This window comes from Oncorhynchus mykiss, chromosome 20 (genome assembly GCF_013265735.2).
Source record: "Oncorhynchus mykiss isolate Arlee chromosome 20, USDA_OmykA_1.1, whole genome shotgun sequence".
Classification (NCBI taxonomy): Eukaryota; Metazoa; Chordata; class Actinopteri; order Salmoniformes; family Salmonidae; genus Oncorhynchus; species Oncorhynchus mykiss.
Genome location: NC_048584.1, coordinates 14214555 through 14286643, shown reverse-complemented (window position 1 = coordinate 14286643; position 72089 = coordinate 14214555). Strand labels below are relative to the sequence as shown.

At 43.1% G+C, this 72089-nt stretch overlaps 2 protein-coding genes and 1 long non-coding RNA gene across 5 annotated transcripts in view; 1 reads left to right on the top strand and 2 right to left on the bottom strand.

The window, feature by feature from the left end:
* Positions 1-13538, bottom strand: part of LOC118942038 — a 21508-nt gene extending 7970 nt beyond the window's left edge. Inside the window, exons 1-2 of the long non-coding RNA XR_005037932.1 lie at positions 12741-13538; positions 11393-11475 (exon numbers count right to left, since the gene is read on the bottom strand). This is a non-coding gene — a long non-coding RNA (uncharacterized LOC118942038). The remainder of the gene's footprint in view (positions 1-11392; positions 11476-12740) is intronic.
* A 2226-nt stretch (positions 13539-15764) lies between these two features.
* On the top strand, positions 15765-63474 carry LOC110499016 (wings apart-like protein homolog). 3 transcript variants are annotated; one of them, XR_005037931.1, is made up of 21 exons: positions 15765-16326; positions 17090-17574; positions 34245-34962; positions 35059-35420; positions 37373-37506; positions 41722-41814; positions 44462-44629; positions 47224-47360; positions 47944-48055; positions 48285-48518; positions 49854-49965; positions 51984-52081; positions 54254-54330; positions 56784-56962; positions 57897-58012; positions 58516-58680; positions 58862-59081; positions 59249-59337; positions 60836-60931; positions 61164-61381; positions 61422-63474. XR_005037931.1 is itself a non-coding variant. In XM_021575817.2 (20 exons), the coding sequence occupies exons 2-20, from the start codon at positions 17112-17114 to the stop codon at positions 61227-61229; spliced, it is 3639 nt and encodes a 1212-aa protein (XP_021431492.2). In that variant the 5' UTR covers positions 15765-16326; positions 17090-17111; the 3' UTR covers positions 61230-63474. The 3 variants fall into 3 exon arrangements, 2 of the variants coding, with proteins under 2 accessions (XP_021431492.2, XP_021431493.2); XM_021575817.2 differs by having other exon boundaries at positions 61164-63474; XM_021575818.2 differs by having other exon boundaries at positions 15767-16326; positions 35059-35396; positions 61164-63474.
* Positions 62082-64495, bottom strand: LOC110499017. Its single transcript, XM_021575819.2, has one exon. The coding sequence runs from the start codon at positions 64390-64392 to the stop codon at positions 63730-63732; it is 663 nt and encodes a 220-aa protein (XP_021431494.1). The 5' UTR covers positions 64393-64495; the 3' UTR covers positions 62082-63729.
* Positions 64496-72089: the final 7594 nt, after the last annotated feature.

Sequence of the window (72089 nt, the reverse complement as noted above, 5' to 3'; positions counted from 1 at the left end):
GTTTTCACACACTGTTGCTGGTATTTTGGCCCATTCCTCCATGCAGATCTCCTCTAGAGCAGTGATTTTTTGGGGCTGTTGCTGGGCAACACGGACTTTCAACTCCTTCCAAAGATTTTCTATGGGGTTGAGATCTGGAGACTGGCTAGGTCACTCCAGGACCTTGAAATGCTTCTTACGAAGCCACTTGTTCATTGCCTGGGCGGTGTGTTTGGGATCATTGTCATGCTGAAAGACCCAGCTACGTTTCATCTTCAATGCCCTTGCCCAACTCGTCCTGGTCCCTTTGCAGAAAAACAGCCCCAAAGCATGATGTTTCCACCCCCATGCTTCACAGTAGGTATGGTGTTCTTTGGATGCAACTCAGCATTCTTTGTCCTCCAAACACGACGAGTTGAGTTTTTACCAAAAAGTTATATTTTGGTTTCATCTGACCATATGACATTCTCCCAATCTTCTTCTGGATCATTCAAATGCTCTCTAGCAAACAGGGGGACACTTCTGGCACTGCAGGATTTAAGTTCCTGGAGGCGTAGTGTGTTACTGATGGTCGGCTTTGTTACTTTGGTCCCAGCTCTCTGCAGGTCATTCACTAGGTCCCCCCGTGTGGTTCTGGGATTTTTGCTCACCATTCTTGTGATCATTTTGACCCCACAGGGTGAGATCTTGCGTGGAGCCCCAGATCGAGGGAGATTATCAGTGGTCTTTGTATGTCTTCCATTTCCTAATAATTGCTCCCACAGTTGATTTCTTCAAACCAAGCTGCTTACCTATTGCAGATTCAGTCTTCCCAGCCTGGTGCAGGTCTACAATTTTGTTTCTGGTTCCTTTGACAGCTCTTTGGTCTTGGCCATAGTGGAGTTTGGAGTGTGACTGTTTGAGGTTGTGGACAGGTGTCTTTTATACTGATAACAAGTTCAAACAGGTGCCATTAATACAGGTAACGAGTTGAGGACAAAGGAGCCTCTTAAAGAAGAAGTTACAGGTCTGTGAGAGCCAGAAATCTTGCTTCTTTGTAGGTGACCAAATACTTATTTTCCACCACAATTTGCAAATAAATTCATAAAAAAATCCTATAATTTGATTTTCTGGAGAAAAAAAAAAATCTCATTTTGTCTGTCATAGTTGAAGTGTACCTATGATGAAAATTTACAGGCCTCTCTCATCTTTTTAAGTAGGAGAACTTGCACAATTGGTGGCTGACTAAATACTTTTTTGCCCCTCTGTAGGTGTACAGAAGCCCATTATCAGCAACCATCACTCTTGTGTTCCAAAGGCACGTTGTGTTAGCTAATCCAAGTTGATCATTTTAAAAGGTTAATTGATCATTAGAAAACCCTTTTGTAATTATGTTAGCACAGCTGAAAACTGTTCTGATTAAAGAAGTAATAAAACTAGCCTTCTTTAGACTAGTTGAGTATCTGGAGCATCAGCATTTGTGGGTTCGATTAAAAGCGCAAACTGGCCAGAAACAAAGTACTTTCTTCTGATACTCGTCAATCTATTCTTGTTCTGAGAAATAAGGGCTATTCCATGCGTGAAATTGCCAAGAAACTGAAGATCTCGTACAACTCTGTGTACTACTCCCTTCACAGAACAGTGCAAACTGTTTAACCAGAATAGAAAGAGGAGTGGGTGGCCCCGGTGCACAACTGAGCAAGAGGACAAGTACTTTAGAGTGTCTAGTTTGAGAAACAGATGCCTTACAAGTCCTCAACATGCAGCTTCATTAAATAGTACCCGCAAAACACCAGTCTCAATGTCTACAGTGAAGAGGCGACCCCAGGATGCTGGCCTTCTAGGCAGAGTTCCTCTGTCCAGTGTCTGTGTTCTTTTTCCCATCTTAATCTTTTATTTTTATTGACCAGTCTGAGGTATGGCTTTTTCTCTGCAACTCTTCCTAGAAGGCCAGCATCCCGGAGTCGCCTCTTCACTATTGACGTTGAGACTGAGTACGCCTCCATATAGATATTCCATAAAAAATCTGCAGTTTCCAGCTACAATAGTCAATATTAACAATGTATACACTGTATTTCTGATCAGTTTGATGTTATTTCAATGGACCAAAAAATAGCTTTTTAAAAAAACTTAACAGAATGTGTATGTATATATTTTTTGAGTGTAGTTACCCTTTAATTCAAGCACATGCACAAAGCGCTGTTGTTTAGTTAGAGGTGTTTCTGTAGCATATGAGGTGGAGCAAAACAAAATGGTCACTGGATTGATGCAAATAATAATGATAGAATTCTGCCAATTTGTAACGGTATTCTTGATGAGAAGGAGAGTCGGACCAAAATGCGGCGTGTCTATTGCAATCCATGTTTAATGAAGTAACACACTAAACACAAACACTATCAAAACAATAAACTTAACGAAAACCGAAACAGCCTATACTTGTGTAACCTAACACAGAACAATGACATCAGGACACTAAGGACAATCACCCACGACAAACTCAAAGAATATGGCTGCCTAAATATGGTTCCCAATCAGAGACAACGATAAACACCTGCCTCTGATTGAGAACCACTTCAGACAGCCATAGACTTAGCTAGAACACCCCACTAGCTACAATCCCCATACATACACACCACATACAAAAACCCCATGCCACACCCTGGCCTGACCAAATAAATAAAGATAAACACAAAATACTTTGACCAGGGTGTGACAGAACCCCCCCCCTAAGGTGCGGACTCCCGAACGCACCTCAAAACAATAGGGAGGGTCCGGGTGGGCGTCTGTCCATGGTGGCGGCTCCGGCGCGGGACGTGGACCCCACTCAATCAATGTCTTAGTCCCTTCTCCTCGCGTCCCTGGATAGTCCACCCTCGCCGCCGACCATGGCCTAGTAGTCCTCACCCAGAACCCCACTGGACTGAGGAGCAGATCGGGACTGAGGGGCAGCTCGGGACTGAGGCAGCTCGGAACTGAGGGGAAGCTCAGGAGTGAGAGGAAGCTCAGGAGTGAGAGGAAGCTCAGGAGTGAGAGGAAGCTCAGGAGTGAGAGGAAGCTCAGGCAGGTTGATGAATCTACCAGATCCTGGCTGACTGGCAGATCCTGGCTGACTGGCAAATCTGGCAGATCCTGGCTGACTGGCAGATCTGGAAGAGTCTGGTCGACTGGCAGATCTGGAAGAGTCTGGTCGACTGGCAGATCTGGAAGAGTCTGGTCGACTGGCAGATCTGGAAGAGTCTGGTCGACTGGCAGATCTGGAAGAGTCTGGTCGACTGGCAGATCTGGAAGAGTCTGGTCGACTGGCAGATCTGGAAGAGTCTGGTCGACTGGCAGATCTGGAAGAGTCTGGTCGACTGGCAGATCTAGAAGAGTCTGGTCGACTGGCAGATCTAGAAGAGTCTGGTCGACTGGCAGATCTGGGAGAGTCTGGTCGACTGGCAGATCTGGCTGCTCCATGCTGACTGCTGCTCCATGATGACTGGCAGCTCTGGCTGCTCCATGCTGACTGGCTGCTCCATGCTGACTGGCAGCTCTGGCTGCTCCATGCTGACTGGCTGCTCCATGCTGACTGGCAGCTCTGGCTGCTCCATGCTGACTGGCTGCTCCATGCTGACTGGCAGCTCTGGCTGCTCCATGCTGACTGGCAGCTCCATGCTGACTGGCAGCTCTGGCTGCTCCATGCTGACTGGCTGCTCTGGCTGCTCCATGCTGACTGGCTGCTCCATGCTGACTGGCGGCCCTGGCTGCTCCATGCTGACTGGCGGCCCTGGCTGCTCCATGCTGACTGGCGGCCCTGGCTGCTCCATGCTGACTGGCGGCCCTGGCTGCTCCATGCTGACTGGCGGCCCTGGCTGCTCCATGCTGACTGGCGGCCCTGGCTGCTCCATGCTGACTGGCGGCCCTGGCTGCTCCATGCAGACTGGCGGCCCTGGCGGCTCCTTGCAGACTGGCGGCCCTGGCGGCTCCTTGCAGACTGGCAGCTCTGGCGGCTCCTTGCAGACTGGCAGCTCTGGCGGCTCCTTGCAGACTGGCAGCTCTGGCGGCTCCTTGCAGACTGGCAGCTCTGGCGGCTCCTTGCAGACTGGCAGCTCTGGCGGCTCCTTGCAGACTGGCGGCTCCTTGCAGACTGGCAGCTCCTTGCAGACTGGCAGCTCCTTGCAGACTGGCAGCTCCTTGCAGACTGGCAGCTCCTTGCAGACTGGCAGCTCCTTGCAGACTGGCAGCTCCTTGCAGACTGGCAGCTCCTTGCAGACTGGCAGCTCCTTGCAGACTGGCAGCTCCTTGCAGACTGGCAGCTCCTTGCAGACTGGCAGCTCCTTGCAGACTGGCAGCTCCTTGCAGACTGGCAGCTCCTTGCAGACTGGCAGCTCTGAACAGGCGGGAGACTCCGGCAGCGCTGTAGAGAAGGAAGGCTCTAACATCGCTAAACAGGCGGGAGACTCCGACAGCGCTGGAGAGGAGGAGGGCTCCGACAGCGCTGGACAGGCGAGGCGCACTGTAGGCCTGATGCGTGGTGCTGGCACTGGTGGTACTGGGCCGAGGACACGCACAGGAAGCCTGGTGCGGGGAGCTGCTACCGGAGGGCTGGGGTGTGGAGGTGGCACAGGATGGGTTAGACCGTGAAGGCGTACTGGAGATCTTGAGAGCGGTGCTGGCACAGAACGTGCAAGGCTAGGGAGGTGCACAGGAGGCCTGGTACGTGAGACTGGCACCATCTTCACCAGCCGACTAACACGCACCTCAGGACGAGTATGGAGCGCTGACCCAGGTGCCATCAAATCCCCGACACGCTCCGTCGGGCAAATTCCATGTTTAAAACACCAACACAGCAACTCCCTCATTTCTCTCTCCTCCAATTTCCCCATTAACTCCTTCACAGTCTCTGTTTCGCTCACCTCCAACACCGGCTCTGGTTCTGGTCTCCTCCTTGGCTCCTCACGATAAACAGGGAGAGTTGGCTCAGGTCTGGCTCCTGACTCTGCCACACTCTCCCTGAGCCCCCCCCCCCAAGAAATTTTTGGGGCTGACTATGGGGCCTCCGTCCGCGCCGCCTTGCTTGCTTCGCAAACTCCATTCTCCTATATCCTTCCGCGCACTGCTCCATCGAATCCCAGGCGGGCTCCGGCACTCTCCCTGGGTCGACCGCCCACCTGTCTATCTCCTCCCAAGAAGTATAGTCCATACTGTACTCCACTTTGGGCTGTTCCTGCCTGTTGACACACTGCTTGGTCCCTTTGTGGTGGGTGATTCTGTAAAGGTATTCTTGATGAGAAGGAGAGTCAGACCAAAATGCGGCATGTCTATTGCAATCCATGTTTAATGAAGTAACACTAAACACAAACACTATCAAAACAATAAACTTAACGAAAACCGAAACAGCCTATACTTGTGTAACCTAACACAGAACAATGACACTAAGGACAATCACCCACGACAAACTCAAAGAATATGGCTGCCTAAATATGGTTCCCAATCAGAGACAACGATAAACACCTGCCTCTGATTGAGAACCACTTCAGACAGCCATAGACTTAGCTAGAACACCCCACTAGCTACAATCCCCATACATACACACCACATACAAAAACCCCATGCCACACCCTGGCCTGACCAAATAAATAAAGATAAACACAAAATACTTTGACCAGGGTGTGACACAATTAGGCATAGGCTACTTTGTAGCTAGTTAAAATTTTATTGAGAAGGGTATCTACCAGAGTACGGTTAGGCCTATCATTAGCATCTCAATATTTTTCCTGTTCCTTAATCGTTTGAAACCTGGGCTTTTTACATAATATTACAGTGGCGACCTGTCGAACACAGCTATGATCTATTTTTTTGCTTTCCTGAGTAAGGCAGCTCCAAAATGCAGGTGTTTCAGCCTAGCTCAGTGCTTTCTGTGGTGGTGGGGCTGCCAGCGGAAAATACGAAGCGTAAGGGTTCGTCATGTTCTCTAGTTGCGCCGTGATTGGCTCAGTGTTCTGTCACTCATGGGTCAGTGTCTCACCGCAAAATCTCCAGGGAGAGCTTGAAAAATTCAAGCTCATTGGGTGCTGACATAGAGTTACATTAGAAGTGCCCATCCAAGAAGGCTCAAGGTCATTGACCACAGATAAAATGATGTCAAATCACTACCATAGCTTAGATTGGACTGTTCATGTCAAAATCAAACTTTCAAAATCTTAGCAAGCAGTCATCAAGAATCACGTCGACAATCTACTGGCAAATCCTTTTCAATCCTTGTCATATGAAGAGAAATTATAGATAAAGAGTATCGGTACTCATTGGCAATTGGACATGAACATAGCACAAGAAGTTGTAAATTGCAAATTCAACAATGAGTGGTTTGGAAGGAATGAATGGCTAACTGCAGGCGTTGCAAAGCAATCACTAGCCTGCTATACAGTGGAGTGGGTGTGTGGTCCAAGTCTGGGTTTAAGGGTCTCTTTTCCAAGCTTAAAAGGATAAACATTCTTGCTGTCAATCCAGCATGACTTCTGCTACGTTCAAAACAACTGGAAACTCTGAACTGGGAAATCTCATACTTCAGTGAGTTCAAGACAACTGGGGGGGAAAAACTCAGAAGCTCCGACTGGGAAAATACGTTTTAAACAGTCATTCAACTCGGAATTCCAAGTCGGAAACTCTGGCCTCTTTCTAGAGCTCCGACCTGAAGATCACTGACGTCATGATTCAACCTTGTTTTTTCAGAGTTCCCAGCTATCTTGAAAGCAGCATGAATCCAGAGAATGCCAGACTTTGATGACAAAGTTTGATTACAAAATTTGCCCACAAGGACCTCCGTGCCACCTTCCTGTTCAAATGAGCACAGCACAACAAGGTGATTGTCACGTTCTGACCTTGATTTCTGTTGTTTTGTATTTATTTAGTATGGTCAGGGCGTGAGTTGGGTGGGCAGTCTATGTTTGTTTTTCTATGTTTTGGGGCATTTCTATGTTTTCGGCCTAGTATGGTTCTCAATCAGAGGCAGGTGTCATTAGTTGTCTCTGATTGAGAATCATACTTAGGTAGCCTGGGTTTCACTGTGTGTTTGTGGGTGATTGTTCCTGTCACTGTGTTTGTTGTCACAGGATAGGCTGTATAGGTTTTTCACGGTCCGTTTGTTGTTTTGTAGAGTTAAGTTATTTCATGTATCGTTCATTTTCCATTAAAGAAACATGAGTAACCACCACGCTGCTTTTTGGTCCGCTTCTACAGACGAACGTCGTTACAGTGATTCCAAAAATGTATTGTATGCTGCTGCATAAATTATGTAATATGCTAGGGAGATACAGTATGTATACTGTAGCTAAGAAAGTAATAATAAGTGCATGTTCTGTAGTAAGATGTTAGTAGCCCATGTGCCTTACCCTAATAATTTATCCTACTGTTCTGACTTGGTGGTGCACATGTAGCCTATAACCTATTTTGGAGAAATGCAATCATTGACTATTGTAAGAGCTTTCATTGTCTGCTTATATGCCCCCTTTATGTATCCTAAAGTTCTGACTTGGTGTACAGGAAGAATACTGTAAGAACTCCCGTGTTCTGAATTATATGGCTGTACATTTCAAAATTGCTGAACAAATAGTTATATTGACTATGTCCATCTTAGCTGGCTCATTAATGTCTTAATCGTAATTGTGAATTTTCCGTTCGTCATCCCCTTATCCCATAGTTTGTGCATCTCAATTACCAGTAGAAGCCACATTTGTTTGCATTTTTAAACATTTGCGCATAGGCCTACCGCCGTGTGCATTGCTGAGCCTGAAACGTTAAGAAATAGTTCCTCACTATTTGAGGCTAAATATACTGATCTGTTCCATCAGCCTTATTAATAGAAACGGCATCTACTGTACCTCCACTACACTACTTTGGTTGTCACGTGTGCTCCCTCTCCGGCCTCTAGGTCACCAGTCTGCTCGTCATGGCGCACACTTGTCACCGTCGTAACGCGTACTTGCGCTTTATGACACTCACCTGGACTCCATCACCTCCTTGATTGCCTGCCCTATAATTGTCACTCTATTTGGAATTCTTCCCCCGTCGTCATTGTATCTGTATCAGGTCGGTGCGCTGTTTGTGTCATGAGTTTGGGTCATTTATGTATTAATTAACTAAGTAAATGTATTCGCTCCCTGAACTTGCTTCCCGACTCTCAGCGCACATTGTAGCAAAAATGTTGTGTGTATACTCAATTCTAACTGAAAAAACAAGTGGGTAGAAGGCGTATACCCTCCGCTACACCACTGACTGGGTGGGACTCTTGTATGGGCTTTCATGATTTCAGCTTGAAAAATCTTACAGTACATTCCAGGACAAGCTGGGGAAACATGGGCAAGTTTGACATGGATTCATCCAACTGAGGTCAGTCCCACAAGAGATGGGGTGTATTCTGGAGGCATCATAGTATAAGTTACAAAATGAGTTATCCAATCTGACATCACTTTATACAAGCAGGGGAAAAGTTCATCCCTGTACCTCCTTGACCTTGTTTTTGTTGAAAATAGGATTCATTGGTTTTGGTTGAGTGATTGCCTGTGTTTACAAGCCACAGCATTGTTTACAGTGCGGAGTTCCTCCCAAACAGTGTTGCTGGACAGTCTAGTATAGTGAAGATCAAACATGTAACTTGGTGACCCACACGGGTGCACATATTTGTTCCAACCCAGTACTAGCTTGTCAGATTCAACTCTCATCAAGCACTTGATTAGTTGAATCAGGTGATTCAGTGTGACTGTGATTTGTCACTCCCACTCTTACCACTGTCACTCCTAGGGTTTACCAGGAATAGTGTGTTGTGGTAGTCTGGCTCCTCTGGAATAGGTGTGGCAGGGCCATGGCAGAGAGCCCCAGTGTTCAGGAAATTCCTCTGGGTTATAGGTCCCGACGGCCAAGGAGAGGGCTGGGGGAAACCACAAGCTTAAGTCTGACCATTCATTTCATTCATCGGTTATCAGTATACTGTTTGAGCGATTTATGGGTACATGAACTGAAATTTAACCAAATGGGAAACCCGTATGGGTTGTCAATAGGAGTTAGGATTTAATTTAACCCTCCTCTGTCATAAGGTTCCATGACTTTGTCCACACAGGGGATCTGAACACACACAATATATTTTGATGATTTTCATTACAGTTTGTACACTTGTGGTGTTCCCGGTCAAAAATGACCGGTCATTAGAAATTAATGGGTGAGACTACAATTAGTGTATAAAATTGAGTTCAGGCACATGCCCATTCATCAGGTGGACACACTTCCTCTCCCAGACCCCCACATGCATGTGTTTGAGCACACACACCTCACTCCCCTTAGCTTCCATGGCAACCCCCACAGGAACGTTAACCCAATAGAATCTGTCCCCCACGGGAACCACACCTGTTGGCTTTCTCAATGAATCGCAACAATGTTTCAATAATATATAACTTTTTTCAAAGCTCTGGTACATGAAGATTTTTTGAGGCCTTGCTCACAACTCATTCTGTGGCAGCACAATGACCAAACAATATACTGTATGTGAGGCTCTTGATCATATCTTTGATCATGACACTGGTGAGGAGTCCTTGATAAACTTTGCACAGAGTAGTTTGTGATAAATTAGCACAATGTCTCATCTGAGTATTTGTTATCGTCAAAATAATCAATCATTATACATTATGCTTTTTTTTACTCATGAGTTGCATGAGCTCAGGTCAAGGAGGCCTACGGGCCATAAATTGCAATAGAAGTTCAAAACGTGTAATTTTCTCAAGAACTTAAGTCAATCAAAAGATCTAACACAACATTGGGTGATAATATGTATTATCATGGTTTTATAATCAGCTATAATGGGGCGGTCATTTTGGACCAGGAACACAGAAGGAATTAAAATGAAATGAACACAACAGGAGTGTTAATGTCCCCAACGAAAAATGTATGTTATGGGTGCTGGTGGCATCTTTCACAGATGTTTGTCCCTGCTCGAGTTGCTGCTGCCTGGTCGACTGTTGTGATATGTCACTCTCACTCTTACCACTGTCTGGTCCATGCAAGAACAAACGCATGCTACAATTATGGCAGAAGTAATCAGATTATATAGATATGCACACAACAAACACATACAACAAAGATACAAATATTGTGATAAGGCAGTGATGAAAAATAACGCGCAGCCCTGAACTGAAACACGTTGGTCAAAATGACACATTTAATTTGCAAAATGAATTAAGACTCTCAACATTTAAAAACATCACACAAAATCAACTACCTCCACCAGAATATACAACTTATCTAATGAAAAGCTATTTCAATCAATCGGTACACAATGGCCCAATAAATACTAGCTACAGCTATCAATATACCCGAGCAATGTCTGTGGCATTTTGTTGATACTATAATTATGCACCATAAAAGGGCAAGTAAACATATCACAGCATGAGCAGTATTATTTTTACCTAAAATTATTTGACCAAAGATGACCAATGCAGAAAGAATGTCACTCAAGAGCATGAATATCTGTCAACAAAAGGCTTTATTTGACCTTTGTCAATAGTTCAGCTCTGTTACAATCGTCCTCTGCGGGCCCCTCTCTTCCTTTCCCTCTGCCTCTTACTTGGCCCATTCTTGCAAACAGCAATCTCAGAGGTGACCTCTTTTTATGCATGAATAAGGACTGATTGCCGATTGAACAATTGTGCAAAGAAGTTTAGCACAGGTGCGGAAGAGGTTCACATTCATGGGAGTAATTTGTATCAGCTGTGACAATTTTTTAATTTAGTTTTTTTGGTGATTTACTCAACTGAATTTCGCATCTTTTGTAGAGCGTTGTGTTTACTGTTTTGCAAAAATGTGCATTGTGTGTGTGAAACCAATGAGAAATGACTTACAGTTGTGCTCATTAGGTTATGATGGAGATCAAGTGGCAAAGTCAGTAAGAGATGCTGTACTCGGATAAACTCTGGTAGATGGGGGGGGGGGGGACATTTAAGCGCCACACCTGCACTGTCCTGAAGGCTCCTTGCCCTCTTCTGCCTGGCTGACATGTAGAGGTAACTCAGGGTGCCTGACTCGGTGAGATGAGGGCAGTGCAGCTCCCACTGGCTCCCCAGGCACTCCAACACCACGTCTGACAACCCATTGACCATAAAAAGACCGACAACACACTGAGCCAGGCGAGTTGTTGTTTACGTTTTCTGACAGCTCCCACTGCTACGGTATCATGACCTTTCATGGCACATTTTTCCACTGGGGGTCGTCAACCTTTCAGTGAGGCAGCACCCTCCAAGCATTTTGTTGCTGGACTTTCAACATTGTAAATATTTCACTTCATTAAAAGGAGCAAAAGGTGAGCAAACAATAAATGAAAACCGCATTCGTGGAGAGGAGACTGGGAGAGAGAGAGAGAGCCAGAGAGAGTAGAAAGAGAGAACAGAAGGATGGACGGACAAATAAAAACCTGGTTGGTTGTTATGGACAACCCTTCGCGACAGGAGGTAGAACAGGTCCTCTGGAGTAGCCTTGCTGGGATGACCCGGCACACTACACATACAAAGAAAGAAACATAAGCACACACATGCTAATTGAAAACTCAAAACTGTAGACACTCATTTCATATAAAAACTGTGTGTGTGTGTGAACTCTTGTCTGTGACTTGAAAAAACAAACAAACAAACAAGGTGAGCACTTCAGAACACAACCATCGTAAATCCCCCCTCCTGTCCAGCCCAAATGCTCCAAGCGTGACCATCTCATTAACTCTACAGGTGGCTCTGCCCCCTTTTATGGTGGCCATTGTACTCCACACAAAAGCAGACCAAATGAAAGATAATCATGTTCCAATGTGGCAAGCAGCCTGCTCCATACTGGTTGCATGCAGCTGGCAGCAGGCCCGTGGTGGGAGATGTGTCCCAAATGTCTGATCAACTGTCCTCCCTCTGTCTCTGCTTCTCTATGGTTGTCAGTGTGTGGGCCTGGCAGCATACCAGTGTCTGGGGCTGCCGGGCAGGCTGGTGCCCGCTGGGAGGGTAAGCTGTGGTAGGGGGGGGGGGGGGGCTCATCATGCGTGCAGGACTGTGAAGAGTCAGCTGGAAAACAAACAGACAGGAGGAGGAGGTGTGGTGAGGAGGGTGGTGATACACAGTGGGGTTTGGACTCAACAGCCACATTGCTACTGTGACAGTAACAATGGCAAACTTCAATTTTAAGTTCAGAGGTGAAATTATGGATTTGCATTGAAATTGTGATAATGTAAAAGCCCTCGAATTACCAGTGTTTAAAAACTTCCCATTTCAACTTGATCTGGTATTCTGTATCCCAATGGAACCTTTTGCAACGTATTCATAATAGTTTCCAATCGTTTCCCCTGTGACTCTTCTCTGCTCCTCACAGATTCGCACAGCGTATCTGGAACTGGTCAAAGGCCTAGTTGATCTCTGGGATGGCACTGCCAGTCTCGTTGGAAAAAGACTGCTGTCAGATCTCTCCAGGTGCCAATCTCCACACAACTTTGCCAGTTTCTCAACACCAGGTTGGCGTGGTTGGCACCGATCGTGTCTAGCATCCCTCCTGGTACGCACGGCTCTTGGCTGGGGTACACTGACTTTTGGCCCTCCCGGACACAGCATGCTACGTACAGATTTCTGCTGGCTAAGAACTCTGGGATAACATAGGAGTACCTCGAAGAACCCTGGGCCCTCTGCCAACCTGAACTAATCTCCATACTGTGCCCTTCAAAACCACCTCAGGATAAGAAATGCCAACACTTCTGTCACACAGACATTGGTGACCGCCACAGACGCACACACCTGTCCTTATGGTCATGATGGATATGTTGATGTCCACTCTCACGGCTCTCTCAGCTTATCGCTTGCCCCAGCAGGTCACTGCCAAGCAGGTGACACAGTTTGCCGGCGGCTGGTGTGGCCTGCACGTCTCGGTTGGTGTGGCCTGCTCGTCTCTGACAACCCGTATGTGACAAGTCAGACGGTTGGACACACGTAACCAGTCAAAATCGATTTAGATGGATAGAAGAAGAAGAAAATGAGGACCACATGGTTATGATAGAAATGTTAGGCCGCACATCCATGCTCACCTCATCCCTATTCACCCCCAGTCCGACAACTAACTACCCCTGTAGTCCTACTTAGGAGTCAAAAAAAAATAATAAAAAAAAAAAATGACAGAAGTAACTATCAGCACTGGTAAGGATAACGCGGTGCTACAACACGTCTCTTACTGTTCCCTCCGGGGACAGACCGCCTCAGAATGCCTTGAGAGGAGCCTTCAACACTGACCTTATGAACAACATGATCAGGAATGTGTATTCAGTAACGTAACGTTAATAACATCCAATCACAGGGTTCTGTGTCCCCCCCCTGACTTACATGGACTGAAAGCCATACGTTACACCCTTTACCCTGAGATAAAGGGTTCCCGAATAAAAATAAAAAAATCCCATGGAGTTGCACGAGCTGCATCCACACACACACACACACACACACACACCCATTGGCAATATATGTGTCATCGTTGTCGCCCTAAGGATTCCCCTTCACACCAGCGACAGGAAAAAAAGGACTGTTTGGAAAGTGTAACTTGGACGACAACCCCCCCCCCCCCCCCCCCCCCCCCCCCCCCCCCCCCCCCCCCCCCCCCCCCGGCAAACTCTCTCCGATATGGACAGAGAATCGAGATGTTCTACTAGCGACAGGTGATTATTACGCACGCAAGGATTGGCACACGGTTCCTTTCCTTGATCATTGAAGTGTCATTGATCTGTGTAACCATATTATTATCATAGGGATCATGTCTAGGACTACACATTAGGCCCCTTGTCAAAAAGCCTTTCCAGTAGATGGCAGTGAAATTATTTGACTCTCAACTTCATGTCACAGACTGTGGGCCCAACAACTTCAATCAGGACAGAAATGAAGTGAGGGATATTTTCTCCAAGTAATTCACAGCTGGGTATCAATTCATTTGAAAATAACAGAATTACCACCTATCTAGCTGAAACTTGATCAGGTCAAACAGAAGTGCACACGTACCCAAATATATTCACATTTCAAACATGAAAAGTGGGTGTGGATAGGCCTCCAATACAACGTAGTTACTGTATCCAAAATGTACTTCACACATCAAAGATGTAAGAAATAATGTGCAGGCTACATGTATGAACCACAGAATATTCAGCCATCCGGTGAATGGGAACCTACAACAGTAAATATTTATGTTTAAAACATACTCGGCTGCCCACATGACCATAAACAAACATTTTAAAAAATGACACTGACTGTTTTTTTTCCCTCCAGAGGAATGATACTCTGACAAGGTATCTGGGGATGTATGTTCTGGTGGGATGCGTAATTTAATGGAACTGGTCCATCAAACTATGCCTCTCCATAAAACCATCACTTATTTCATTGTAGGACAATAGACTTCTCTAGGACAGGTGGACACATTTTCATCTACTTTATGGTAGAGTGTCTTTTACGTTAGAATGCACTTTATTTGGGGCTAATTTGTGGCTATTGATAGGGTCTTCAAGTGTTTTTTCCCTCGTCACTGTAGGCTAATTGTTACTTTGGGATCTAGGACAGCACCAAGTCAAAAGTGCCATATAAATGTAATTTGATTATTTATTTCAGTACCTAATTTCACTACAGTTACCATACTTATTTCATTCCACTAGCTTCGATGACATCCCCCAAAGAGGACACCTCTCACCAACAGTCCAATGGTCCTTGCTATCCAGAATCGTTGGGACATCCCTACCCCATTTGAAGATCAAATTTAAAATGGTTAGGGTAAGGGTTAACGGTCCAATGCTGTATCTAATATCAAATCAATATCAATATCAAATCATTTCTGGGTAACAATTAAGTAACTTAATGTGATTGTTTGCAATTAAAATTGTCAAAAATAGCTTCTTAGCAAAGAGTCATTTCTGAAGCAACAATTTTGCTTGGTCTGTCTGGGAATAACCTAATGTGGTAGTCAAAAAATAAATGTCTGAAACTTGATCCCCTACATACTGGTCTTGACGTTCTCTTCTGCGCTATTCAACCAATCCAGTAAATGTGGAGGAGGAGCTAAGATGGAGTGTTGTCTTTTTCCAAAAGCAGAAGTTGTGTCACAGGCTCTCTCTTTCCATTTCTCCTGAAAACCAGAACATCCAGTTATTGTGGACTCCTCTGTGATGTACCAGGCAGGCCAAAACTATGATGTCACCAAAACAGGCAAAAATTGAAGGTGGTATTTTCAAACAGCTCTTATAAATGGCATTATCATTTTCACAGTAGCCTATTATTCCAAACTCACTGTGTGGAAATATAAAACACAGAAAAATCACGTTTTTGACTGCACTGGGCCTTTAAAGTTCGGGTTAGGTAAGGGAAAGGGTTAGGGCAGGAGTTAGTGTTTAGGGTAGGGACGTCCCAAGGATCCCGGTGAGCACTTTCCATAGTCCAATGAAATAAAAAGTTGTTCAGGTGTTCTCGGCTTTCGAACCAATCACAAGGAAGAATAGTGCTTCGCAGCGATAGTTCTCCGTCACATTCAAAGATCTCTCTTCCTGATTGGACCACACTGTACTTGCAGTGACGTGAAAGTGAGAGGGTTCGATTAATCTCGTCCGGGCGTGCGTGTTGGCTAGGTTTGCACCGGCTGAAAGTTGATTTCTTTCGATTTGGAAATGGGCTGCCTCCCGGCCGTGATCCAGGTACCCCCCCCCCCGCTCTGTACGACGGTGAATTGGGCTCAAAACAAAAGTGACGTAATTAAGTACGTGTTGTAATCAGTATGATTCTGTGTTTTCTCATGCACAAGGGATTTGCATAGACAAAAACGCTTTGTCTGCTTTCCCAATAAAAAATGGTTTGAAAATTCCAACATTTATTTTATGGAAAAGATGCACCATGCTGGCTTGTTGACAACATGACGGAGTGGCGCAGATTACTGTTTGATTTAAGAGGGCGCTCCTATTTCCCAGTTTAAGCCCGATGACGTGACGGGCCATTGACCGGTTCAAGCTGAGACAGGGTAAAATAACTCCCTCAATGCCGTTGGAAGCAAAAAGACGAGGGAGGGGGAACTCGAATGGAAGGCGTCCGTGCAACACAGAGGAGACAATCGAGTTTGATAGAGCTTTAAAAAATGAATATATCAGACGTAAAACCAACATTATCAAAATAACATTGCTACCCAGGATACACGGGACTTTTTTTACAGTATTTGACTGTCCCATATATGTCATTACTACAGGCAGTTGAGCCTTGTTTATATTGTTTTGCAAGCGAGCTTTGAACAGGGTCGGGAGGCCCAATCTGGTGCGGGAAGCGGCCGCCTTCTTCGGAGTGTGTTGTTGAGTGGTTCGGTCTTTTCGCGCACCAAGTAAGTGAGGCAGTTGTATATTCAATGCAATTTTGTGAAATATACACAGATTTTCAAACCACTTAACCTTAAAATCAATGTGAGAATTGGATGTCATCTAATCATGTTGCGTCTGTTAGCTTGAGCCAGCTAGCTAACGTAAGCTAGCTAGCTACTAGCCAAGTAGTTAACGTAAGCTAGCTATTTACTGTAACTGGCTGCGTTATTTTAGATTTTTTGCGAGAATTGTTTACGTTATGTGGCTAGTTAGGTAGCCAGCCTCGACTGTGTCACCCGAAGCTAGTGGCTAGTTAGTTAGTGAACATTAGCTATCTAGCTAATTGATCTAGGTAGCTAACATCGTAACTAGCTAGCCATATGGGTCTGTTTTGGTTGTTGAACACTGAAATACTAACGTTAGCTAGTAGTATGTAGCTACTATATTATCCCAGCTAACGTTAGACACACTATTGTTTCTTTAATACCGTTAGCTGATTGATTTAGTTGATGTTTACCTAAAGTTATAGTGTCTAAGTTAATGGGGATGAATTGTACTTAACTGCACATTGCGTTAGCCACTTCCAGAGCAGTCGGAGCCTGTTTGCTGAACCTGAAAATGAAGGATCACACGGTAGAAAAAAAATGTGGTGAAATGACAGCTTCCAGATAACCCCCTTAGTCCAGATTTATTACATGACAACATTACAGTAAACGTAATTGTTTTGATGAGAAATGGCATATGATGACTGCAAATAATGCATTTCATATTTTGTACTCATCGCAGAGAATATGAAACAGGTGTCACGATGACGTCCAGATTTGGTAAAACCTACAGCCGTAAGGGAGGCGACGGCTCATCATCCAAGTTCGACGAGGTCCTGTCCAACAAGAGAGCCACGCTCAGCACCAAATGGGGCGAGACGACATACAAGGCCAAGGTGAGTTCCAAGCGCCCCGGCCCGAAGACTGAGGTGGCAGAGCAGCCCAAGAGGCCCAAACTCTCCAACGAGAGCTCCGAGGACCCCTTTGGGTTTGACAGCGATGAGGAGTCCAAGACGGTCACCTCTCGCGTCCCACAGGCAAAAGCCTCCCCAGTCAAGCCGGCATCCACAGAACTGCCCCTGACAGGGAGGCCAGGCTTGTCCCTGGAGTCCAGCAGCAGAACCAGCCTTGCTCCAAGTAGAGCAACCTCTAGTCTGGGGATTGATAGAACCCAACTGAGGGTCACCGAGGACACAGCCAGGTTCTTCAACACCACCCCCACAACAGGTAGGAGGACACTCATGTTGCAAAGTAGGACTAATAATACATTGTAGAATGTTCGATGGGGCCAAAAGACTTTGACTTCCAGAGGGTGTAGGGTCAAACACATCTAAATATTGTGCATGCATGGAATTTTCCTCTGCCTTGCAATTTGGTAGTTTTTATTTGTTAGAGATTCTCTGGTGCTTTTGTAGACTTTTTAGCCAGTACTGAAAGTAGTGTTTACCTGCCAAAAGTGGTCCCTGAAAATTGCTTATAAAGTCTCATATGTGCCCCAAGTCATTGCTGTCTCTCCCTCTGACGTGTGCATCTTGCTAGTTGTCACTCAAATGACAAGGGGCTGATGCTCATTAGCAAGAACCTCAAATTGCTAGGGGTTGGCCCACGGGGGGGAAAATGGCGCAGCACAGCTTCCAGAAAAAGCCACTTTCAAACAAGGGATAATTGCAGCTAATTGAGAAGACAGTAATTCTGCTCATAGGTTATGCATGTATGAACTACACATTGACACCGAGCCCAAATACTGAGTTGTCACAAGTTCTGGAGCATGTCTTTAAGAAGAAATATTGTGTGCCAAGTCAGCCGTCCCTAGTTACAATTATTGAAACAGATTGATTTCCTGTAATTCATTAAATGCGAATGAATACAAGGTAATTATAGGTACTAAATATTTTGATTGTCCTTAGATTTAGTGATCCAATCCTGAGCAGTAAAGAAGACAGTTCTTCTAGTGAGGTTACAAAATAATATGCATAATTATTAATTTAGGATGCAATTGTCTCTATTCATTTCAGACCATATGTCATCCACCCATCTGATTTAGTCATCAGATTGGTAGCTGACCTCATGATTCAGACGAGTGGACATTTTTTAATGCAACACCCTGCCTTGTGACAATTTACCACTTTGCAGACACTGTTAGCTTTTGACTTTGGAAAAGTTTCCCAACTCTTGGAACAGACAAACCTCTAATCTGTCTCTGTGTCTTTGGAGCAGGCTTCAACAGGCGAGTGAGTGAGTGAGTGAGTTTAGCTCACCCTTTGGACTGGAATATTGGGGACAAACTGTCAGCCTGGCAGGCTCTCGTGGATTACTTCCAAAGCGCGTTCGCCGGGGAGATGCAAACCCATCAGAATGTGCAGTCTTTATGTTGACTCGCTTCACTAATATAAAACCAGTCCACCTGACAGGGGTAGCCTCGTTTTTAGGAGGCCGGCTTCTCTGTGGCAGGTGGTTATGATTGTATTCAGCCTTGCTAAAGGAGCCCGCATATTAGGTTGTTTGCCCCTAGCAGAACTCGGCTAGGCGACACAAACGTCTGTGCCTCGCATACTCCCTAAAGACCTTTCACTTGAGAAACAAAAAGGAGCAATATTGCCGTTTGTCCCTCTTGAGCAACCATGGCAACAACAACAGCCAGAAACCCTTTCTCAAAATTAATTCAAGATAAATCAATAAATCTGTCATTTTTATGTTTTTGCTGAGGTCTTAGTCGTGCAATTTTACATCTACCTAAGATGTTTGGTACAGTATTTCTCAAGTGAAAAAATGTCTCTCGTTGGATGACGACATCCGCTTCACTGAAGAATCCCGTACATAGTTCCCACTCCTACTAGGCGCCATAGTACTGTTGGTCAATCACAGACGTAGGGATGCAGGCTTCGCCTACGAAACTTCTAAATAAAACCTGCTGAACACCAACGGACGACAACTTCAAATTTCGTCGTAATATATGCGCCAACTGTTTCGACTTGGACACATGGAACAGGCTTAAGTAGACACGCTGAATGTAATTTACTGCATCAAGGCAGCAACTTGTTGCTCTAGTTACAGGCCCGTTTCAATGCAATGTTGCTTGCTGGTGTGTGCCTTGTCCACCACAAAACAGTATCGCATAATTTTACATCCCTGCATATTTGCTCTATGCTCTAAAGTTAATTTCCAAAATAATAGCATATTTGCTGTATGCCCTACAGTTAATTCCCAAAATAATAGCATATTTGCTGTATGCCCTACACTTAATTCCCAAAATAATAGCATATTTGCTCTATGCCCTACAGTTAATTCCCAAAATAATAGCATATTTGCTGTATGCCCTACAGTTAATTCCCCAAATAATAAGGGATACAAAGTATATTGAAAGCGGGTGCTTCCACACCGGTGGGTGATTCTCATGAAACCAGTTTCTAAAATGTCTGTCAGATTGAGTTGCAAAATCATGATGCATTTTTAAAAATCAACTGTCATCATTCAGGACTGAGATGTAGGTTTTGGAAGTGTCTAATTTTAAATACATTTTACACCTGACTTTGTACATTTTCACCCCATTCTCATTACCGAAATGGGTCAAAATCCTTTATCAAAACAACTTTTGAATAAAACACAATGTTGCTATAGTTTGTCCATAAATCATAAAAATGGTATACTAGTTGAAGTTTACATTTAAACTCTAATATTAATTACATAGTGTTTGTGGACATGTCATTAAGTAACACTTTCTCACGTTCCTGTAAACTCCAGTGAGTTAAAAAATATATATTTTTATTAATCTATGATGCATCGTCTAGATCAAGTATTCCAAAACTGGGGTATGCGCAATGCTGTCGGGGGTACGCCAAATAAAATAAAAATAGTATTTTTTTCAAACAGGTCATTTATATTTTCCAACGGGGCTATACATTTGGGTGAGGTTGCCTCGTCTCACTGCCAAAAATAAAATTAACCGTCTAGTGTTCAGTGAAATAACACAATGTAAATTACAGGTAGCCTAGTGAAATAATTAACATCCAATCACGTTAACCGTTACTCTCTCATGGGAATTCCACTAATAGTCCGTATGTAGCCGAACGTAGCTGCTGCTCATTCCGTTAGCTTTAAAATGGATAAATGGTTTAAAAAAGTAAGGCCCGCGTCCATAGAGACATACCAGTGTTACTGGTAGTACTGCTACTACCAGCAGTACTGCACCTGTTGGCGACAAGTTCAGCTTCCATGAGTACATCCAATGCTATCATCAGTAATTCTACATTTGTTGTTAGCCCAGCTAGCATGGAGACTGACAGTTGTGAATCTGATGCAGACCGAAGAACTAATGTCCCCTTACCCGGGAAAGCACAGAGCAACAGACAGGGACGTTGGACCATCGAAGAGGGGCAAATATGATGAACTACATTGATTTGGGGTTCACTTATTAGGAGTAGTGCCTTTCCTCAGCCACAGTGTGTTTATGTGCAAAAGTACTATCTCACAACTCACCAAAACCTTCACTCTTGCGCAGACATTTTAGAAACAAAACATACGAGAATTAAGACTTGAGTAGTACGACATGTATAAAGGCAACAGATACTATTTAATGAGATGGGGCTAGAAGCATCTTACATGGTGAGCTACCGAGTGGCTAGGACAGGCAAGCCCCATACTATTGTGGAGGACTTAATTCTTCCTGCTGCCGCAGATATGGCTGGGACAATGCTGGTGGAAAAGGCCAAAAAATCTATACAGACAATGCCTTCATCAAACAACACTGTTCCATGATACATACGTGACATGGCAGGAGATGTTTTGAAACAATTACTGCTTCGCATGCAAGCCGGTGAATTCTATGCGTTACAGCTGAAGAGTCAGACGTGGTGGGCCTGGCACAGCTCCTGGTATGTCTGTCACATTTATGGGGGTCAATTAAGGAATACCTCTTCAGGAAACCAGGACAACAGGAGAGTATTTTTTTTAAAGTACTGGACAGCTTTGTGACATCAAATGGCCTTTGGTGGTAAATATGTGTTGGTATCTGTACTGATGGTGCAAAAGCCATGACAGGGAGACATAGTGGAGTGGTAACGCACATGCAAGCAGTTGCTTCCGACGCCACTTTGGTACACTGCAGCATCCACCGAGAGGCATAATTTTCACTTGTCTGACCGCTTGCATGATGATGTGTTTCTCACACAACTGGCCTATCTGGGTGATGTTTTTTCTCACCTAAATGATCTGAATCAAGGATTACAGGGATATCAGCAACTATATTTTTTTTATTTCACCTTTATTTAAGCAGGTAGGCTAGTTGAGAACAAGTTCTCATTTACAACTGCGACCTGGCCAAGATAAAGCATAGCAGTGTGAACAGACAACAACACAGTTACACATGGAGTAAACAATAAACAAGTCAATAACACAGTAGAAAAAAGGTGCTTTAGTAACAACACGGATGGCACTGTGATAAACTGCATCTAGTTTGCTGAGTTCAGTATTGGAAGCTATTTTGTAGATGACATCGCCGAAGTCGAGGATCAGTAGGATAGTCAGTTTTACTTTTACTTTGGCGGCGTGAATGGAGGCTTTGTTTTGCGAAATAGAAAGCCGGCTCTAGATTTGATTTTGGATAGGTGTTTGATATGAGTCTGGAAGGAGAGTTTACAGTCTAGCCAGACACCTAGGTACTTATAGATGTCCACATATTCTAGGTCGGAACCATCTAGGGTGATGATGCTAGTCGGGCGTGTGGGTGCCGGCAGCAAACGGTTGAAAGCACGGGACAAAATTGAGCCTATGATTAAGAATTTGGAGCTCTTTGTTTGCATTGACAAGGACAACACACAGGTCTTTCCATCATTGTATGATTTTTTTTTTTGTGTGCACAGGTACTTTCCCGAAATGGATGACACAAACTGGATTTGTTATCTCTATCATGCCTTGCCTCCAGTCCACTTACTGATATCTGAACAAGAGATTCTCATTGAAATTGCAACAAGTGGTTATGTGGGAATTGAATTGAATCAGAAGCCAGTGCCAGATTTCTGTATAGGTCTGCGCTCAGAGTATCCTGCCTTGGCAAATCGCGCCGTTAAAACACGGATGCCCTTTGCAACCATATACCTATATGAGAGGATTCTCGGCCCTCACTAGCATGAAAACGAAATACAGGCACAGGCTGATTTAAGACAGACTCTCCAATACAACCCAACATTGCAGAGTTATGTGCATCCTTTCAAGCACACCATTCTCATTAACCTGTGGTGAGTTACAGTGGCTTCTGAAAGTATTCACCCCTCTTGGCATTTTTCCTATTTTGTTTCCTTACAACCTGGAATTCAAATATATTTTTTTAGGGGGTTTGTATCTTTTGATTTACAGAACATGCCTACCACTTTGAAGATGCAAAATATTTTTTGTGACACAAGAAATAAGACTACTGACCTTGAGCACGCATAACTATTCACCCCCCCCCAGAGTCAATACTTTGTAGAGCCACCTTTTGCAGCAATTACAGCTGCAAGTCTCTTGGGGTATGTCTCTGAGCTTGGCACATCTAGCCCCTGGGGTTCTTGCCCATTCTTCAAGGCAAAACTGCTCCAGCTCCTTCAAATCGGATGGGTTCCGCTGGTGTACAGCAGTCTAAGTCATACCACAGATTCTCAATTGGATTGAGGTCTGGGCTTTGACTAGGCCATTCCAAGACATTTCCCCATAAACACCTCGAGTCTTGCTTTAGCAGTATGCTTAGGGTCATTGTCCTGCTGGAAGGTGAACCTCCGCCCTGAAACAGGTTTCCCGTAAGAATTTTCCTGTATTTAGCACCATCCATCATTCCTTCAATTCTGACCAGTTTCCCAGTCCCTGCCGATGGGAAAACATCCCCACAGCATAATGCTACCACCACCATTCTTCACTGTGGGGATGATGTTCTCGGGTTTATGAGAGGTGTTGGGTTTGCGCCATACATAGCGTTTTCCTTGATGGCCAAAAAGCTACATTTTAGTCTCATCTAACCAGAGTACCTTCTTCCATATGTTTGGGTCTCCCACATGCATTTTGGCGAACACATACAGTGGGGCAAAAAAGTATTTAGTCAGCCACCAATTGTGCAAGTTCTCCCACTTAAAAAGATGAGAGGCCTGTAATTTCCATCATAGGTACACTTCAACTATGACAGACAAAATGAGAAAAAATATCCAGAAAATCACATTGTAGGATTTTTAATGAATTTATTTGCAAATTATGGTGGAAAACATTTGTTATTGACCAAATACTTATTTATCTCAATACTTTGTTATATACCCTTTGTTGGCAATGACAGAGGTCAAACGTTTTCTTTAAGTCTTTACAAGGTTTTCACACACTGTTGCTGGTATTTTGGCCCATTCCTCCATGCAGATCTCATCTAGAGCAGTGATGTTTTGGGGCTGTTGCTGGCCAACACAGACTTTCAACTCCCTCCAAAGATTTTCTATGGGGTTGAGATCTGGAGACTGGCTAGGCCACTCCAGGACCTTGAAATGCTTCTTACGAAGCCACTCCTTCGTTGCCCGGGCGGTGTGTTTGCTGAAAGACCCAGCCACGTTTCATCTTCAATGCCCTTGCTGATGGAAGGAGGTCTCACGATACACGGATCAGTTGTCCTGGTCCCTTTGCAGAAAACCAGCCCCAAGCATGATGTTTCCACCCCCATGCTTCACAGTAGGTATGGTGTTCTTTGGATGCAACTCAGCATTCTTTGTCCTCCATACACAAAGAGTTGAGTTTTTACCAAAAAGTTATATTTTGGTTTCATCTGACCATATGACATTTTCCCAATCTTCTGGATCATCCAAAAGCTCTCTAGCAAACTTCAGACGGGCCTGGACATTTACTGGCTTAAGCAGGGGAACACGTCTGGCACTGCAGGATTTGAGTCCCTGGCGGCGTAGTGTGTTACTGATGGTAGGCTTTGTTACTTTGGTCCCAGCTTTCTGCAGGTCATTCACTAGGTCCCCCCGTGTAGTTCTGGGATTTTTTCTCACCATTCTTGTGATCAATTTGACCCCACGTGGTGAGATCTTGCGTGGAGTCCCAGATCGAGTCTTGTATACAAGTGGTCTTGTATGTCTTCCATTTCCTAATAATTGCTCCCACAGTTGATTTCTTCAAACCAAGCTGCATACCTATTGCAGATTCAGTCTTCCCAGCCTGATGCAGGTCTACAATTTTGTTTCTGGTGTCCTTTGACAGCTCTTTGGTCTTGGCCATAGTGGCCAGGTGTCTTTTATACTGATAACAAGTTCAAACAGGTGTCATTAATACAGGTAATGAGTGGAGGACAGATGAGCCTCTTAAAGAAGTTACATGTCTGTGAGAGCCAGAAATCTTGCTTGTTTGTAGGTGACCAAATACTTATTTTCCACCATGATTTGCAAATTAAATCATTAAAAATCCTACAATGTGATTTTCTGGATTTTTTTTTCCTAATTTTGTCTGTCATAGTTGAATTGTACCTATGATGAAAATGATATGCCTCATCTTTTTAAGTGGGAAAACTTGCACAATTGATGGCTGACTAAATACTTTTTTGCCCCGCTGTATGTGTTTGCTTATTTTTTTTCTTTTTTCTGGACACTCTTCCGTAAAGCTCAGCTCTGTGGAGTGTATGACTTAATGTGGTCCTATGGACAGATACTCCAATCTCTGCTGTGGAGCTTTGCGGCTCCTTCAGGATTATCTTTGGTCTGATTAATGCCCTCCTTGCCTGGTCTGTTAGTTTTGGTGGGTGGCCCTCTCTTGGCAGGTTTGTTGTGGTGCCATATTCTTTGCATTTTTTAAATAATGGATTTAATGGTGCTCCTTGGGATGTTCAAAGTTTCTGATATTTTTTTTAATAACCCAACCCTGATCTGTACTTCTCCACAATTTTGTCCCTGACCTGTTTGGAGAGCTCCTTGTTCTTCATGGTGCCGCTTGCTTGGTGGTTCCCCTGGCTTAGTGGTGTTGCAGAATCTGGGGCCTTTCAGAACACGTGTGTATATATACTGAGATCATGTGACACCTAGATTGCACACAGGTGGACTTCATTTAACTAATTATGTGACTTCTGAAGGTAATTGGTTGCACCAGATCTTATTTAGGGGCTTCATAGCAAAGGGGGCACCACTTGTCTGTTTTTGAATTTGAATTATTATATCTTTTTTTCACTTCACCAAAAATCTATTTAAATTAAATGTTGTAATGCAACAAAATAGTGACAATTCCAAGGTGGTGAATACTTTTGCAAGGCGCTGTATTCACTATTTTTGATGAACAAATGTAAGTTTAATGTGTAAGATGGCTAAATAAAAAGCAAACTTGTTTATTATTATTCGTGCCCTGGTCTTATAAGAGCTTTTTGCCACAACCTGGCTTGTGGGAAGTGACAAACTCACACTCATGGCAGGCTTACAATGATGGGAAAAAAACATCTGAGAGTGCGCTGACCCTGGTGGGGTTACGCAGCTGGAGGTTGAATAATTGAAGGGGTACAGGACTATAAAAAGTTTGGGAATCACTGATCTAGAAGATGATAAGTTAATTTATTCGCTTAAATGCATTCAGAATGATGTTCTCCAACACTCCCTTTACCCCACTTGGCCTTCTCATTACCAACATGGTCAAATTGGGGGGAAAGTCAGATGTTTTTATTTTAGAATGTATATAATTTAAATGTAAATATTTTAATATATAACTTAGGCCTATCTCATTAGGGGATCAATGTTTAAAAAATTACTAAATATGGATTTTACTTTTTTGGACTGCGAAAACTTACGGTAATGAGAATTTTGTGAATGTTGTTAATGTATGATTTAAATAAAAATGTTTTAAAAAGTAATTAAATATGAGTATATATTGTAGTCTCAGTGAAAAATGACACTTGAGAAAATCAGTTGTGAGATTGACCCCGGTGTGGTGTCTTAAGTAATTTAGGGGTACATTTAAGCAATTAACATCCCATCATGCTTAGGGTCATGTATAAAAATGCTGGGCAGGCCATTATTTTGGCTACCCTATCATCCTATGGCGGCATAGCCAATGTCCTAATCCACAGGGCACGAGTGGTTACTGAAGGGTTTGATGAGCATGAAAACGATGTACAGTGGTTCCTCAATCAAGTTTATACTGCAGCGCATTAAGGTACATGTCTGGCACATTGCGTCATCGCAAGGGGGAGTTAGAAAACTGATAATGCTTCTGTGTTCGGTGTTAACTTTTGGTGCTAATGTTTCTTTCCTCACTAAAGTAATGACCCGTCCATGACGAGGACCGATGGGTTGTGCATACAGAGATGCTGTTCTGCACACCGCTGTTGTACTGCGCCGCTATTTGCCTACTTGTGGCCCCGCCTGTTAGCTTGCACGATTCTTGCCATTGTCCTTCGACTTCTCTCACCAACGCGCTGTTTTCGCCCACAGGACTGCTGCTGACGCATTTGTTGCACCATTCTCGGTAAACTCTAGACACTGTCATGTGTGAAAAGCCCAGGAGGCCGTCCGTTTCTGATACGCCTGACACCGACAAACACAGCATGCTCAAAGTCTCTTAGGTCACTAGTTTTGCCCAATCCAACGTTCAATCAATCAGTAACTGAATGCCTCTATCTGCCTGCTTTATAAAGCAAGCCATGTGACTCACTCTGTGAATGGGGTGTACATAATAAACTGGCCACTGAGTGTATATTCTTTCAGTCTATGAGAACTGAAAGTATCAATCATTTGCACATTCAGCAACAACACTGCCACGTTCCTACACAAACCCAGGATATCCTCTAAGGCCCAGTGTTCACTTGTCCACCCATAGAAACTCATTGTTTGGCTGGCGGGGAAATCAATCTGAGCAGACCAGAGATTATAGGACATTTTTCAGAGCCAGAACTTGGTAATGATGATAATACTTATTGAGCTCCATTAAGGATTCATCAAGCTTAGTGTTCCGCCCTTTTTTAATGTGGCTAATCGTTTCTAAGCTTAATTTGACCACAAAAAAAGGATAACTGAGGCGCTCAGTGATGGTGACGAAGGTGTGATCGTCTCTGCGTTGAGTGCCCAGACACCGAGAGAGGGTAGTCTCAATCCCTCCAAAGGACCGACTGCATAATGAACAAGGTCTGTTACAGCTCTGGTTGGATTCTAATCAGGCATTTTCTCAGTCAGATGATTTCTCAAGTGCAAAGGATTTGGAAATAATAAAATGTTCCCATTAAAATAATTTACACAGGAGGTAGGGAAATGCCAAACACAGCCCGTTCATTAAATGTCTTGGCATTCTCAGCAAAAACCACAACACCATGAAATAACTAGTTATTTTGAAGTCATAAATGTAAAGAGCGAGGATGTACCATCTCTCTTGTGAAATGGTTTTTCTCATAGAGTAGGCCTAACCAAGCCCAGTTAAGGTCAGGATTATTTGTGACACAGCTTTTTAATTGTTTGCATATTTCCTTATTTATGTCAGAAATGCAAATAACTAGCTGCTTTGTATGATATCCATCCAAACTTCGCTGAATTCCCTTGGATGAAAAGCTTAAATTCCATTTTGGACTTGTCAGTGAAACATCTAGGTGTCGGTGATGAAACATCTAGGTGCACCTCTCCAAAGTGTGCACAGTTCCTAAGTAATTTCAATACACTTTCATGGCTAAAAAAGATGAATGTAATCAATGCGGTGCCTATTCATTTCTCATCGAATCACAGCGTACTTCAATTTTGCCAAATGGGTGATTTAACAAAAACGCATTTGTGTAAAAAGCACAATCGTTAAACAAATGTTCCTTAACCATAAACGTCAATACACAGAAGTGTATATATTTTAAACCTGCCTATTTAGTTAAAATAAATTCATGTTAGCAGGCAATATTAACTAGGGAAATTGTCACTTCTCTTGCATTCGGTGCAAGCAGAGTCGGGGTATATGCAACAGTTTGGGCCGCCTGGCTCGTTGCAAACTGTGTGAAGACCGTAATTAATTTCCCAGAATTTTACATAATTATGACAACATTGAAGGTTGTGCAATGTAACAGCAATATTTAGACTTGGGGTTGCCACCCGTTCGATAAAATACGGAATGGTTCCGTATTTCACTGAAAGAATAAACATTTTGTTTTCCAAATGATAGTTTCCGGAATTTACCATATTAATGACCAACTGCTCGTATTTCTGTGTTTATTATAAATAAGTCTATGATTTGATAGAGCAGTCTGTCTGAGCGTTGGTAGGCAGCAGCAGGCTCGTAAGTATTCATTCAAACTGCACTTTACTGCGTTTTGCCAGCAGCTCTTCGCAATGCTTGAAGCACAGCACTGTTTATGACTTCAAGCTTATCAACTCCTGAGATTAGGCTGGCAATACTATAGTGCCTATAAGAACATCCAATAGTCAAAGGCATATGAAATACAAATGGTATAAAGATAAATAGTCATAATTCCTATAACTACAAACTAAAACTTCTTAACTGGAAATATTGAAGAACTGGGAATATTGAACCACCAGCTTTCATATGTTCTCATGTTCTAAGCAAGGAACTTAAACGTTAGCTTTTTTACGTGGCACATGTTGCACTTTTACTTATCCAACACTGTTTTTGCAGTATTTAAACCAAATTGAACACGACTAAATATATTTTATTTATGTATTATTTTAAGTAAAAATAAGTGTTCATTCAGTATTGTTGTCATTGTCCTTATTACAAATATATAAAAAACCTCAGATTAAATCTGTATCGTTTTTTTTTTTTGGTCCTCCAATCGGTCAACCTATACAATTTGATTTGTTTGATGTAGTTACAAGTATTTGTCACATGCTCCGAATACAACAGGTAGACCTTACAGTGAAATACTTACTTACAAGCCCTTAACCAACAATGCAGTTAAGAAAAATGTTTTAAAATATTTACAAAAAATAATAATATTTTATATTTTAATAGTACGTATAACAATTTTAAAAAAAATATTAAATCTGCCTATAAACAATATGTATACTGGTTTATTCCTTGTAGCTCTAAAATGAGGGAAGGGATACCTCAAGTCACCCAAAGCCGTAGGAAGTATATTTAGATTAAAGATCAGAATACACACGCATGACAAATAGTGATTAGATGTGAGTTGCATTTAAGAGAAATTTGGGATGATTAGGCAGGTCGATTTGTTGCTAAAAGTTGGTAAATGACGTTGTGATATCATTGCGTAGTAACGTAAAACTGCATCATTACGTAGAATACACTAACGTTATTCAAATTGGCTGGCCGTCTCGTGAAAAATATGATTTGACATTCGTTTGTTTAGTTTTATCACATTTTTATTTGTAAAAGTAATATAAACACAACACATTTTATATGATCAGATATTTTTAATTTTTAAACAACACATTTAATTATTTACAATTACACATTATTGAACAGTTATATTTAAAAATATATATATATTTTATCTAGTAAACCTACACATTCTGAACAATTATAGTTTTAAGCAGTGTATTGGTAGTTATCATGCCTGGCTGCAAAAGTGCATTGTGAGTGACGTCACCAGCAGACGCTCAGCTCGTGCACAGGCAGCTGCAGTCAGCCAACAATGATTTGCAATTTGCGGAAATTGCTGCTGGCCGGCTCCTACCTGTGCACGGGCTGAACGCTTGCTGCAGACGTCACTCACAATGCACTTTTGCAGCCAGACACGTGTGTTGACTGAGTGTGTGACAGAGGAAATCGTTTGTCATTTAGAGGGAAAAATGCGTGCATTTTAGCGTTTGAGTCACTTTTCAAAAGTTGCTAATACATTTTTAAAAGTAGCTCAATTTGTTGCTAGGTGCTGTTTTGGAAAAAAAGTTGCCAGGGTAGTCTGAAAAGTTGCTTAATCTAGCAACAAAATTGCTAAATTGGCATCACTGGATAAGGGGTAGGCTGTGCTGATACAGGCTTGATCCGTGAGACACATTTTGTGACTACATCTCTCAATTTCAGTTTTATGTACCATTTACAAGACTGGCTTTGTACATTTTATTAAAGTACAGACTCGGCTTCAAAATTGTATATTATAGTCGTGGGCTCCCGGGTGTAGGCCGTCATTGTAAATATGAATTTGTTCTTAACTGACTTGCCTAGTTAAATTAAAGATGAAGTTTTAAAAAAGTAGACACTGCAGTTGGGGGAAACATGGGAAAGTTGTGCTTATTTCAAATGTGTTTCACACTGGCATCTTTTTTTAGTATGCCCATTCATGTTCACACCCTCTTAAGCCTTAAGCCTTAGCGCCACCCATCTCTAAGTATTCATGTGAGGCCATATGCTACATTTTGTGGTTTTAAGGTGGTGTAGTAAACAAAGGGTGAAAGTAGTAGCCTACAACAAGGAACATATCCAGGTAAAAATACGCTATATAGTCATTGGCCTATATCTAAACATGTTCTTTACATTTACTATATATCAAATCAGCCCCCAGACACATCTCGCTAAGTTTATGGGTCATGTAATCATCTGGCTAAGTGGAGTATTTTGTTAGACATCTAACGTAAACTCACTCACATTTGTACATCGCCCTGGTCTGTACAATTGACCTTATTTTAGCACCCCAAAAACGTAATACTTCCAGATCAACTGTAATGTCAATACCATTGTAAAACACAATTTCTCCCCTTTCCAACAGAATCAATTACATGAACTAAACGCTTCCCTTTTCTGCATGATTCAAGCAGGCAATGAGCCCCGTCGGGTCTTTTTAAAAATGGCGGGTGGGGAAGCGAAACTAATACGTGATAGTGAGAAGGAGATATGTAGTGTGGGAAAATAGCTTTTTTCCCCCACTCGATCTGTCGCCTCAAATTTAAATAAAACACTATAAAGAGTTTATATAATGTGTCATTACATACCTATTTGAAGGTTTGTGTCGAATTTGAATCTGGTTTTTAGGGCGGTGCTAAAGTGTTCTTAGAAGTAAACAGCGGCTTTGAGTGATGATCGCTTGCAATGATGACGCAAAAAATGACTAGGTAGCCCCCCCCCCCCCCCCCCCTTACACCCGTCACTGTCCATTTCTTGTTTCTAAAGGATGAGAGAAGTGCTACACCTGGTGGAGAGAGATTGTAAGACAGAAATAGTTGCTTTATGCGTGCTGTACGTTACGACATGACACGTGAGGATGTAACAGAGGGTCAGTTTTTTTTTTTTTTTCTCCCAACTTTTCTCCAATACTATAGAGCCATTACCATGTCGATCAACGCTTGAATAGAAACCTAGTTCACACCCCTGATTTTCAAGTCAACACAGTCGCTACAGTCCCATTAGTTTTCTTTGTAGCCTAGTTTGAATGTTGCGGTTGTGCACATTTGTACGGAATGGGGTGAGTTTACGTTAGCTAGCCAAACAAGTTAATAATTCCAACCCATACAGTTTAGCAATACAAACGGTTTGTCATCCACTTAGCTAGCCATCCACCATGCATGAAATGTGCAGTATTAATCTGCAGGTAAAGCTAACACACCAGCTAGCTAACAGTAGGCTATAACTAGCAATGTGGATGGATTTCTGACTAAATTAGATACTAATATGGATGAATGCTTCATGGCAGACAAACTCCTTGTACATGTAATCCAGTGAGTTATTTTATACGAGCCTTCTGTGTTCTTTTCAACTCTGCGCATTTGCAATCAAACTTCTAAATGGATGTCCTTCTCATACTCTGCTTCTACCAGGCATTCCACTGAGTTCAAAACTCAGTCCACTTCTTCTCTGAAAACACCGTTGATCTCCGTTTCTTCCCCATCACGGTCATCAGAATAGGCAGCAATTTCTGGTTCAATGACATTGCTATTATCTTTAAGAACAAATCTGTGTTAGACTACGGATTTAGGGATGCCCCCATTTTATGTTATAGGCAGTAGCCTATGGCATGGCAGACCAATCAGGACTCTTCTCTCAGCATGACCAGCCTCTCCATTATCTCAGCCAATCAAGGCTAGCCAGGAAGAATCCTTTGTTTCTCCATGATAAATAACTAGACTCATAATATATGTGTTGATATTTAGAGATCACCTGCAAATTAAGACACGTGAAAGTTCACATGTTCAAAAAAGGATTTCTGAAAGAAACATTTTGAAAACTTTGTTGAATATCTTCTGTGATTTAGGAACGCCCGCCTTACTCTTCACAGTTTGGCTCCCGAGTGGCGCAGCGGTCTAAGGCACTGCATCTCCGTGTAAGAGTCCCTGGTTCGAATCTAGGCTGCATCACATCCGGCCGTGATAGGACGGTGCACAATTGGCCCAGTGTTGTCTGGTTTTGGACCCGGGTGGGCCGTCAATGTAAATAAGAATTTGTTCTTAACTGATTTGCCTAGTTAAAAAAAATATAAAAATGGAGAGATCCAGACTCATTTGACAGTAGTACCAAAAGTAACACATTCTAGTATCGAACTGTTTTTAATGATCTAGTATTGAAAAGTACAGATGTTTCGGTATACAGTGCAACACTGGCCAGGCAACACACAATGAAATGCTAGCTGTTCCCTTAGACTTCCAGTCATTGAGCCAACAACTATCCATTTTAAAACGCATCTCGGTATAAATAAATATTACATAATTTTTTGCAACGGTGGCAAACGCTGTCAGGCGCTGCTCCAGAATCTCCTGTAAGTGTTCAATTTGGTTGAGATTGGGTGACTGAGAGACACACTTTAAACCCCTATGCTCCTTTTGACACCCCTTTTCAAAGTCACTGAGATCTCTTCTAGCCATGGTAGCCAAAATAATGAGTGACTGGGCATTTTTTATGCATGAGCCTAAGCATGATGTGTTGTTGATTGCTTAATTTAATTCAGGAATCACACATATGAGGAAGCACTTGCTTTCAACGTTGTTTTTTTAACCTTTTATCTAACTAAACAAGTCAGTTAAAGAACAAATACTTATTTTCAATGACGGCCTAGGAACAGTGGGTTAACTGCCTGTTCAGGGGCAAAACCATTTTTTTACTTAATTTATTTTACCTTGTCAGGTTGGGGATTCGATCTTGCTACCTTTCGGTTACTATTCCAACACAAATATACTTTGAATCCCTCATTTACTCAAAGGGTTATCTTTTATTTTGGCAGTTACCTGTACCAGGTTGAACATGGTGAGATTATACACTCCTAAATTGATACTGCTGTTTTATTTAGGTTATTTTACAGCTAGCTAGCTACAATCACATGCTCATATTGACTTTGGTAGTATTGTGTGTAGCTACATTTGCTTTCTAGCTGGCCAGCCAGTCTGCCCAACGAGAGCGTTGCATTGTGAGTTTTGTATTCAACTCGAGCTGCAAAATATTTCCTAAACTATTTTCAAATGTTGCTCCCAACCTTATTATACTGGCAATTTTTTTTTGTTGGCACATGTTATTGTTATTTAACACCGTAAATCATAGGAATGTTTTTTTGGGGGTGTGTTATTCCTTTTGAGGGGGATTCACCAGAATGTGCATGCCTGCACGCAAGTGGTATGTAGCAGCGTATTCAAACTCAACTTCAAGTATAGTTGTTTAGGAAGTCATTGCTGTCCCAAATAAATAATAACAGGTGCCCGTGTTTTCAATGTCCACACCCTGTCTTCACATGTAGGCTAACCCGGTCTGCTCCTGTTGTGGTGAATGAGACCAATTAAGTTGGAAATGTTTACCTGACTCAGCATTGAGATTTTTCTCCAGCTTTGCTAAAAGCTTCGAGGGTGTGCTGCTCCTCTCACAGCCCTAGCAGTAAACACTCCCTAATACATGGTTATCTCCACTTTCTGCTGTGAAAATGGCACCCATGCGGCATTGTGACAGGCATCAACTTTCTTTTTAGAGTACTTCAGCTGCTCTATGCTACATCTCTGTCAGAGACGGTAACTGCCAAGACTTATGTGGTGCTAATACATTGTTTTTTTCTCCTCCAGCCAAGCCAAGCCAACCGAGCTGGTCTAATGAGGGTGCGACTGCAGAGAAACATAGCTACTCATGGTACAGCAACGCCTTGGAGAGCGACAAAAAGCCCATCGCTCAAACCACCACCCTAAAGAGCGAGGCCAAGGACTCTTACGACAACTGGGATGCTGTGATGCTTCTGGGGCCCACCTCGCCCACCCCAGAGCCCACTAGAAACCCCTCAATGTGGGGTGGGGCGGGCAGCTACGGCCTGGGTCTGGCCAGGGAGGACAAGCCATCCCCAGAGCCGACCTCCAGTTACGTATTGGGCCAGGGGGACTTCGAAGTCCCCATTGAGCCCTCCGAGTTCCAGGACCACTCCCAGTCTCTCCTCAGGGCTAGCACCAACTGCCGGACCTACCACCGGCCCAACAAAGGCAAGCAGGCCGGGGACTCTGACAGCACCAGTAGTACTAGCACCAGTACCAGCACATCCTTCAGTAGTGGGCCCGGATCTGACCCACTCAAGACCAACAATACGGAGAACAGCAACAAGCCGGCGGGCCGTGGGAGGACGAGAGACTACACAGTGCTGCACCCGTCCTGCCTGTCAATGTTTAACGTCACCATTCAGGACCGGATCATGGAGGAATACACCCCCGCTTCCGCCGTGGCTGCCCCCCTGACAGATCCGGGAGAGGCTGGCCGCCTGAAAAAGAAGAATGAACCAGCACCGGCCAAGGCCATCAGGTGACGACCTGCTACGTACTAGTGATTGTTACATATTGCAATATTATTTTGGACAATATTATATCCTTTCTCTCTCTCTCTCTCTCTCTCTCCCAGGTTCAGACCTACACAGAGCAAGGCCAAGAAAGACACCAAGCTGGACTTCTTTGGCTTCGAGGAAAACGAGGCAGGCCGTGGTGCCAACCAGGAGGGCGGCAGTTCTGACCCTGTGGCATCCGGCAGCTCCAATTACAAGATTAAGTACTTTGGCTTTGACGATATGAGCGGCAGTGACAGTGACGAAGACGAGGGCTCCCACGCCAAAGAGAGGAAGGCTAAGAGGGCTGTAGCCACCGCTGCTGCAGCCACAGCCTCCCTTGCTGCCATGGAGATGAGGGTGGACAGCCCCCTGTCCAGCAGTGAGGAGCTGGACAGTCAGACCAGCAGCAACACAGGTCAGGGACAGGACTTCAGGCGTGGTCAGTACTACCAAACCCACTTGGGAATACACAGACCGGCATCAGTACAGGGCATACTTAGGCCTCAGGCGAGGTCAATAACACGGACTTCGAGATCTCTTCACAGGATCCTCACTAAATGCTAATGTTATGTTATTACGTTCCTCAAAAGCTATTTAGGAAAGCGAGTAACGTTTTCTTTCAACCTTCATGGTAGTTCTGTAAGGCCATTAGCGGGGGCAATTTCTGGGGGGCAGTGTTTGGGATGAGCACAAACAAACAATACTGATAAGTCCTGATAAGAAAACTGAGACTCATCCACACACAGCTCTTTCCTATACAAGACAGACATCTCAAAGATAGATGGAGATATACAGTGCCTTACGAAAGTATTCCACATTTTGTTACGCTACAGCCTTGATTAAATCGTCCCCCCCCCCTCAATCTACACACAATACCCCATAATGACAAAGCAAAAACAGGTTTATATAAATGTTTAATTTATAAAAAATGTAACTGAAATATGACATTTACATACGTATTCAGATCCTTTACTCAACACTTTTGTTAAAGCACTTTGGAAGCGATTACAGCCTGGAGTCTTGAATATGACACTACAAGCTTGGCACACCTGTATTAGGGGAGTTTCTCCCATTCTTCTCTGCAGGTTGGATGGGGAGCGTTGCTGCACAGCTATTTTCAGGTCTCTCCAGAGATGTTCGATCAGGTTTAAGTCCGGGCTCTCTGGCTGGGTCACTCAAGGACATTCAGAGACTTGTCCCCAGGCCACTCCTGTGTTGTCTTAGCTGTGTGATTAGGGACGTTGTCCTGTTGGAAGGTGTGCCTTCGCCTCGGTCAGAGGTCCTGAGCGCTCTGAACAGGTTTTCATCAAGGATCTTTCTGTATTTCTCTCCGTTCATCTTTCCCTCGATCCTCACTAGTCTTCAAGTCCCTGCCGCTGAAAAACATCCCCACAGCATGATTCTGCCACCACCATGCTTCACCATAGGGATGGTGCCAGGTTTCCTCCAGATGTGACGCTTGGAATTCAGGCCAAAGAGTTCAATCTTGGTTTCATCAGACCAGAGAATCCTGTTTCTCATGGTCAGAGTCCTTTAGTTGCCTTTTTTGCAAACTCCAAGCGGGCTGGCATGTGGTTTATACTGAGTAGTGGCTTCCATCTGGCCACTCTACCATAAAGGCCTGATTGGTGTAGTGCTGCAGAGATGGTTGTCCTTCTAGAAGGTTTGCTCATCTCCACAGAGGAACTCTAGAACTCTTCTTCTCCCCCATTTTTCTCTCAGTTTTGGCCGGGCAGCCTGTTCTTGGAAGAGTCTTGGTGGTTCCTTCTTCCATTTAAGAATGATGGAGGCCACTATGTTCTTGGGGACCTTCAATGTTGGAGAAATGTTTTGGTACCCTTCCCCAGATCTGTGCCTCGACACAATCCTGTCTTGGAGCTCTCCTTTCCAAATCATGTCCAATCAATTTAATTTCCCACCGGTGGAATCCAATGAAGTTGCATGATCAATGGAAACAGGATGCACCTGAGCTCAATTTCGAGTCATATAGCAAAGGGTCTGAATACTTTTGTAAATAAGGTATTGTTTATTTTCAATGGATTTTCAAATGTCAAAAAACCTGTTTTCTCTTTGTCATTATGGGGTATTGTGTGTAGATGGAAAGATTTCATAAATAATAAAAACATTTTTTTTAGAATAAGGCTAATTTAACAAGGGGTCTGAATACTTTCCGAAGATGATGTGTTTGTGTATTTCGCCGCATGCGTACATACATGCCAGTGTAGATCTGAATATAGATTTTCAATAATCTATTCTAATGAAATACTTTTGGCTATTAATGACTTGGTCACAAAGATTCACAATTCTATATGTAATTATATAGACTTGGTAATGAACTGTGATGATCTGCCCTAGTCTAACACACGTTTACATTTGGCATGTCCCCTGTAGATGTGATGGACTTCCCAGAGGACAACTCTGCCTCTGTGGGCCTAGAGATGCCCAGGAGACCTCAGGCAAAACAGGTGGAGAAATCCAAGGAGAGCAGGGAGACCAATAGGAAGATCTTCAGTGGCCCCAAAAAGGTAAGCGTGCGGGGTGAGTTCCTATAGAACACTCGTCCTGGGTTGCGTTAACCAGGCCACAACGGCACATCATAGAGAAACACTTTGCAACGGAAAACAAAAAAAGAGCACTTTTCATTGGACACGGTCAGGTAGTCCCCCCCTGTTTCAGTCCGTTTGGTGCCTAATGAACTAGACCCAGAACTTTCAGCAGAGGATGAGTAGACTACACTCTGTATGAGCTGAAGAGATGCCAGGCTGAAACGGCTGTTGGATTATTTATATGTGGATGAATGAAGGGATGAACGGTCATTGTAGTCTCAGATGGTTCTCATTTATCAAAAGAACCAGTAATGCCTGTTCTCCAATCGCTTTGATGGACTTGATCTTGACGAGCTCCACCATTGAATGCTCTGTATATATGGAGATAGTTTAGTTCCCAAAATAAATAGTTTAATACATATAAAATGTGTTTCCTGATCTTTCTTATCTCTCAAATGTAGTGCAGACACTTCAGAACAAACGCTAGCTTAGACAGGGCTTAGACTTAAAGTTAAGAGCAAAGCCTTGTTAAGAATGCAATTTGAAATCGTATTGTGGGAAAGCCAGACACATTATATGAGTTGGGTTTGTTAGTAGGGGCTGGGATGATACCAGTATTGCGGTACTCATTAGTATCGTGGCAAGGAAACAAAACACAAAGTGGAAAACAGCCCCGATGTTGGAAACATCAAGTTGTTTTCCAAGCTATAGGACAAATTATTTTTGTAGACCAAAGAGTGTGATGTGCTTTGTTTTCATTGTTGCCATGATCCTAATATCGCAATATTATTTTCCGTCACAACCCTAGTTGTTAGGTGCAGGTTATAGTTTATACAATGATTCGTATAATGATAGTTTGAAGGCAGCTTGTCATGAATTGTTTTTCTTTGCATTTGGGTTACTACAAACCTGTAGAGTGCCAAGGTGCCTTCCAAGTCTTCCGAGAGGCTTTCTCCACATTCCTCATCTCTTGCCCTGTAATGTCCTCCATGCAGATAACATAATGGGCGAGCTGAACACATAAAAAAAACAATAGCACTCCAAAATGACCTGGGTATTCATGAGGTGTCAAAAGGTAGCCCAGTCGCAATCGAAAGCGCTAACTGCAGGGGTAGTGAAGTGGCAGTCTGACGCATGCAGTGGTAATGCATAATTGTGCCGGTTTAGGGTAGTTCAATATTGCACCCTATTCCTGATATAGTGCACTACTTTTGACCACGGCCTGTAGTGAACTAAGTACTGTAGGAAATAGGGTGCCATTTGGGAAGCTGCCTGTAAGAACCCTCCGAAAAACCTATTAAATTTGATGCCTAACAATGAATGTTCTTCTCTTGCAGTTTGTTTACAAATTGCTTTTAAAAAAAAAAAAATGATGATAATCCAACAATCCCGTTTTTTTTATAGATTTTTTTTTCATTCTACTTTTCATTCTGCATAACCAGTTGTGCTTCATGCATTATTTGTGTGTGTACGTTCTGGCCCTCTGTGTGCACTGGATATGCCTGTCTTTTGATGTTGGCTGTCGGATGTTAGAGGTTGATTCAATGGCCTTCATTATTATGACATCTGACTAATTCATGTAGAAGGTTTGCTCATCTCTCTCACACGTGTCCCCTCGTTTTTCAACTCTGATTGTTTTGTCACAAATGTTGCGTTATGTAAGTGTGACCATTCTGGGATTGGCACGTGCGTTATGGTCTGTAGAACAGCTTGCAGATGTACTGTGGGTAATTCCTACATGACAAGATTATTATGGACAAAAGAGCAATATTTTTGGTTGTTGTTGTCAAACGTCAGTCTAGCATCAGTCATCGTCCCCAGAATATGTCTATGGGTGTCTTCTAGAATGCATAGACTTCCAGTCGTTGCCCTAACGCTAGTTAGCATTAGCCAGTGTATTTCATCTTTGTCCACTACAGTATTAAATCCCCCTTGTAGGCTTTACTCTATAGGTATACTCTTTTTCCTCTAACTTTTGTTTTACTTCAATGAAAAAGGCCTCCATCTTTGCAATCAACAGTAGCCTAGGCCCCTCTCTCTCAGCGCACAAGGAGTGCGGACAAAAGACAGCAATTACTGGCTAAAGGAAACCCTGGGGGGGTGTGTGTGTGTAAGATGGTGTAGACATACGTCATAAAATGTTTGCTTGTTTAAGGCCAGAGTAGGGCTCCTGTTACTGTCTCGGGGGGGTGTTGGACCACAACAGCTGATGGCTGGTTGAGTGGTTTGGTTTCACCAGTGAGTCCCCTGTCTGCAGCTGTAAATGATCCTCAGTCTTCGGCTGAGTATCTCTCTCTCGCACTCAGCCTCTTTCTCTTTCAGCCTTCTAGTGGTCAAAAGTGTTGTGTGTGTACTTGCTTGTACTCGTCTCTAACTTATGAATCGGGCCTTGGGTAAACATTAATGTATCCATTAAATATCCGATATGTAAATAAACAATTCGTTAAGGATGGTTCATTTGAGAGAGCTTATTGATAACTGTTTCCTACTATAGGCAGTTGGCTGCCTAGTGATTTGTAACATCAACTCTCTGATGTGAATAGTTGGCAACAGTTTTTCGTTTACAAGTGCTACTGCATAAACTAACTGAAATACACCAATTGCGCATGCTACACATCATTACTGTACCATAGTATTTTTATCCATTCTAAATCTTTCTACTATACATGAGAGGGGCGCCACATCTTGGTCTTGCCTAGGGCTGCAGCCGAACTGCTAGGACTGGGCCTGACCAACACAATTTGCCTCTAATTTACTTGCATTTGCGGCGGACCTTGGCCTGCTCAAAATGAGCTGCTGCTGTTGGGAAGTCAAAACTGTCCAACTCCTTGGAGCAGCTTGCGGTGCGCATTAGCCTCGTTACTTTTTCCTCAAGGTGCGATCTCGAAGCTGTCTCTGTTGTGGAGAAACAATCCCCTCTCGACGGAATAATCAACACAATCTTTGCCAATTTTGCCCAGTCGGTACACTTGGCTGAAATCCCTTATTAGGACCTCGTATCTTTTGCATGAGTAAAAATAGAAACGCACACCCCCACACTAATTTCCATTTAACTTGAGGATATATTTGCCTTTTTGAAGTTAGGAGTATTTCCATCAATGAATAAAAACCATTTTTTTCAATGGATCGTTGTTGTTTTTTCTCCTGGACAATTTGGCCGGCAGCAATGCTATTTATCGGTTTTACAGTTTTTTTTTTAATGGACAAAAGTTGGTATTTATTGGCTAACGTATGTGTCAAACTCATTCAAAACAGGGCCGATTGTCTGCGGCTTTTCGCTCCTCCCTTGTGCTTGTTTGAATTAAGGTCACAATTAATAAAGAACTCCCCTCACCTGGTTGTCTAGGTCTTAATTGAAAGAAAAACAAAACCCTGCAGACACTAGGGCCTCCATGGAATGAGTTTGAAACCTTGGTGTGCACAGTGTATGTTTGCATGAGAGCGAGTGCCCATGTTTACAGAAAATGCCTTGCTTCTCAAGACTCACTGCCGTGGGTGCGGTGAACCTGCCGGTCTGTGTCCACTTGATTAGAGTAGGATCATGGTTGAAAGTTGAGCTACACTCGGTTCATTGTTTCCTACAGTGCTCTATCCTGTGCCAGCAATGTTTTTTTTTTCTTCTCTTTTTCTTATTTTCTTTTCATTATTAATATCCCAGCAACAGATTCAGCCAATGGGATTTTTTTTAAAAGCAGAGTGGAGAGGAGCCAAGTTTTTTTTCTGTACACTCCTGTGTCTGTATACGGTGGGTGCTGGCAGTTGTCTCCAATCAGTCCTGCTGTTTGAGCTGCTCTGGCCGACTCGTGGTTTAATAGGCGTTCATTTAGACGCGCGCTCCCTCCCAACAGGGCTTGTTTTGTTACGCAAACCAACAAAGACCAATGTTTTCTACCCCATCCGCACTCTCTCTCTGTTACATCTCCCTCTGACTAATGAAATAAAATGTGCTCTGTTCCAAGACACTGATCATTCCCAGTATAAAAAAATCACCTTGAATTAGGAGAAATTGAATAAACTTTAAATTGTCTGTTGCAGCTGTTTGGAGTATGTGTTGCTCAATGGGTCTCTTTTGTTTTAACACTGTTCTAGTAGAAAGGGCTGATGGGTTTTTGTGTGATTTTTAAATGTGAAGTAACTTCATGGACTTACCTCATCACGGTGTAAGTTTAGTTGTTTTTCTGTTTCCCCCTGCAGTCTCCCACTAAAGCTGTGTACAACGCCAGACACTGGAACAGAGAGCCAGAGGAGCTGCCCCCGCCACCCGTACCCCGATCAACCACTGCACCCGTAAGTTACCTCCTAGTCAAAACAAAACAAAACGACTAATTAATAGAATAATCTGAAACTATTCTACTATGGGGTTATCTATTTACCTAGTCTGCTTGTGTGTTCTATGGAGATAAATATTCCAATTACGAATGCCATAGGGAGGGAATTCCCAAAATCTATTATAGGCTGCAAAAACAGGCTACATTTTATTTAGTAGGCTGCTCAAACTTTTACCAGCCACACAGGTTTACATTTTATATGGCCTGCGTGTACGGTCTAATGAACGAAAGCCTGAATTAATGCAATAATTAATTGTGGAGCCCGACCATTAAATTGGTTGACAGGCTAATATTGGCCGAGTTTCTTATATTTTTAAATAATGTAATTTTTAGCGGCCTTTATTCAACAGATAAAGTGCTGATATTAGAAACATAGAATAAACAAATGCGTCTGTCAAAAAAATGATCGCAAGTGAGCAATGTTAATAGTTTCCTGAAGAGGGTGTTCTACAAGCTGCTCATTGAACATCATTCAGCCCTAGGTTACAACGGGTGGAGAGAGTAAGGCTGGTGGTTTGATGGTGAGTAGCTTGCCACAGCCAGCGTATTTGAATAAGTAAATGATCAAAAGTACACTTCACTAAGCAAGCAGCCCTGTCCTCATCACATTCTAACTGGGTTAACGTTGGCTGACTAGCTAGCTAGCCAGCATGTCAGTTAGCCTAGCTAGCTATCTGTGCTACGTATGTGCTAACACTCGATTGCCGGCAAAGTGAGCACTCGTCTTTAATACAAAAGTGACACTTACTGTCTGGGCCTATTATGTTAGCTAGTGGACTTATTTAGGTTGTTTTCCTAAATATGCTATCTGCAAAAAGCAAGACAGTTGTCACATGTCTATCATTCAGGCAATGTACTTGCATTCATGATGAGATCCGTAGCTAGCTAAATTAGAACATGGGACAAAAACCAGTGTGGCAAGCATTTGCCTGCATAAACGTTTTTAGTCAGCAGTTCATGCCATTGTCGTTGAAATGTATAGCCAATACATTTTGTATTGAATAACAGTATATTGTAAATATGGTACCTGTAAGAAGACATTGTCTTAATGAACAGCTAACTTGTGCTTGTCATAACATACTCTCATTACATGGTTGCCATTGTTTACATGACCTTTGACTGTTGTAAACACTGTAGTAAATCAACTCAAAACAAATGCTGGCGCTGACACCTAGTGGTGACATTACGAATGGCATGTTACTGCATTTCAATGCTAATTTGTGAACATCAAAGTTTGTCACGTGCGCCCAATACTACAGGTTACACCTTACACTGAAATGCTTACTTACAGGCTCTAACCAATAGTGCAAAAAGGGTATTAGGTGAACAATGGGTAAGTAAAGAAATAAAAACAACAGTGAAAAATAACAGTAGCGAGGCTATATACAGTAGTGAGCTGTATAACTTTTTGAGGATCTCAGGACCCATGTCAAATATTTTTAGTTTCCTGAGGGTGAATAGGCTTTGTCGTGCCCTCTTCACGACTGTCTTGGTGTGTTTGGACCATTCTAGTTTGTTTGGTCTTGTGGATACCAAGGAATTTTAAGCTCTCAATTTGTGAACAGTGCCGTTTCAGATTGACTATGTTGAACTCATTCACCCCTTGTGGTGGTTTAATGCAAACAATTTTGCATACTTCTTATCCACTGCTATAGATGGACACATCTTTAATTTGTACCTAAGAAGTTAAACTAAACAAGTTTACCTTAAACAGGTTTACCTTACTGTTGTTTTTATAGTGGGTATCGTTGCTTTTCAGCGGATATCCCGTAAACCCCAAATAAAATGTGTTTAATTTATATTTGAATGCTTATTGCTAATAACATACCTGATAATATGGACCATGCATAGTCTATATACATGGTGCAATATGTTAAATTATTATTTGTCTAATTTCAGGAGTTGAAAATTATATTTTAGATGGTGTCAGCATCATTTTATTTTCGTTAATTTTGGAGTACACACTGTCACACACACTGCTACACAATTTTCCAGAGTAAACGCATGCTCGTATTGGTCTCTTAAACATGGTTTGGCAAACCATGGTTAAGAGACCAATACGAACATGTGTTTACTCTGGAAAGGCCACTCTACTCCAATCGATGTCCCAAATGGCACCCTATTTCCTTTTGTAGTGCACTAGGGTACCAATTGGCATGCACACGGTCTGATTAATTCACCAAATGTCATTAGAAGCCATTGTGGCACCTTGCCATCCCTGGAATTCATTAGCCTGTTAAAAATACACTGCTCTGAATGGTGAATTCTCAGTCTTACAGATAATGTTAGTCATGTTTTACAGGGCCCTATAATGCCCTCAGACTGCTAGAAGGGACTTGGTTCCTGTGTGTGTGTGTGGGGGGGGGGGCACACGTGAGTTTTTACTGCGCCTTATCTCTTACGTAAGGGGCAGGAGGCTGTTGGCTGGCGTTCAACAACATGAATTGCCAGCAGCAGCAGCAGGGCCGTGTGCTGAGCAGGTGTTTGCTTTTGCTTTTCTCCCTCTGACACACTCTCTTTCTGCCCTTTCCCTGTCTCTCCTACTCTGCCTCCCCCTCCTTTCTCCTTTTAACCCCCCCCTCTATATCTTCCTCTCTCTCTGTCAGGCCAGCCAGTCGAGCGGCGGCAGCAAGGATGCCAACTCTCACAAAGACGACGGCCTGTTCAAAGCGCCGCCATGCCCGCCTCCCAAAGTCATCAAGTCTGTGTCGTTCCCCACCGAGCCCTACCAGGACATTGTCACTGCACTGAAATGCAGGAAAGAGCACAAGGAGGTGAGCACCAACACAACACTCTCTGTTCTAGCCATCAACCCATCACTGTGGTCTGCAACTTTGGCATCTATAAAGCTCAGCCTGTAAGTGACTCCATGCTTAAATGAAGGTTGAATAATATAAAACCACAAGATATTGCCCTGGGACTGTCGATCAAGCCTCAGAGGAGGAGTGCTGATTTTAGGATGACTTTTTCCTTCCAGATAATAATGAATATGTTTATGGACAGGTGGACCTGATCCTTGATTACTTTATGAATATGGGCCCTGGTCTACAATGTTTTAAAAATGGATTTGAACAATGGCACCAATTTCATGGATGATCCATCATTTGGTCCTGATCATACCTACCTGGTTTGGTCAGGTGTAGATCATCTTATTTAAATATAGACTCTTGAAACAAACCACAGTGAAATCTGAGGCTGTGCATCAATTACTCCACCTTCCTATAAGACCACATACTGCAGGATCCCTCAATCCCTAAACAATGGTTAATGTAACCATCTGCAGTTGGTTATTTTATGATGGGGGTGTCTGTATGCTAAGCAGTATTAGCCCCGCTAGAAACTGCAGTGTGGGCAATCGCGTAAGCAGGAACAGCGTAATGGGCATCCCACGTCCTTAAACTCCACCTGCAGTTAACATTAGCTGTTTTTGTGCTTGTACGCTTGGCAGGCTGCGGGCGCATAGCTCTCATGCTAAGAATAGCAGGACTGAGCTCTCTAGCTCGATCTAGTATCTACCTCATCCCAGCTCCACAATTCACTGCGAATCCACAAACTCTTACCCTACCCCGCCCCTCACACACACACACACACACAGCAGAATTTGTCATTAGCATGCTAAGAATTGAAGTGTGTTGTGTAACTAAGGGAAATGTGTTACACAATTAGTATGTGAGAAACATGGTGATGATGATGTGGTTCCTTATTGTTTGTTACATTGTATCAGGGGGACTTGGGCTATGTCTGAAATTGCACCCGATTCACTTATACTTTAACCAGAGCACAACGATATATTGAATAGAATGCCATTTGGGACAAATACTGTTCATTCAGAAAGTATTCAGACCCCTTGACCTTTTCCACATTTTTACGTTACAGCTTTATTCTAAAATAAATCTACACAAACTACCCCATAATGACAAAGCAAAAACAGTTTTTTACTTTGTCATTACAGAAGTGTTCAGACCCTTTACTCAGTACATTGTTAAAACTCATTTGGCAGCAATTTCAGCCTCGATTCTTCTTGGGTATGACTTAGCACGCCTGTATTTGGGGAGTTTCTCCCATTTTTCTCGGCAGATCCTCTCAAACTGTCAGGTTGGTGAGCGAGTGTCGCTGCACAGCTATTTTCAGTTCTCTCCAGAGATTTTTGATCAGATTCAAGTCCAGGCTATGGCTGGGCCACTCAAGGACATTCAGAGACTTGTCCCGAAGGCACTCCTGCAATGTCTTGCTTGTGTGCTTAGGGTCGTTGTCCTGTTGGAAGGTGAACGTTTGCCCCAGTCAGGTCCTGAGCGCTCTGGAGTAGGTTTTCATCAAGGGTCTCTCTACTTTGCTCCGTTCATCTTTCTCTCAAACCTGACTAGTATCCCAGTCCCTGCTGCTGAAAAACATCCACACAGCATGATGCTGCCACCACCATGCTTCACTGGAAGGTGCCAGGTTTCCTCCAGACGTGACGCTTGGCATTCAGGCCAAAGAGTTCAATATTGGTTTCATCAGACCAGAGAATCTTGTTCTCATGGTCTGAGAGTTCATTAGGTGCCTTTTGTCAAACTCCAAGCGGGCTGTCATGTTCCTTTTACTGAAGAATAGCTTCCGTCTGGCCATTCGACCCGAAAGGTATGATTGGTGGAGTGCTGGTTGTCCTTCTGGAAGGTTCTACCATCTCCACAGAGGAACTCTGGAGCTCTGTCAGAGTGACCATTGGATTCTTGGTCACCTCCCTGACCAAGGCCCTTCTCCCCCGATTGCTCAGTTTGGCAAAGTGGGCAGCTCTAGGAAGAGTCTTGGTGGTTCCAAACTTATTCCATTTAAGAATGATGGATGCCACTGTGTTCTTGGGAACCTTCAATGCTGCAGAAATGTTTTGGTACCCTTCCCCAGATCTGTACCTCGACACAATCTGGTCTCGGAGGTCTATGACCAATTGCTTCAACCTCATTGCTTGCTCTGACATGCACTGTCAACTGTGGGACCTTATATCGACAGGTATGTGCTTTTTGAAATAATGTCCCGTCAATTGAATTTACCACAGGTGGACTCCAATCAATTTGTAGAAACATCTCAAGGATGATCAATGAAAACAGGTTGCACCTGAGCTCAATTTCGACTCTCATAGCAAAGGGTCTGAATACTTACATAAATAAGTTATTTCTATTTATTATTTTTAAATACTTTTCTACAATCCAGTTTTTACGTTTTTTTATGGAGTATTGTGTGTAGATTGATGTCTTATTTATTCAATTTTAGAATAAGGCTGTAACGCAAAAAAAATTATAGAAAGGGTATGAATACCTTACGAATGCATTGTACCATGTGATGTAATGAGCCCAGCATGCATTGGCGTGACATCAACACTTTGTTGCAGCTATACACAGTAGTCCAGCATGTCAAGCACTTCAACGACGTGGTGGAGTTTGGCGAGAACCAGGAGTTCACCGATGACTTTGAGTACCTGGCCACTGGCTTGAAGAGTGGCCAGCCCCTCAACACACGCTGCCTTAGGTAAGACTAGCTGCTAGTTAATGCTCTAACTACTGATACGGGGTCAGATTCTTTGGCATCTCATTGATGGTTAAAGATGGAATTCGCAGTAGGAGAAACGACACCATGGCGTACTTATTGTTTTTGTTTTGTGGACAATGTGGAGGTGAGGAGCATCGCACAACTTGGGAATGAAAATTTGAGTGCATATTCTGCTATTTTGTCAATGATGTCAGGGGAAAAGGTGTTTGCAATAACTTTGTTGTAATATTGCAAACGGATGTGGCAGTTTCACCATCAGACATCCTTTGACATTGATTGTTGAACTTTTACGGTCATGACATACCTGGACCACCTATTGAGATGTGCCTTTGTAAGTAAATGAGGTGAAACGGAGGCTGGAGTTCCACTTTAAGGATTCCAGCTTTAAAATAATGATTAAGTGAAGGTTCATCTGATCCTAGGTCTGCGGTTAACGGCACGGTTTTCCTCGCGGCATGCCTTTCCCATCAGACGATAGCAAACTAGACGATGATCTAGCAGAAGAGTGACCCTCCTCTCCCCTCTTCTCTGTTCAATTCAACTTTATTCATCTCTCCTGCAGTATCATTAGCCTGGCCACCAGGTGTGCCATGCCCAGCTTCAGAATGCACCTGCGGGCCAGAGGGAAGGTGGCCCAGGTCTTCAAGACACTCAACGATGCCCCACAGCACCCGGTAAGTTAAGGCTGCTCCTCCAGAGATTGTGGCTGACTTGACTTGGTTTCTGTCAGAGCAGTATTGAAGGTCAAATGTTTAACTGGAGCCTGCCAAGTTACAAAAGGCATTGGCGCTTAGTAACACAACCTGTGTTGTTAGTGACACAACTTAAAATCCGGTTATCAGGTTCATGTATCCTTTCTCCTCCTCCCTTTTTCCTCTCTCTCCATTACCCCCCCCCTCCCAGAACCTCTCCCTGTGTACGGCCAGTCTGATGTACATCCTGAGCCGAGACCGACTCAACATGGACCTGGATCGGGCCAGTCTAGACCTGATGATCCGCCTGCTGGAGCTGGAGGGGGACCACTCTGTGGCCAAGGACAACCAGCTCACTGCCAAGGAGATGTCAAAGGTCAAGGAGAAGATCCGCAAGCTTTGCGACACGGTGCACAACAAGCACCTGGACCTGGAGAACATCACGGTACGGGTTCCCTAGAGAGAGTGTTCCTTAGGTCATATTCAGTAGGGCATGCAACGGAAAACAAAAGTGTTTCCTGTTGGGCAAGTTCAGGTAGTCCCTCCCCATTTCAGGCCAGTAATTTTTTTTTTGGGGGGGGGGGCTAATGAATATAACCCTGGTCTATGCTTACAGGATGGAGACTAGCTGTAGCACAGAGCCTCTAGACTCTCTTTCCTCCTCCTTGTTTTCTCCCCGTCTATCTCTTTAACTCTTCTCCTCCCCCTCTGTCCTGCGGCAGATGGACAACTAGAGGTTTAAATGTAGGCCTTAAACCATTATGGATTAGCAGGTGTTGTGTAGATGTAATCTTGGATTTACGTTAATAATCTTCCTGCTTTGGCTCCTCTAATGGCCGTCGCCGCTGTAAGCCATGTTTTGAATAATTATTTCAGCATTGTTGGGGGGAAAACACTGCTTGATTGATGCGATGAGAGGTCTCTGACAATCACCAAAAAAAACATGACTTTTGTTTGTGAAATGATAACACGTCCCCTTGAAGAGAGAGAGATGAACAGTTGCCCCTGACACACAATGGCTTCGCACGTTAGAGCCAATAATGTATTTGAATTGGGACTGGCGAAACTGCACAGCATTTCAAACCAGGTTTAATCTGATGACGTGATGACAGGGCCCTTGATATCTGGCTTTTTAGCCTTTTGGTTTCCTTTGCTTCTATAAATATCCTCTCCACTGATTTTCTAGTTGGTGTCCCAAATGTCACCCATAGGCCTCTGGTCAAAAGTGGTGCACTATGTAGGGAATAGGGTGACATTTGGGATGAAGCCCTATTCTTCATAGAGAGCAGACTGCCCATTCGCCTCAAGGGCCCCCCCCCCCCCCAACTGATTTTCATGAATTCAAGCGGTCTCTCTCCGGAATAATCACAGGGACTCATTCTTTTATATTTCTGTAAGCTTCCATGTTGAGTTAATCATTAGAGAATCTGATTGAAAGTTGGTGGAAGAACTGAATGTTCGCTTATCGTTTGAGTTCAGTTTGTTTTAAAATGTTTAATGTTAGGAGCTAACACTTTCATAATTAATATCTCTATCTATTGACAGTGAAATTCAAGATGTCAGTATTGTTGTGGTTGGACCCGAACTCTACCTACATGCAATCTAGATTTCTCCTGACTCCCATCACTGAGAGGAAGGAAATATTTTTTCTTCCAATTCCTCACCTTATCATCTGTCGTAGTTAGCATCTTTGAATCACAACACACTGAGTCAGACATGTCTACTTATACCCTGTGTGTGTGAAGTAAGTGTATTTTCATTATTCCCTGTGTGTGCTTAGACGGGGCATTTAGCCATGGAGACCTTGTTATCGCTGACCTCCAAGCGGGCTGGGGACTGGTTTAAAGAGGAGCTCAGGCTCCTGGGAGGCCTGGACCACATAGTGGATAAAGGTAAGCTAGACCTAGATATTTACATTTGAGTCATTTAGCAGGCGGTCTTATCCAGAGCGACTTACAGGAGCAGTCAAGGTTAACCCCCTAGAGTCTAAGCCGGCGGGAGGGGGTTCTACTAAGCTAACATATGGAATTATTTTTAAGATGGTGATACCAAGGATCGTTTAGCTATTTGATTTTGAAGTTCAGGTGTCACTCATTCCATGTTGAGTGTCTGGGTTTTCACTCCTACCTTGTACGTGATTGATTGAATTAAGGTTATTCATTATTAAGGAACTCTCCACTCCTGGTTGTTTAGGGAAGAAACTTAACACCTGTAGACGCTAGGCCCTCCAAGGAATGAGTTTGCAGGATTCATAAAAATAAAGAATATTTGATTAAACATTGAATTTGTCTTGCCCATAGAAACGCATTTAATAACCGATTCATACATGGCAAAACAGTCAAAAGGCTATATCCTATATTTGAGAGCGATAAGAAAGACCAGGAAATTATTTTTAAATTTTAACATATTTAAACCTATAAAAAAAAATTGGCACTGAGCTAATTCCATATTCACTGAGTGTACAAAACATTAGGAACAACTTCTTAATATTGAGTTGCAACCCTTCTTGCCCTCAGAACAGCCTGAATTCCTTGGGGCATGGACTCTACAATGTGTCGAAAGCTTTCCACAGGGATGTTGGCTCCAATGCTTCCCACAGTTGTGTCAAGTTGGCTGGATGTCCTTTGGGGGGTGGACCATTCTTGATACACAGGGAAAACTGTTGAGTGTGAAAAACCCAGCAGAGTTGCAGTTCTTAACACACGCAACCCCGTGCACTTAAATATTTTCTTGCCCATTCACCCACTGAATGGCACACATACACAATCCATGTCTCAATTCAAGGTTTAAAATACCAGTTTAACATGTCTCCTCCCATTCATCTACATTTGTTTTGTTATTTTACTAGGCAAGTCAGTTAAGAACGTTCTCATTTACAATGACAGCCTACCCCGGCCAAACCCGGACGCCGCCCTATGGGACTCCCAATCACGGCCGGATGTGATACAGCCTGGATTCGAACCAGAGACTGTCTTAGACCGCTGCGCCACTCGGGAGCCCTGCAATGATTTGAAGTGGATTTGAAAGGTGACATCAATCAGGGATCATAGCTTTCACCTGGATTCTCATGGAGAGAGCAGGTGTTCCTAATGTTTTGTACACTGTGTACTTCCATAAAACATTTTAACTGGTACAGGGCTACTTTCAGCGTGCAAGACCAAAACAACCCGACGTGTTTGTGAGAGTCTCCCCTTTCCATAGACGGGTCATATTAGTGTGTATCCCAAACAGTTCTGACGCTACAGACAGATGTTGGCAGATCGGCAGTGCCGACTTAAGACAAGTCCCGTGACGCTTGTGGGGGTCGTAGAGCAAAATGGAGAACACCATTGTGTCCGTGACAGTCATCTTTCCCTAGTGGTCATATTAGTTTGTAGACCAAACCGTTTGAAAGCTGGACGTTTTCGTGAGAATTATTTTCTGGGTGTCTCATGGTCTGAATAATACCACCAAAGCTCTGCCACCTTTCACCGCAAATGTGGATGGCCGACATCAGCAGATGTGTCAGTTTGAGACGCTGCTCACGCAACAACAAACAAATATATACTTTTGGTCATGCAGTGTATGTGGACGCCTGCTCGTCGAACATCTCATTCCAAAATCATGGGCATTAATATGGAGTTGGTCCCCCGTTTTGCTGCTATAACAGCCTCCACTCTTCTGGGAAGGCTTTCAACTAGATGTTGGAAATTGCTGCGGGGACTTTCCCATTCAGCCCCAAGAGCATTAGTGAGGTCGGGCACTGATGTTGGGTGATTAGGCTTTGCCCGAAGTCGGCGTTCCAATTCATTCAAAAGGTGTTCAATGGGGTTGAGGTCATGGCTCTTCAATGGCGTTTCCATCTTTGGGGTTTATACTCTAACCTGATCGATGGGGTTGAGTGGTTGACCCGACATCTTGTTTCCTGCAGTGAAAGAATGTGTGGAAAACCTAAGCCACGAGGATGACAAGGAGAAGCTGGTGGCATCGCTGTGGGGAGCCGAGAGATGTCTACGTGTGCTGGAGAGCGTGAGTACACACCCACACATCTTTGTTTTCATTAATTTTCTGGACTTTTTGGCGAGTAAAAATGTATTCTCATTCAAAAACCTATTTACCCTGACCCTTAAGCCTAAAAGTCTGTACTTTCGTAAAATGTTATTTCTTGTTTTCCTACCTTGTCAGGACATTCTGGATAGGGCTGGGCGACATGGCCTAAAATCTATTTATTTTTATAATATTCTGTTGCACAGTTAAAGGTCAATTTTTATTTTATTTTTTAATAGTTACAGGGGAGAGGAGGGGGATGAATGAGCCAATTGTAAACTGGGGATTATTAGGTGACTGTGATGGTTTGAGGGCCAGATTGGGAATTTATCCAGGACACCGGGGTTAACACCCCTACTCTTACGATAAGTGCCATGGGATCTTTAATGACCTCATTGAGTCGGCACCCTACACAGGGCAGTGTCCCCATTCACTGCCCTGGGGCATTGGCATATTTTTTTAGACCAGATGAAAGAGTGCCTCCTACTGGCCCTCCAACACCACTTCCAGCAGCATCTGGTTTCCCATCCAGGAACTGACCAGGACCAACCCTGCTTAGCTTCAGAAGCTAATTCAAGGCTTGTAAAATTCTACTTAGGCTAAAATATAAGCCTTTAACCATAAGACCCACTAATCATCTACTTAATCATTTGAACCTGCTTTGTGGCAATAATCACTAATCTGGCTTTCAAGTCTGTATATGAAAATGCACTTTTCATTACAAATGTAACCAGAACTATGCACATCCACTAATAATGACTAACTTCTGTTTGCAGGCATTATAGAACATTAACACGTCTCATAAACAAATCTCTCAAGCCCACTGCTAGTCAGTAGCCAGCTAATCTTTATATTTACAGTGTAGCCAAATTAGGTCTATTTGTTTGCCAACAAGTTAGAACAGTTGATCTTTTATGAATACACCCTCCTGTCCGTCTCCATCTGTTTTGAACAACAGCAGCCTGTTCATTTTGTTTAGATGGGCCACTTGATTTGAACATCTACCTGGATCCGAAGATGCTTTTGCTTCTCAGAATGAGAATCTTTTGATGCTCATTTCACATTTCTAAAACGCAGACTGGATAGTTTAGCACATAAGTCTGTGGCTAAAATGCTGCTACCTGTAAGTGGTACTGCAACGGCGTGTGCAGCAAACCGATCATGCATTTTCCACAATCATGGTGTCTGTGTGGGAAGGTGCACACAGCACAGAAGGAGTTAAGGAGATTTGAAACATTGTGCATAAACATGAATTGAAATTAATTTGATATATCGCCCAGCCCAGATTCTGGTGATATGTTAAGACATTGTAGTTCTGATGAGGTAGGAAAACGTGTGTGTACACACACACACACTACTGTGTTGGACAACACTTCTGACTACTAGAAGGCTGAAATGACATGAAAATTCATAATCAGGGTCAGGAGCCTCAGTCATAGCCCTTACTATAACTTATGTAAAGATAATTTTCGGTACTATTGTGTACTTTTTAGCCAGTAGTTCTGAAAGTAGCGCTCGTGTCAAAAGTGACCCTCAAACTGCGTACTACGTCATGTGCAGATATGTGCATTGCTCTCTTTCATGCTCTGCTGTGTGCAGCTTGCGAGCTGTCACGCAAATGACGAATGGCTGATTCTCATTGGCTGGAACTCAAATTGCTAGGGGGCTGGCCCACGAGGGGAAATGTAGAGAAAATGGCGCCGTACAGCTTCCAGTAAAGTCGCTTTCAAACTAGGGATTTCGTGGCTGATTTGAGGTAAATCAGTAATTCTGCTCATAGATTATGCATGTATGAACTACACATTGCCACATCCAGGCCAAAGCGGGAGGTAAAAAAATATAAAAAAATAACTAGTCGCAAAAATTCCGAAGCGTGTCTTTAATATCCGTTATAAACTATTGATGGGAAATGTTGATCTTAGTAACAGCTGCCCATGCCCCTCGAACCCTGCAGTTGCGCTCTGTTTCACTTTCAGACAGAGTACAGTGTATATTTAGATAGCAGGTTGCCGAGGTTAGATTACTGATCAAGTCTGTGAATCCAATGTGAGTCTCCTATAGGGGGCTCTGTGTGCTCTTGATTTGAGTTGGAACTGTTAATACATCGAATTCCCTGTGTAATTAACTTCCTCTGTGTCTTGTTGATTTGCGCAGGTAACTGTTCACAACCCAGAGAACCAGGGCTACCTGATTGCTTATAAGGACTCTCAGCTTATCTGCTCCTCAGCCAAGTGAGTGTCCTGTATGAGCGAGAACGAACACACACACACACACACCTGTATCACCAGACGGCAGCATTGAGTTTGATTGGTAGCCGTGCTGATTCAATGCATCAGTTTGGTGAATTTCCCCTCCCTCCACAGTTGACTGCGTCAGGAGCCAGTGATTCCTATCTGGCTTTACAACTGCAGACTTAGAATACTGCTGCCATCAGGTTTTTTTCTAGATCAAACAGGGGCGTAGGTGGTCGTTGTGGCAGGGTGCGCAGTCAGCCTGTCGTCTTGCCTGCATTTTTAGAGAATTTGAGGCCCACGTTAATAGAGCTGAGAGTTTTGCAGTTTTAAAGCAAATGTCCTATGTGTTTTTCCATGTTTAATGCGTGGTCTTTTGCTCAAACATAATAACAAAATATATATTGCTAAATTAATTGATTTGACTGTCTAGCTTTTATTTTGGTGATTGTTAGTGCTCAAAGATTTTATAAAAAAAATAGTTCATTATCTTTTCTACTTACTTCAAATGTCTTAAGTTTACACCGCTTTTTTCCATCTCAATCCAAGAATTCACATAGATCTTTGCCTTTTTATATTGATTGAAATGCACATGACTCCTCACTGACAGATTATATCCCAAGGATAATTCATGCACAAACGTTTCTGCATGGAGCCCTATGAGAAACATGGGGAAATGCCCATTTCCATCAGGGCTCTGTGTTGTAGTTTCCACATTTTTAACACTATGTCAATCACAGCATCCGCCCTCGCCCTGTCCGTGTTCCCCTCTGTAAAGCAAACTCTGCCACTTCTGTGCCTCCGCTCGGACCCATCAGCCCTCCATCAATACCCCCATTTCTCTCCCCTTGTAAGGGTCAGCCACCCTCCAAGTGTCCCAGTCCCCCACCCGCCTCGTTCCACCACAGCCACTTATCTGTTTAAACTCTTCCGTCCTTAACTGAATTAGCCTCGTCCCAGGCAGGGTGCGTTGACTGCAGCCGGGACCCTGACCGCCCTGCTCTGGTTCCTAACCCCTGCCTCACCCTTGGTGAACTGCACTTGCACCCCCAGCCAGGAGGCCTCTCCGACTGGGTAAAAGAAAGAACCGCTGTCAGATTTTACACAGAGGATTCACTAGCCACATTGATCGCTGCTGTGCTAATTCAATTACGGGGGGGGGGGGGAAATCAGAGGGGTCGAGCCACACAGCAGCTCAGATGCCCTCATTAACAACCGCCGCTCCCCCCCTCCCCACTCTAATGAATGAACTCTTCCTCCGCTCTCCTCTCTGCCTTAATAATAAATGACCCTCATTATCTCTAATCTCATTATTTAGCTATTTTGCATAAAGCTGTTTTGCTTCTGGTTAGCCATGCTGCCGGCGTGCGCGGCTGTTGCTAACCTTTTTGTTATAGGTGAAATTTACGCTCTGTTCTCTCCCGCTGCACACTGCCTTTTTCAAAGGTATTGGCTGGGATGCTGTCTGACTAATGGTGTCTATATGCGAAGAGAAACACTAGAGACGTGTTATTGCTCTTGTATCTTTTGCAGGCCTCTTTCCCCATGTATACGATCGCGGTTTCTGAACAATACAACAATCTCATAGGAAGAATTGTTGCCCTTTTTGAACTTTTTAAAAAGCTTATTTTCCAGACGCACTCTGTTTAGTGTTTTCATTCCGTGTGAAGTCCTTCCAGCGCCCGCATCCATATACTTTCAGTCCAGTCTTTTGTCAATCAAACGATCCTCCCATCAAATATGAAGACTATTCTTTCCCAGCACAACATCGGCAGGCTATAAGTTCAATGCCAAAATGAGAAACTATCAAGCTTGAATAGACATCGGCATAAGGGACCATAAATGGAAATTAGCTATATAGCTGAGTACCTTGTAGTTCAATACTGATGTTGTGCTTGACTTGATACATAAACAAATTACTCATTGGTGTCGCCATTTTAACCAATCGAGTGTGCTTGCATATACTCCCTTTAAAAAAAACTTAACTTGAAAAACAAATTTTAAAAAGCGGCAATAGTATTTTGTCTATCTTGAGACGCCAAGCTTTAAAATATTCAGAATTGATCTAAGATAACTCAAGAAAACATTTATTTGATTTGAGAGCACTTAGTCACACACTTTTGCATCTAGGATGTTTGGTGCAGTATTTCTCAAGTGAAATATGTTAATGAAATTAACAATTAGTCTTTTGCTTAATGACAACAAACGCCTATTTGAAGAATCCTTACTGTTGTTGACCAATCACCGATAAAGGGGCGTGCACTTCGGCTACCGACCTTTTGGCTTGCCTTGAGAGAAAAAGTGTACACGAACAGGCGAAAAAACCCTTGCCGTAGACCAAAACAAAAATGTCACAATGTCGTTATAACATATGCACAAACTGTTTCGGCTGGGAAGCATGCGGGCGTGTTATAACCCATTGCTAACCCATTGCCCCTGTGCGTTGTTGACAGGGCCCTGTGGCACTGCGAGGAGATGATCCAGCGCTACAGCCAGGAGACTGGGGTGAACAGTGCCCTGTGCTCAGCGGGCACCGCCCTGCCGTACGCCAGCCACAGCAATGTGGGTAAGGCCGTGGAGGACTGCATGAAGGCCATCATCGGCGTGCTGCTCAACCTCACCCATGACAATGGTGAGCACTACACACACACACACTGTATCATCTGGATATAGATTGTCCTGACCGGGCCAATGCCACTGCGGTGGTTGTAAATTATGATGGTTATTGAGTAAATTTGCATACCTACACTATCTTTTTTTTAAAAATGTTTTTATTTTTTTATCCCCTTTTCTCAATTTCGTGGTATCCGATTGTCTCATTGCTGCAACTCCCGTACAGACTCAGGAGAGGTGAAAGTCGATAGCCGTTCATCCTCTGAAACACAACCCAACCAAGCCGCACTGCTTCTTGACACAATGCCCACTTAACCCGGAAGCCAGCCACACCAATGTGTCGGAGGAACACCTAGCGACCGTGTCAGCGTGCACTGCGCCAGGCCCGCCACAGGAGTCGCTAGTGCGCATTGGGACAAGGATATCCCTGCTGGCCAAACCCTCCCCTAACCCGGACGACGCTGGGCCAATTGTGCACCGCCCCCATGGGTCTCCCGGTCGCGACAGAGCCTGGACTCTAACCCAGAATCTCTAATACCTACACTACGTTGTGCACTCGCCGCTCCTTCATAGAAGTGCTTTAAGATGACACCTAAAGACATTCAGCTTCCCAAAAATGTTATGCACATAACTGTTGAGGTCCCGTCGTAACTTTGTTTTACTAGGGTCGGGGCAATACCAGTATCGCCGTACTTGTTAGCCTCATGGCAAGGAGTCCTAACACAAAGCAGGTTTAACTTCTTTAGGAAAACAGCTCTAATGAAACAAACGTTGTTGTCATCGTGATTCACATTTTATGTATTTTCCAAGCTATAGAACACAATATTTTACTAACAGCAGGTTTTTAAAGGACCAAAGGGTTTGGTCTACTTCATGTTTTCATTTGTGCTATGGAAAAAATATCGCAGTACTGGTATCGTCACAGCTGTATGTTCTACCCCTTGTGTGTGTAGAGTGGGGAAGCACGAAGACAGGCGAGCAGGAGGACATGATCATGACAGCTTTGAACTGTGTGCTCCGCGTGCCACAGTACCTTCATCAGGAGAGGAGGTTCGACATCCGAGTACTGGTGAGCATCATCATTACCCATGTATCACATTGCAGCCATGGCTTTGGTTAGATGGGTTTCCAGGGCCCATATTTATAAAGTGTCTCTCCTGTCCATGTAATTGTGTTCATTGTGATCTGAAAGGTCACTGATCCTAGATCAGCACTCAAACTCTGAGACGCTTTATGAATATGGGCCCTGGCTTCCTAGATTTTTTCGTGTTGTTTTTGTCCCCAGTTCGATTACCATTCCTCTGTAAGGAACTTACATGGATGTGTTTCAACTCGACCTAGTTGATAGATAAGGGTCTAAGTGTAGGGGATGATATTGAAGTGTATGTCCATTTTGAGGTGGGATTGTCTCTGCTTCCCAAATGGCACTCTATTCCCTTTAAAGTGCACTACTTTTGACCTGGGCCCATAGAGGGTGTAATTTGGGACACAACTCGTGTCTGCAGAGTCTGGGTCTTAGAGAATGGTACTCTAGGTGTGTGTATGTCTCAAGTGCGATGGTTCTCCATGCAGGGTCTGGGTCTGCTGATCAACCTGGTGGAGTACAGCGCCAGGAACCGCCACTGTCTGATGGAGATGGAGATGGACGGAGGAGCTCCCTTCAACTCTGTCCTGGTGGCTGACAAAGAGGAGCTCAAGACGGAAGGATCGCTCACTGCCATCGCTGCCCTGGTGCAGGTGGGTTAGAGAGCCGATGTGGTGTGTGTCCGGGCGAGCGTGTGAGCGTGTTCATAGGTCAGGTTGTGTACATTTTCAGTGAGCGTTATACGATCTCTCTTAGGCATAGATCTGGAAGGGTGGATGAACTGATTACATGCAAGCGCAAACCTTTCTGACTTTATGCGTTTTGCGCCCTCAGCTCTTCCTCCAGCGGGAGCAAGCGGCCATAGCGGCAGAGGCGGAGACGGATGACTTCATCAATGACGTGCCCAAACCCAAGCTGGACCAGAGCGGCGAGTGGCAGGAGTCTGGTGGCGAGATCCAGTGGGTGGCCTCGGAGAACAACAACACCAACGCAGTCAGCGAGAAGGAGAAGGCCAAGAAAGAGGAGGAAAATGAGGAGCTAGACCTTACCAAAGGTAATGACCTACCTGGTTAAATAAAGGCTAAATAAATCAAAACATGTAATAGATCCATACTGACATTAGGTAACTTGAGTAGAACCTATGTTTTGGATTAAAAATGAGGCATTGCTGAATCGGATGTTGTAGTAATATTGGCGACTCTTTCTCTTCTCCCTCTGCAGCACTGCAGCATGCTGGGAAGCACATGGAGGACAGCATCGTGGCCTCCTACACTGCTCTGCTACTGGGCTGTCTCTGCCAGGGGAGTCCGGTAAGGCAACTCTCCTGACGTTCTGAGCACCACGGCTTCTCTAAATAATCAAATCAAAGGTTTTATATAAAGTGCATTTCAAAAGGTCATTCAAATGAAGAAGATTAAAAAATATGTAAAAAAAACACAAAAACAGATGAATCAAAGATATAACAAAAAAGTTTTCTGTAATAACAGTTCCATCATTACATAATGGATGACATGGACCTAGTTTGGGATTGTTCACTAGACACTTAGATTTAGGCTACGTTTTCCGTACCATTTTGGTCATTTAGCAGACGCTCTTTTCCAGAGGTAGGGAAGGCTTACGAATCCATTGTATACAGATGCACTTGGCTAGTGCTGAGGTCGCCCTCAGGTATACCTTTCTGAATATTCTGTTCTTTTCCAATGTGCCCAACCTGAACTTCAAATACCCACATCATCTTTAAGACACACTCGTCATCGACGCCTCGTTCGAACATCGGCAGTGAACATCCGTCATTTTAAAAGCCTTTCAGGGACCATCAATGTTTTCCTTCAGAATTGCGGTCTTAAAAGTTTCACGGCCCACTGTCGAGAGGAAAATAAAAGCGGAGTTGATTTTTATCTCTGCTTTAATGGCCTTTTTCTCTTTTGAAGATTGTTATTAGCGATTCAATGATGCCTTGAGAGCTTAGTGCATCTCTAGTAATGGACTCTCTCCCACGGTCTCTCCCAATGGGCCGTTAGGTTGTGATTGATTGTGCCACGGTCATTATCTCTCTCTGATAAACCTCTACCGATCCCAGGCTGTAGTTTTAATCTGGACAGGGGCTCTGTGTTTTAACTCGAAGGTCACACCTCAGACTTCTGTTTCGTGTTAAACAAAATGGTTGTGGCCTGCCTGGTCTAGTGGTCTAAGCAGCTGCCTATGAAACACATACAGCTTCCAGCATGGATTCGATTCCGGCTCTTGTAGCGCTCTCTCCTATGTTAACTCTCTACCACTGTCCTCCCTAATAAAACACAAAAAAATGTGGGGAGTAGGGTGCCCCACTCCTTTAAAATTAAACCAAAAACGGTTTAGCTTCACTATAGGACTGTATATGTTTTCAATTAAATGAATTCAGAAGTTTTAGCCTTAACTTGCCTGAATACTGCTTTCAAGAGGAAACACCAGCGCAATGGACGGCTGAGTGTACTTAAAAGCAGTGGATCGGCCGTCCTAGCGCCTCTGACCACAGAACATTTGGAAATCATTTTATTTTAAATTCCCCGACAATTCTACATGCATCACCACCGTTCGTCGACACCCAGCATGTAACCTACTGCACACGGTCAACCTCGGATTTGATGGTTATTACAGTGACTGCTTGTTTTCCCTCTGAGATGATACGGACATTTGTTTATCACTAGAATTACTGTGATCTGACACAACATTATGCATCTGCCTGTTGTGGTTTATTTCATCAGCGATTGGAAATGTGAGTAGAACTAACAAAGGATTCTGTGTTGATTCATTTGTCTTCTCTTTCAGATGAATGTGACTACTGTGAGGGAAAACCTGCCCAAAGGAGATTTCTCAATAATGACAGAAATGCTCAAGAAGTTCCTAAATTTCATGAATCTTACTGTAAGTTCTCTCACATTTTAAAAGATAAAATGTCTGCCTTACAAGTGTCTGCCTTAAGGTCTTTTATTGTGGCCTCTTTGTGTCATTGAGCTTGTACAGGCTAATGACTAATATCCCAGTCTGGCCCCTGTAGCCTTATATCTGAATAGGGATTTGTGTGGAGAGAGTGTGTGGTAACTGACCTTTGCTCTATCGTTCTATCCCTCCCTCCCTCTCATCGCTCTCTCCACAGTGTGATGTGGGCACCGCAGGGCAGAAGTCCATCTCTCGGGTCATTGACTATCTGGAGCACTGTTAGAGGCCTGACTCTGTGGGGAGGGACTACACTGGGGGCTGACCGCTCGCTCGCCTCACACAGAGACCAAGTCCAGACACACACACACAGCCTGCTAATAACAACCACCTATCTTCATCATCGTCAACACCACGTTCACTATACATACTGCGATGGCCTCCCTTCAAACACGCGAGGCCTGAAGCACTGTTTCAGGCCTCCCTTCAAACACGCGAGGCCTGAAGCACTGTTTCAGCATTCCACCGCTCCTATTGTGACGTCTGTTTGGAACAGGAGAACTCTGAGCCGATAACATAAAATAAGGACAACCTTCCGTTTATATTCTAGACGTTCTGTGTTCCAAACACTGTTTTTATTTTATTTTTTCTGTTCCCTCACAAAATTGTAATTTATGATTCTCAGAATGATATTCATTAAATGCAGATTTTTTGGGGCGGGGTTTGTGGCCCTTTTTCTTCATTCGATACCCCCAATTGTGCTATTCAGGTTGTACATTTTATATAAACTCCTTGTATCCCAAATCGATATGTTGCCTTCTTGCTACATCTGCCACATCCTCCATTGTTTTTTCTGCCTGCTGTAAAAGATGTCTCTCTCGCTGCCTCCCTCCCTCTGTTTACTTCCGATTTGTCATCAAAGTGCCTGTGTGCCTGAACCCCCCCTCCCCTCCTCTGAAACCATAGAAAGCATTCAGCAATGACCCACACAACTGGAATAGGAACGCAAAGCAAAAGCTCTCAGCCCGCTTTGAAATGCTGAAAGCCCCCAGAGCCCAATGGCCCCACTGCACTGAAGCGCTTTTATTGCCTTCACGACTGTCCTTTTTGTGTGTGTGTGTGTGTGTGTGTGTGTGTGTGTGTGTGTGTGTGTGTGTTCTAAAAACCTCTGTCTTTGAGTGGAGAGTGTAAAAAGTTTTTAGAAATGAACAAATAGATTTTCTTTCCGTTTCGAAGTACATGGAGTGGCGAGGATGAGAGAATTGCTAGTTTGGTGAGCACCTCACCTCTGTCCAAGTCGATACTTTCGGAGATTGTAGTTCTTCAAGGACAAACCTGAAATGGTCCTCATCTGTAGTTTTCACTAACGTGAGAGAACTACATAATTTTTTCTGTAGCCCCCCTATCATTATTGGTTATGGCCAACAGGAAAGTATGGATGTTTGTCTTTAATTTGTACTGCAGAGACTATTGGGTCTGCATGACCACAGTGCTTCAGCTAGCTGTTAAAGGCTGTAGAACACACAAGTGTTGGTTTTCTGTTTCTGAATAAATACATGCCAGTCTGGCATTAAGTTATATTCTTCTTCTTCTCTTCAATGCTTCAATTTCTTTTTAAGCTTTTCTCCAAAAAATCAACTGGACTAAAAGGATACAGTATATATGTTTTGCTTTTTAATTTAAGCACTTGAATTGATAAGAGCGCTGTTGTTCATGAACTGAGCCTCTCGGTTTAACGGTTGCTGTATCCATACTTACTCAGTTCTGAGTTTCATAATGTGATGCCCATTATATAACCAACCTGTTTAATAGCCAGTGTTCTCAGTTTTGTTCAACTCAGGCTTGATTGGGACTGCTATGGGCTGCATGACGTTGTCAGCTAATTAATTGGGTATATGCTGTTTTCTCCTGTAAAATCCTCTTATCCCAGCTTGAATGCGGAGGTTAGTCGGTCGTGGGGCTGTTTGGGGTTAAGATGTACAGAATTGGGGAGATGAAGTTTCCCCATTTTATTTCCTAAAGTTGCGTTCGTTCCCCTTTGTATATTTCCGACATGTTTTTGTTTCTCTTCTAAAGACGCGCACGCACACTCACAGCCATGCAGGCATGAAAGCTTCAGCCATCTCCATGCACACACCCTCATCAATACTTTCTAAGCTGTTAAGCCTCTTGTATTTCAATCTGATGTACGCTGTAGTCGGGAGCCACACCAGTCGTTTTTTTTGTTTTGTTTTTTTTAGCTTAATTAACACTTCTGAAGTTTACAAGAGCTTTATTCACAAATCTGGAAATGGATGGAACAATGTAAATACTTTTGTAAATATTGCCTATTGGAAATTTAGAAATGGTAGACTACTTTTCTGAATCCAATCCAATTTATTTTATACAGCATTTTCAGTTGTGTTATTTGAAAGACAGATTTAAAAAGGTGTAAAAAGCCAAATGCAGGAACATGCTCTTTGTACCAATTTCAAGAATGTCTTTGGTTACTTGTATATAATTTTAACTTGAATAAAAATTGCTACTTTCAGTACATCTGTGTCTGATACTTTTGTGTCATGTTTTTTAATAATATATTGCTCTTTTATGCAGCATAAACTGCCCCTATAACTTTCAGACTTGCAAAAGTAGACCGAACTGTGAGGGGGAGAAAAAGTCAGATGCCAAATTGTTAAAATGCGTTTTTACTTGAGCCAGATAATCTACACAGGGTATCAAACACGAATCAACATGTTTTTTTATGAAAAGAAAATAAACAATTACGAAGCACAAACAAATAAAACCAGTTATTTTGTGCCACTAGTTCTCTCCCACAGGTTCATAAACCCTCTAAGCTCTGCCTTCTGGTCTTCGCAGGGCGCACGCATCACGTTCCCACTGTCTCTACATGCGGTATCGTATGCACCTGGCCCAGGTAGCTCAACAGTTGAGTCTTCTGCTGTATCGTTCACTGTTGGCATGCCAGTTGGGGCCGTGCGCTCTAGCTCGGTGCTCTCAAGTTCAGTGGTGCTGAAATCCGTGCCGCAGGGCCTGTCCTGCAACAACTCGCTGAGCGTCGATATGTATATCTGCGCCATCTGAAGAGTCTCTGACTTGGACAGCTTCTTGTCGCTCTCCAGGTTGGGGATGACGCTCCTGAGGCGGTCGAATGCGACATTGAGCCCGAGCATCCTCCTCCTCTCGCGGGAGTTTGCAGCCATACGCCGACGCCTTTGCGCTCTATCGATGGTGCTCCGGTCCTGCTCAATGTATCTGAGCCCTGGTAATCTGAGCTCCACAATAGCGCACGGGTCACACTTTCCCCTGCGCTCTGCCCTCTCTTCTATCCAACTGGTCTGCACAAGAGCTCCATGTGGACCGTCTATACGACGCGCTTGCACTTTCAAATCCGCACCAGTGTCTGCGTCTCTGGAGATAAATGGCACAAATAGACTTTTGCGGCGTGGCATTGTCCTGAGCAGGGTGTAGATTCAACGGTGCAGACGTGTAACTGAACTTCTAGACCCGTCCCTTAAAGTTTTGGGTGTGAAGGGGAGCATTTATTGACAAACGCCAGAGCTTGTAAGGATGCTATGGGCGTGGCGAGGGTCGTGTGCACGTAATGAATAGAGTTGGATCCCTTTGATAATGTCAGCAGGAAGTCTATTAACCAAGTTCATCAAAAGTGGATTAGGTCCATCTGAGTGATTACTGGGTGCACGGGGCTTGGCTCTGGGGAGGCGTGTGATCAGGCCACTTTTAGAGCTCGTTGTCTATTCATTATTTTATTCAGATGTAGGCTATTGGCAGAGCATAGGCTATGAATGTCTTGTTATTTCTGCAAAAAAAATACTGAATTAAAACATACCTTTTTGATCATTGCAACCATGGAATAATATAAATTGTAATCAAATAATATAGGCCTTTATGAGATATCCTGACTACAAACACTACAACATCTTCACAAAGTGATTTGCAGGCCTGTTATTTGAAATCAAGGGTCTAGCCTCACGCTCACAGAAGAGAGGAAAACCTTGGGTGAAATAATGATACATAAATGTGTCTAAAAAGCGACATTAACAGCAGGCTAATTGACTTGCCACATACGCAGTGCTTAAACTAATCCGTTTACCCGTGCCCACTAAAGAGATGTGGGGAGGGGGAGAAAAAGTCAGATGCCAAATTGTTAAAATATGTTTTTACTTGAGCTTACACAGTTCGGTCTTCTCCGCGCACATTGTAACTGCGGTAACGCTTTTCATACCACAGCCTCTCCAAAAAAACAGCATATAAACCAATAACAGGCTACACATATATTGAAGACTGGTCTGCAAGTTGGAGAGCTTCAGTAACGCGTGGTGAGGTTGGGTATAGGCCTAGGAGGTCCTGACAGTTGTTGGCACACTCCGCATATTAAAATTAATGAAGCGTCTCATTGAACCGAGGACACGGGCCTGCGATCAAACCCTGCCGGATGGGTAGATTAGAGCCCCCCCGTCACGAGGGTAAATTGGGGTGCATGCATGCCTGTCAGAGCAAGACAAGAAGAAACGAGACCAAATTTCACTGACTAGATTAAAGGTGGAGGGTATAACGGGCATTTTTTTTCTTTTCAGTGTTTGCCATCGACGACATAAGATTCAAACCGGACGCACGAGCCAAATTGAAAGGAGAGGCACACGCTTGTAAGAAATCATTAATTTGGGCGGCGCGTCGAGTAAAGTAGATCTAATAAAACAAACGCATTCCAATGAACAAATGATTTAACCGTAAATTGTTCAACTCTACTCGATTTAATCCCAAAATATGAATTTGAATAGGCCAAGACAAACAATTGATTTGAGAAAATGTATTCCTTTCCTATTGGATTAAAACGGATCAAGAGTCTGAAAAATTATTTTGTGATGATGATTTGATTATTCATGATAGAGCAGGCTAATAAGCCACTGCTTTTAGCAAAGAATAATTAAAACATCACTGTATTCTTCAAACTGATTTGTTTCATTTTCACAAATTAGCCTAATCTTCAAACAAATTAGTATTTTACTGGGAGAAGAAAAGGGGAGCATTCATCTAGGCCTATTGGACACAAATGTAGTTCATAATAACAGAGGAAACAGAACCCATTATCGTTGCTATATACAGTAGAGGTTACACGCAATGTTCCCGCAAATTTTGGGGCGAACTGATCCAATTTTAGATCTTGTGAGCGGAAATTTGAGCATTGTGAGAATTTTGTGCAACTTCCTCTGCTCGTCAGTGAACACTGAGGCTGTACCCATACAGTTTAAGACAGTAGTCAATGGGCTATTGCGGCTATTTGAGCATAATGTAGGCCTACCAACAAAACTAATGGAGCAAATCCCATAACATTTTCACATGGACATAACTTTTGATTTATATGATATAGCCTTCAGTAGCCTATAAGTGGTGTACAGTACATTGCATGGGCTTGACAATTATTCAACCTTTTTTTAAACTTGGTCTGTAACCCCATGGGCCAAGTAGATGACTGTAAATTGTACGGTATTGTGTTGTATGATGCAAGAAACCACTTTACAAAATACAATTAATTATTATTACCATACAGAGAATTAGAGAATTAGACCCCTCTGCATATTGGCTTATTTACACATTCAAGTCTGTCTCAAAATACGACAGTGCCCCTTTAAGACAGAAGCTGCGTTTGAATATTCATAAAATACACTAACGTACTATTTGTGACGTGATGGGAGTATATATAGTATGCTTATTGGTCATAGTATGGATATAGTTAGTATGCCAACATTTCGCGGATGTCGTACTAAATTCGCCAAAATACGAAGTGTACATACAGTGGACACTTTTTCCGTACTTTTAGAGCCCATAATGCAATTCTTCATAAATGGGCGTGGCTTCACAACGTTTTCAGATTTGAAGAAAATGTCGCAGAGAGCGGATAAAAATTCGTTGCTCTAACTAATTATGATACATTTTAACGAAATGTTGAGCAATGTAATAAAGAAATAAGTAACGTTACGAACCGCATAGCATTATAGCAGTACCCAGGTAGCAAAAACAGATTTTATAAACGTTTTTTTAAGGTGTTGGATTGGTTGTCTAAACATTCTGAATTGCATTCAGATAAATGTTCGGTTTTGGTTAAAGTGTAGGGGACAGATTACATTTTGTAAATGTTTGTCATAGGTGTCATCAACGTTTGGTAAACGTTGTTATTTGTGTAATTTACAGCGTTGGCTATTAGTTCCTTTTTAAATGTTAATGAACATTGGCAAACGTTTATAATGGTGATTTTACAACGTTCGTTTGGTTGGGTTTCAAACGTCCATCAACGTTCACCAATGTTTAACAAACGTTGGTTAACGATGGTAATAGGTGTTATATGCGATGAATGATTCAACTAATAAAGACAGGAAATTTCAGCTATATAGTTTTTTTTTTTTTTACCAACAAGGAAATACAAAATACAATATAAAACTGTTAATTACTAACTCTTGATTAACTATGATTGGATTGATAACTATTTACATGACTGAAAAGGGGACTATAATACATAACCTTTTATTTATTTAACCAACAAGGAAATACAAAATACAATATAAAACTGTTAATTACTAACTATTGATGAACTATAATTGGATAAGCAACTAATTACATTACTATTTCCCTGGACTCCATGCTTGTGCTCCTTCTGTTTCTTGGGCTTCTGTCTCTATTATTTCCGGTGCTGTGGTCTGAAACAAAGCAACTGAGTGTTAAAACTCATCATTGGACTAGTAACATTTATTTGTATTTCAATGCAAGGTGACTTGGTCTATGTTACTTTGAAACATATGTGTCAGCGAACACACCCTGGGCTTGGCTTGAGAAATCCGAAGCAGCAGTAATTTACTTGGCAAAAGGAGAATTATGATCCGAAGAACACAAGGCAAGGGGGTAACGTAATGTTACGGCTGGTCAGCTGGCTGGTTAACTAGCATAACGGTAAAGTTAGTGTTAATTAACCTAGTTTACCTTGTACTAAAACGTTAACAAACTTAACGTTAGCTAGCTAACTCCAGGCATTCATTTGTTTAATAATTTAACACCAACACTGATTGCATAATGAAAAGCTAATGTTACATGTTATCACATATACAAATTACCAAGTGACCCGACGACGTTACTGCAGTGAATTCACTTAAGGGGCAGTAAGAAAAGAGCGTCTTGTCTGCACTCAAGTGGTCGCGCATATCAGCATTCCGCAGGCAAGTTGATGGAACTGTGCGTTTTTATGGCAATGGGAGTGCAAGCAAAAGTTAATTTTGAAACCTAGTGACAATGTTTATAAACGTTGGCCAAGAGTTCCCTTTCGTACGTGTCAAACAGTACCAAATCCCTACCTATTGGCTATGTTGACGTTGGACTAAGTTTCAAATACATGAATTTTTAAACGTTTATTTTGAAAACTACTGACAACGTTTATAAATGTTGGCCAAAAGTTCCATTTCATACGTGTCAAACAGTACCAAATCTCAACCAATTGGCACCGTTGGAATATGTTTCAAATACATTCTTTTTTTAACGTTTATTTAGGAATGTTGATAGAACGTTGGTACAACGTTTGGTTTTGCAACACCAATATACAACCTTTCCCAACCTAAGTCCAACATTGGTTTAGGTTCCAGGAACATTTTGTGCTACTTGGGTATGTACCGGTGTGTTAGTTAACATACGATAGGTAACTAGCTATCTGCTATCTAACTAACTACCCAATGTTTATTGACTTGATTATTCACATCATTCTTAGCTAAATGGTATAATCGTTGTGTGTTTCAATGGACATTGTTAATCTATTCAGATTTCAGAGCATATTCGCGCAGAATAACTGATGAATTTACAAACGCTCAACACCCGTTGAATATGGCCGGTGTAAACATTGCCAAAAAAAAGGCGTAATTAAATTATTGCCAGCAGCACAGTTAGAGTCACCAACCCTCTGGATAACATGAAAACAGCCTAACCAGATCTGCTAGGGCGAGTAAAATGGTCAGAGTGAGGATTTCTCTCGTTTGTGTCTGGAAGTTCCTAGCCAAAGTTAGCCAGTTAGCTTGGGTGCTTGACTATCGTTGAACGCTCAGATTTTTTATTTATTTTACTTTTATCTCACCTTTATTTAACCAGGTAGGCCAGTTGAGAACAAGTTCTTATTTACAACTGCGACCTGGCCAAGATAAAGTAAAGCAGTGCGACACAAACAACACAGAGTTACATATGGGATAAACAAACGTACAATTAATACACAGTTGAAAAGTCTATATACAGTGTGTGCAAATGTAGTAAGATTAGGGACGTAAGGCAATAAATAGGCCATAGTAGAAAAATAATTACAATTTAACAATTAAACACTGGAGTGATAAATGTGCAGAAGATGAATGAGCAAGTAGATATACTGTGGTGCAAAGGAGCAAAAAATAAATAATAATAACAACATAGGGATGAGGTAGTTGGGTGGGCCATTTACAGATGGGCTATGTACAGGTGCAATGATTGGTAAGCTGCTCTGACAGCTGATGCTTAAAATTAAGTCTCCAGCTTCAGTGATTTTTGCAATTTGTTCCAGTCATTGGCAGCAGAGAACTGGAAGGAAAGGTGGCCAAAGAGGAGTTGGCTTTGGGGGTGACCAGTACCTGCTGGTCCCGTGCTACGGGTGAGTGCTGCTATGGTGACCAGTGAGCTGAGATAAGGCGGGGCTTTACCTAGCAAAGACTTATAGATGACCTGGAGCCATTGGGTTTGGCGTCGAATATGAAGCGAGGACCAGCCAACGAGGGCAAACAGGTCGCAGTGGTGGGTAGTATGTGGGGCTTTGGTGACAAAACGGATGGCACTGTGATAGACTACAGGATCAACCCTACTCCTCGGCCAGAGCATCCAGTGTGCGCTCTGAATTTAGGAATGGACAATCTGTCAACGTTCTGGATTTACAAACGTCCAGAGCGTACTCTGGAACTCCAGATTGAATTGACAAACACACCCAAAATCATAAAATGTTTAGCTAGTCATTTGTTATGCTAACAAGCTAGCAAGAGGTTGCATAGCAACAGCATCATCTTCCGGTAGACATGCACATTTCTAGTAAGCTCAACTGAAACGATACATTTAGTTTACAGTATACTAAAATGAACTAATAGTATGTAGTAAATACTAATTTGTATGTAGTACACAGTATGTTAGTATGGGTATTCGAACACAGCTAGAATCTTTTTACCTGACTGGCTTTTCAAATACATCTTGAAATGTAGCCTACATGTTTTGTGCTCTTGTAGGAAGCAGTAACTCCCCATTGCTGACCTATACTTATCTATAACCGGGCTAATAAATTGCTAAATAGCAAAGAATATCAGCAAATGTGCACATGCAAGGCTCTGATCTGATCTGAAAAGTGGATTCACTTATGGGCGATTGAAAGACCGCTGGTGCTCTGCCCCGGCCAATAGAATTCTACTCTGTTGAGCTCTGGCTCTACCTACAACAAAATCACAGAGTCAGTCTTGCAAAGTTAGATTTGTTTTGGTTTGTTGCATTGAACAGGGGCTGATATAATGTTGATTCGATCCCTGAAAAACGTTGATAGTGCAAACTAATGGGGCGAACTCAGTGAAGTTCAATATCTTGCCCCTGCGCGGCATGGCATTTCTTCTGTGGCGCAGTCCTGGAGGAAGTGCACGGCCGCGCACGTGCACCGTTTAGAATGAGCATTGGTTATATGGCACCTTTTATAAAATATAAACTTGCCAGGCTGATCATTTGTATAGGGTCAAAATGTTGTAAATTCGATTCTGTCTATAATCCGGGGCCCACTTATAGAGATAGATAGAGGAGCCATCTTTGTACCTGTGCCATTATAGCGTCTGTGACCACATCGGCCACGCCATTAATGCAATCTCTATTTTGAAGTAGTCAATTTTCTTCTTCAAAATTGACTGTTCCCTCCTGATGACTCGGTTGGACATGATTTCAACAGGGTCACCAGAGGGGGATCACCCAATGAAGTTGGACGCATTGAGGTATAATACGAACTGGAGACTGCGCCGAAGATGTTGACTGTTGTTTTCAAGGTAATCTACTAAATCTTCTCATAAGCCAATATATGGACCTTCTCCACCTGGGTTGCATTCGGTTTATACGGACCAAAATGACATGTGCACTAGCATTCGGTGAGCAGCGCGAGCAGCGACAACGTCATCACGTCTTCCAAAAACATGGAGGACATGGAGGAATATAAAATGTTACTATCTTCGGCTGTGAGTGTTGGGGGGAAAAATTGGCCTCAGCGACAGTTATTATAATAATTGAATGGATGTTTTGTGCACAAAGGTGATGAGTAAAATGTCTTATTAGAAATGTTCAAATTGGACTTCTCTATGTGGCCGTCTATAGAAATTGCCTTTCTGGGCCGGGCGTCAGTTAAACTGCAGTACCGACGCAAAACTGTAGTTGAAACTGTGTTTTTAGGCCGGAACCCTGGCCTCTTAGTTGGAAGGCCCACCAAGTTTACTTCATTACAATGGTGGAAACCCTCAATGGCGCTCCCTATGTTAATACTGCCCTTTGGCCACTAGAAGCCTCTATCATTCTCTATGAGCCAACTTCATTAATAGCTTAATCTTGTCGGTGCTTGTGACTACCATGCCTAGAGATGGCGATAGCGAGCCCTTTCCATCATCCTAGGCATAGACAGAAGTAGACCACATAATCGATAAAGATCAGTCGCCCTGATACGTCTGGATGTTTCAGTGTTATGTTTCATGATGAGGAAAGTTTGAGAAGACCGTTCAAAGTCAAGTTCCCATAGAATATGAAATCGTAAGGCCTACTAAACTATGGACATGACCTGAAGGCTTGCTGTTATTTTGCGACACCCAATCTGTAGGCTTCGTGGAGGTAATTATGGATCTTATTAAATTATTATCAGATTAGGCCATGGTCACTGAAGGAGGGGTGGCCCATAGGCTATGTGGGTACAGAACATGTCTGGCTATCACGTAAAATGTTTACCCTTCCAATTTGATCATAATCGTGGACTATGGATATTCTGTCTCATTTCCAAATTCTTCACGTACATGAGTAAATAACCACTTTCTCCATTCTACACTGAGGTGAGGAGGCTATTTTGAAATAACTT

Bases quoted from the DNA above. Each gene is read 5' to 3' on its own strand.
- LOC110499017 (XM_021575819.2), bottom strand. From the start codon at position 64,392: ATGCCACGCCGCAAAAGTCTATTTGTGCCATTTATCTCCAGAGACGCA.
- LOC110499016 (XM_021575817.2), top strand. From the start codon at position 17,112: ATGACGTCCAGATTTGGTAAAACCTACAGCCGTAAGGGAGGCGACGGC. The intron at 54,331-56,783 runs GTGAGTGTCCTG...CGTTGTTGACAG, and splicing joins CTTATCTGCTCCTCAGCCAA to GGCCCTGTGGCACTGCGAGG. The intron at 58,681-58,861 runs GTGGGTTAGAGA...TTGCGCCCTCAG, and splicing joins CCATCGCTGCCCTGGTGCAG to CTCTTCCTCCAGCGGGAGCA.